Source organism: Dysidea avara, chromosome 3 (assembly GCF_963678975.1).
Source record: "Dysidea avara chromosome 3, odDysAvar1.4, whole genome shotgun sequence".
In the NCBI taxonomy this organism is placed as follows: Eukaryota; Metazoa; Porifera; class Demospongiae; order Dictyoceratida; family Dysideidae; genus Dysidea; species Dysidea avara.
Window position 1 is genome coordinate 26,988,963 of NC_089274.1, and position 60,948 is coordinate 27,049,910.

At 37.3% G+C, this 60,948-nt stretch overlaps 3 protein-coding genes and 1 long non-coding RNA gene across 5 annotated transcripts; 2 read left to right on the plus strand and 2 right to left on the minus strand.

Moving 5' to 3' along the window:
* Window positions 1–13,213: 13,213 nt before the first annotated feature.
* On the plus strand, window positions 13,214–14,228 carry LOC136251935 (uncharacterized). The gene is made up of 4 exons (XM_066044322.1): window positions 13,214–13,334; window positions 13,397–13,663; window positions 13,781–14,035; window positions 14,084–14,228. The coding sequence occupies exons 1-4, from the start codon at window positions 13,265–13,267 to the stop codon at window positions 14,128–14,130; spliced, it is 639 nt and encodes a 212-aa protein (XP_065900394.1). The 5' UTR covers window positions 13,214–13,264; the 3' UTR covers window positions 14,131–14,228.
* Window positions 14,229–30,726: 16,498 nt separating this feature from the next.
* On the plus strand, window positions 30,727–31,479 carry LOC136248445 (TNF receptor-associated factor 4-like). The gene has a single exon (XM_066040226.1). The coding sequence runs from the start codon at window positions 30,727–30,729 to the stop codon at window positions 31,477–31,479; it is 753 nt and encodes a 250-aa protein (XP_065896298.1).
* Window positions 31,480–37,889: 6,410 nt separating this feature from the next.
* LOC136250564 (hematopoietic prostaglandin D synthase-like) lies at window positions 37,890–52,096 on the minus strand. Its single transcript, XM_066042778.1, has 5 exons — window positions 51,863–52,096; window positions 50,466–50,558; window positions 48,192–48,304; window positions 48,044–48,139; window positions 37,890–38,204 (listed from the first exon to the last, which is right to left on the minus strand). The coding sequence occupies exons 1-5, from the start codon at window positions 51,996–51,998 to the stop codon at window positions 38,037–38,039; spliced, it is 606 nt and encodes a 201-aa protein (XP_065898850.1). The 5' UTR covers window positions 51,999–52,096; the 3' UTR covers window positions 37,890–38,036.
* Window positions 52,097–59,704: 7,608 nt separating this feature from the next.
* Window positions 59,705–60,652, minus strand: LOC136248612 (uncharacterized). Of its 2 annotated transcripts, none has more exons than XR_010697777.1 (5): window positions 60,575–60,652; window positions 60,461–60,508; window positions 60,364–60,414; window positions 59,837–59,896; window positions 59,705–59,776 (listed from the first exon to the last, which is right to left on the minus strand). It is a non-coding gene; the product is annotated as an uncharacterized lncRNA (long non-coding RNA). The 2 variants fall into 2 exon arrangements; XR_010697778.1 differs by having other exon boundaries at window positions 59,732–59,776; window positions 59,833–59,896.
* Between the last annotated feature and the right edge of the window lie 296 nt (window positions 60,653–60,948).

The following is a 60,948-nucleotide window of genomic DNA, read 5'->3' on the forward strand; positions in this document are numbered from 1 at the left end:
TAATGGCAATTTTATGTATATAGAAACTATATAGTTAAATTGATTTCCTTGTATACTTAGCTGACTGCTTTATTATTAGAAGTTCTCAAGAATTTACTGCACTTTTATTCAGATATATAAACTTTTAGTACCAAATGACACCTATAGAGGTCTGGGCCGTTCCTACATACAAAATTTATGATTTGTAAGAGCTTTGGTCTCCTTATGCTCTTGTGCACTGAGCCAGTGTTGTTACAGTTTGTACATACATGATTACATGTTACACTTTGTTGTATTTAAAATAGCTATCGGTCTAGTGTTACCATCCATGTTTGATTGCTCAAACAAATGTTGCCAAATTAAGATAACAACAGTCACATATGTGGCTTCAACTGTTACAGTCACTAATAGCAACAAAATGCAAACTGATTATCTGCCACAAAAATAGTTTGCACAAGTAAATTTCAAAGTAAGCCATCCACAAATAGTGACCACACTTATGAAGTGATGCAATTAAAAACTGGAAGCAAATCGATTTAGATAATTACTTCTATTGAGCAACATTGACATTCAAGTGGAGTCCATAAAGGCTGAAAATATATGCCTGGCTTTCTTAATGTGTGTATACACACATTATACTACTGTACAATGGAGTTTCTCTTATACAGAATCCTTTGAATAAAGGACATTGCATTATAACTGACATTTTTGGTATCCCTACACACCCTATATAACCAAAATTCTATTGCTATGTAGGCGTATAAAATATAAATTGTCTTTTAATTACTTTTTGAGGTATTCTTACTTCCAAAAGTAAACAATGACCTTAATGCTAATAAACACAGCCATTATTTTAAAAAATTATTATCATTGCATTCATTTCTTGGCCACCACCTTTAATTTCAGAACTTTTAATCCAGATTTTTTCACGGCTCTTTTTTTACAGCTTGGCTGTTTTGGCATGGATTTTATTATCAAGAGTTACTATTATTAACTCTTGGTATTATGTAAACTGGTTTCAGAGCTTGCACATTTCTTCTTATCTACAGAAACAATAAAGACAGAAATTACAATTGTGCTGTATACCTGTATTACAGATTTAATATTTTTGTAATACTCCAATAAAGTGCACATTTTTGAAGACTTCTAATACAATACACGAAAAAATTTGGAATTTTCAACTGGAGTAGGGACCATAGCACATCGATAAAAAGTACTGAAACAAGTTGGAGTAGTCCATGATATTAAATCGCAGAAAAACAATAAGAAGTGTTATATCCCTATTGTGCTCAAGATACCATAATGGAAATGCACAGTAAGGATATAACACTTCTTATTGTTTTACAGTGATTTAATATCGTGCACTACTCCAACTTGTTTCAGTACTTTTTATCGATGTGCTATGGTCCCTACTCTAGTTGAAAATTCCAAATTTCTTCGTGTATTTGTTTGTTAACTTTTTTGCAAATAATTTTATGATGACTGGTGAACCCACGCATACACGGGCCGCATCTGAAAAGCACCGCGCGCCCCAGCTGTATCAATTATCGTCTGAAAAGTGAAGTATCCATTACGTTTCGTTGTCAGCTATGTTCAACCCGTTACACAGCATTTCGAATGCTGTGTAACGGGTTGAACATAGCTGACAACGATTTCTTTCTTTTGGTATGCGTGGATTGTAGTTTTGTAGTTTGGTATGCGTGGATTGTAGTTTTGTAGAGGTGCACCTCTACAAAACTACAATCCACGCATACCAAAAGAATGAAATCGTGCCGCGCCCCAATCATTACCTTTTTTTAATTCCAGCCCTAATGGCACTCCCATCCTCCCCGATCTCTAGCTAGAAGTTAAACTTAATTTATAAAAGACAAAAAGTAGAAAAAAGCAGCTAAACCTACAGAACCTACCGTAGGCGGGGAAAGTTACGCGTGGGAAAAGTTTCGCGAATTGCACTCTACTTTGTATACCGAATGATGTTAAAGCCGTTTTAGAAACCCTTAGTAGTATAAAGGTTCAGATAAACCCTGATCACATAATCGACTGTTTTCGTCTTGGGAAATTCAAACAGAATCAATCTAGGCCACGGCCCATCTTAATTAAACTCCAACGTACCATGGACGTAAATACAATTTTAGCAAACAAAAGTTCCTTACCTTCCCCATTGATTATCAAACCTGATATGTCACCACAAGAAAGAGCAATAGAGTCAGTTTTACTAAAGGAAAGGTGGTCCCTAATCAAGGCTGGTCATAACCGTAAACAAATCAAACTTAGCAACAATCGTATTTTTGTCAACAACCAACTTCATGGAGAGGTTATTAATGCAGTTTTTAAATACTCTTCATCTACAGCTTCGAATTCGTCAGCTCAACCAATGGACATAACACACACGAAACAACCGCGCTCACAGGAGCAGTCTTCCTGATGACTGCTCAGCTACAAGTAGTTACAATGCTTCAAATTTTCAAAATCACAATCATACTAAACTAAAAATCTTGAGTCTAAATTGTTGTAGTTTACGCAGTTCCGGAAAAAGAGCTCATTTCCAAGCCTTAATTGATGAACACAACCCTCATATTATTTGTGGCTGTGAATCACATCTTGATAGTTCTTATTACAACGCTGAAATTTTTCCTCCTACATATACTGTATTAAGAAAGGATCGAGTAGAGGGTGCTGGAGGTGTATTCTTATGCATTAAGGAAGGCCTAGATGTATCTGAAGAACCTGAATTGGATGTAAATGCTGAAATCATTTGGGCAAAAGTGACTCCTTCTAAAAGGGCCCCCATTTATGTTTGCTCATTTTATCGTCCACCAGACCTGTCCATTGACCCCATACTGCAATTGGGATTATCTTTGAACACTCTTACACGTAGGTTTACTGAACTACCTAATATAATAGTAATGGGTGATTTCAACCTTCCAGGTATTAATTGGTTAGATGGAAGTGGTCAGGTTATCTCTAATCCTAGCTATGGAGTAGAACTAAATAATATATTTCTTGATCAAATTAATGATATTGGCCTTAATCAATTTGTCAATACTCCGACTAGAAACAACAACATACTTGATCTTGTACTTTCTACCTCATCTACCATTTTGGACTTAACTACTGCACCAGGAATGTCGGATCATGAGGCCGTTGTCTTCCATCATAATATAGATAACACAAATACTAATACTAAATCTGAACACAAAGTTGCTTTATACCACCGAGCTAATCTTGAGAATATTAAAAGAGACCTACTTGAATTTCAAACTTATTTTCTTGGGAATGATCCTTACTGTAAAACTGTCGAACAAAACTGGACTGATCTAAAAGGTGTAATCAATGACAGTGTTGCAAAGCACGTGCCATACAAAACTATACGTTCCAACTCCAAATTACCATGGATAAACAGAGAAATAAAGAGGGATATGAAGAGACGCAAACAATTATACAACATAGCTAAAAGAACCAAATCTAGTAATGACTGGAATGCCTATCGCAAGATTAAAAACTCTATAAATAGCAAGATTAAAGTAGCACACAATAATTATTTTAATAGAATGTTTGACAACTCATTTAATGGAAATCGTAGACAATTTTGGAAGTATATTAGAGCAAAACGTAAGGACTACCATAATATCTCCACCCTAATTGTAGATGGTGAATCTATCTCAGATACAAAGAGTAAAGCCAATGCATTAAACAACTATTTTGAGTCAGTCTTCACTAAAGAAAACTTATCTAATATCCCTTCCATGAATGGTTGCAACAACCCTGTGAATGCTCTGCCTACTATGCCAAGTATTACATTTTCAGTGGCTGGTATCCACCATCAATTATCCCTATTAGATACCAACAAAGCCAGTGGGCCAGACAACATTCATCCATATATCTTGAAGAATTGTGCAAACGAAATATCTCCTATACTGCAAGTTATATTCACTCAATCACTAGACACAGGTATACTACCTTCCGATTGGCTCATGGCCAATGTATGTCCTGTTTTCAAGAAAGGAAACCGTACTAGTACCGCAAACTACCGACCAATATCATTGACTTCTGTATGCTCCAAAACTATGGAACATATTATATATCATTCCATAATGAATCATTTAAACTCTAATAGCATTCTCATTGATACCCAGCACGGCTTCAGATCCCAGCACTCTTGTGTTACCCAACTTATTTCACTGATAGAAGACTTGTCACATGCTCTAGACCAACAGAAACAAACCGATGTCATTCTCCTTGACTTTGCTAAAGCGTTTGATAGTGTCCCACATCAAAGACTATTAGTTAAATTAAGACACTATGGTATCAACGATCACATCTGTCAGTGGGTCAATACTTGGCTGACCAGAAGGTCACAGCAAGTAGCTTTGGACGGTACTTTTTCTGACTCGATAGCTGTTCACTCAGGAGTCCCTCAAGGGACGGTCCTCGGCCCTTTGATGTTTCTTCTATACATTAATGATATAACAGAACATGTAAATTCGCCACTACGGTTATTTGCTGATGACTGTTTACTTTACAGAATTATCACCACCAAGGAGGATGCCATTCAACTTCAGCATGATCTTGATCAATTACACGAATGGGCAACTAAGTGGCAATTAAGATTCAATGTAACCAAATGTACTATTATGCGGTTTACCAGATCATTATCACCAATCATTTTCAACTACAAGCTAAACAATCACAACTTGGGTACATCAAACCAACACTCCTACCTTGGTGTTATATTGAACAACAAACTATCATGGTCTCCACATATTAGTAATATAGCTGCTAAGGCCAATAGAACATTAAACTTTTTGAAACGCAATCTGAGTTGCTGCTCGTCTAACATCAAAGCAACAGCCTACCTTACGATAGTACGACCGTCAATGGAATACGCTGCAGTCATCTGGGACCCATACCACCATAACAATATTCAACAGCTAGAGAAAGTACAGCGTAGGGCAGCTAGATGGGTCCTAAATGATTTCAATCGAATCAGCTCAGTCACAGCTATGTTACAGCATCTTTCTTGGCCAAGCCTTCAGCTGAGACGTAAAATATCCAGATTACAAGCACTTTTTAAAATTATACATCAAGATTATTTACTGTCAATTCCTCCTCATTTTATTTCAATGACAAGATCCACCAGACTATATCACCCACATCGTTTTATTCTACCAAACTCATCCACCTATTCATACCAACAGAGCTTTTTCTCCAGATCAATTAAGGATTGGAACAACTTACCATCTTCCATCATTGAGAGCAACAATATTGACTCTTTTTCAGCGGAACTGCAAACACTGTATAGAACTCATTAACTGTAATCTTTGTAACTACGTAGCTAAATTCATTTTATGATTGCTTTTCTTTTCCTGAGCATATCAGCTGCGCTGTCTGCTCAGTAACAATAATAATAATAATAATAATAATACCGGCGTAAAAGTTTCGCGATGCTGATTTTGCATACTAATTTATTACTGTACAAATACAAGCATGTAGAAGCTAACCGGCGTAAAAGTTTCGCGATAGCTACTGCAATCGTGAAATTCGCGAAACTTTCCCCGCCTACGGTAAGCTATTGTCTGAAAAGTGAAGTATCCATTACGTTTCGTTGTAGGTTATGTTCAACCCGTTACACATGCAGCAGTACGAATCAAGGACTGTTTGAAAAGCACCTCTGCAATCAAAATAGCCGCAATGAAAAATACGGACGATTTCCGTTTCGAAGGGAAGCCATCACGTGCTCGCGCCAAATCGACACCTTTCCCTATCAGCAAAGATGAATGGGACACAAAGGAGGACACTGGTAAGTCCATGAAGAATGCATTGTACGTACTGCAGTATGCCAAAAGGCACCTGTCGGGCCGAAGCGACGTCGAACAGCGAAAAAATCAAGCCCGTAGCCTAAGCCGTTATCGAGTTATGCTTGTCCAAGAGGGTGTCACTCCAATAAGCACTGTACTACGATCTGCGACCGCGGTCAAAGCTGGTCAAGATCGATTTTCGATTTTGATCGTTGACTTTCATCGAATTTTTGTCTTGACCATGGACCTGGTTCCGTTTATTTTCGCTATATTTTCGTGCACTACATACTCGCGAAACTTTGACCGTGCTGGGAAAACAGTTTGACTGTTGTTCTTCGTGAAAAATCGGTCTTGTTCATTGACCTTTAGCTTTGACCGCGGTCGCAGATGGTAGTACAGTGTATATTGGAGTGACACCCCCTTGCTTGTCTGAAGGCATCAGTCAGTTACTCAGTCAGTAGAAAATTCCGTTGAATAAAAAAATTTTAAAATTCCGTAGCAACTTGTTGAAAGCGTTTCGGGTCGATCTGAAAGCTTGTTTGGGCTTAGTTTTACCTCACCAATACTGCCCCATCGTCATAAGGGAAAATTGAGGCTGGTTTTTACGGTGATATTATTTCGTGGGCCACGCCTACTCCTTTGTGGTCCCTACTATACAGTTACTATCGTACTGTATGATGTACGTAGAATGCTCTAGAACAATCATTTTCCTTTAGTAGACCTATGAAATAATTATGAAATTACAAGCATTTACACCTTTCTTTGTAACTATTATCTTACTTCATAGCCTTATACTGAAATAAAAAACAAACATGAAACAAACAAACAAATCTATGATAAACTCCCAAAATATACATAATGCATATTCCATAATCAAACTCTTGCAGAGTTGCAGCTGGTATGATTAATACTTTTGACCTTCCATCAATGACCTTCCTTTACATGTCTTAAGTAAAGTTCGACTTTATGCTGATGATGTTATACTTTACTCAAATATCTACTCCGTGGAGGACTGCCATCAACTACAACGTGATCTTGACTCCTTAACACAGTGGGCACACAAGTGGCTTATGACCTTTAATCCAATTAAATGTGAATTCCTACGAATAACAAACAAGATAAACATCATACCATTTACTTACCACATTGACAACTCTACAATCCGAGAAGTCACTCATGCTAAATATCTAGGTGTAGTCATTGGTCAACATCTTAACTGGAACGAACACACAAAACAAGCTGCTAGTAAAGCCACCAGAATTAATGCATTCCTACATCGTAATCTTTATCAATGCCCTCCCACAATTAAATGTAATATTTATAAAGTAATGGTTCGCCCTATTATGGAGTATGCTTCCTCTGTCTGGGACCCACACACATGTGTTAAAATTAATCAATTAGAAGCTGTACAGAGACCTTCCGCAAGAATGTGCTATAAAGACTTTTCTAGATTCTCCAGTGTTTCCAAAATGTTAACTGATCTTAATCTACCCACCCTGCAGAGCAGAAGGAAAAAATTGAAATTACAAATGCTATATAAAATCATTCATCGTTTAGCTGATATTCCAGATGATTGTTTAACTCCCGTTCCCCCCTTTTTACGAAGTGGCTATTTTAATCAACTAAATTCTAGAGTGGACAGTTTTAAATTTTCCTTCTTCCCTTCAGTGATTAAACTATGGAATAATCTACCCCAGAACATTGTTAACGCTCCCACATACACTGAGGTTTGTAATGATTTAAACACTTTTATAATTACACTTGTGCATTATAATCATACATGATTCCTGCACAGTACACAATATAATTTTAAAAAGGTAGGATTTAAGTAAGGTGACAGCAGTGGTTAAGGGCTAGGGTGTTAAACACAGATTCCTGGCTCAAACCCCTGTACAATTTTTACTTAGGAATTTTTGTGCATTTCTTTGACCCCACAATGACTCGTGTCCTACATCCAGTCTTGCTGCATTCCCAATTAATTCCTTTTAACTCTTAATTTGGCCTTTTCCCTTTACAATGAAAATGGCCAAACTATACTCCAATGAGAGTTAACAGAAATTGGAAATGCAACAATGAGACTGACACAAATCAGTGATAAGGGTCCAATATTGAAACTTTTTTTATTACATTTAGCTATATATATTGCCATTTATTCTTGGATGTCAACTCTTCAATTGTCAGTTAAACTTCTACTTTATGGTCGTATCCATTTTCAACCAAGCTGTTTTTGTATAGAGAATTTATACATGTCATGTATTAGCTCTATACAAAAGTATTAATCATACCAGCTGCAACTCTGCAAGAGTTTGATTATGGAATATGCATTATGTATATTTTGGGAGTTTATCATAGATTTGTTTGTTTGTTTCATGTTTGTTTTTTATTTCAGTATAAACTATGAAGTAAGATAATAGTTACATTTGATTGAATTCCACAATCAGTAATATGTACGTAGCTTCTGTACATGTGCATACTACAAAATGGTGGTATAGCCACAAGTCCTTAAGCAGTGTTGGGCAAGTTACTTTGTAAAAGTAACTAGTTATACATTGTAAAAGTAACTAGTTACATATTACATATTACTTGCAACTGAACTATTTAGTTACAGTTACATATTACCCATAAAATAAAGTAACTATAATAATGTTACATATTATATTACTTTGTGTCCACAGCCTTAAGCTGTCACGTGTGAAACTACCACCTTATCACGTGACATGATTGCGTTGTTGGACAATTTGCAAATCTTGGTTATAAGAAGCTGGTGAATAAGCTTCATTCAGTAGGCTTCATTACTTCGTTGTAGCTAGGCGTTACTCAGTGGATTACTAATGAGATTAGTAACTTCGTTACTTGTAGTAATAATAATAATACGTAATATTAGATTCGTTACAGTAACTATATTACTAAGGTAACGTGTTACATTTGTAAGTAAAGTAACTTGAGTTATATTACCTGTTTTTAGAGCGTATTTCATTATACTACTTAGTTACCACAAAAGTAATAATAGTACATAATGCATTACATAAGTAACGCGTTGCTCCCAACACTATCCTTAAGTAGGGTCCGCAACGTGAAATTTCGACCTCCCAGAATCAACTACCAAACCACCCACAAATGCTAGGCTAGGTACCACTTAGAAAATGCCAGATTGGCGCTATTTTTCATGAGCGTATTGTCATGCAAATCGGCGAATATGCTTACAAATTACGAGATTTTTTGCTATATCTTCAAGGAAATGTCTTTTAAAAACTACAATACACACTCTCAACCTTTCTTACTAACTGTACTCTAAACTAAAACCATCAGTGGCTGCATTGTCTGGAGCAATTTCCAGCCGCATCATCGCGAAAATGAAATTTCGGACTCGAAAAAAGTTTCGATGTCACTGGAGCACATAGTAGTGATGCCAAAGTAACCCTCCCAGGTCAAACTGGTGTGGCATGAGTCCAACTACTACCACACCAAATATCATTGAATTCCAAAATTGTTTGCCATCTGGCTGAGCATGACGGCTGTAAAAAATTCGTCAAAAATGCTGATTTTATTCACTGACGGGAACTTTTGCTAGCCAGATGTGCTAGTTTACTTCTCAAAAGCTTGCTAAACCCATAGCCTGGAGCTTTCATTCATAGGATTGTTCTACATGACAGCTCTTCAAGCTAAGCGACCTCAAAAACCGCCAAATGCCGATATCCACGAATTTTGTCAATATCGACCAATTTTACAATGCGTTAAAGAAATTTTGCACACCAACGTGATGCTTTGCCTCTCTAAAGTCCTGGACGTTTCAATCACCTTCGTCTGTGTAGGCACCTCTCTCAGTTCAGTCTCTTGAAAATGCCGGAGCAAGCCAATTGGGCCGCGGCGCAACCATCAACACCACTTACTGCTTATTTTGTCTCATCGATTCCACGAAAATCCAGCAGAAATATTAAATAACCCAACTGGAGTTAGTCTAGTTCTAAATATCCACCTTCGGAACTCTACACGAATGGAAATTTCGATTGTGGTTTTTGATAATCGGCATTTGCATTTCGGTAATCATTTGTAATAACATGTAGAGTACAATATTTAGAGCTAAATTAACTCCATTTGCGCTCTATTACATTTCTGCTGGTTTTCCTGTCATTCTTTCGTGGAACCAATGAAACAAAATAGCTAAGCATTAACTGGTGTTGATGGTTGCACCCAATTGGCGTGCTCTGGCGTTTTCAAGAGACTGAAGAAAGCTGCCTACACAGACAAAGGTGATTGAATGGTCCAGCAAGGATGTAGAGAAGTAAACCAACATGTTTGACATTTAAAACTTCCTAAAACTGATGACAAAAGGTGAGATGGGCATTTTGATGGATTTTGGCCTTGATTAGAGAGTCACCAGTGTCACCCTATGGACGAATATAACTAAACAAGGATGCAGCATGACTTTAAAGAGGCAAAGCATCACGTTTGGTGTGAAAGATTTCTTTAACGCATTGTAAATTGGTCAACATCGGCAAAATTCATGGATATCGGCATTTGGCAGTTTTTGAGGTCGCTAGAAGAGTTGCCAGACCAGCCCTATGAATGAAAGCTACTGGTTATGGGTCTAGTAAGTTTTTGAGAAATAAACTAGCACACCTGGCTAGCAAAAGTTCCCATCAGTGAATAAAATCGGCATTTTTGACGAATTTTTGACAGCCGTCGAGCTCAGCCAGATGGCAAACAATTTTGGAATTTGATTGTATTTCGTGTGGTAGTAGTTGGACCCATGCCAGACCAGTTTTACTTGGGAGGGTTACTTTGGCATTGCTATTGTGTGCTCCAGTGGCATCGAAACTTTTTTCAAGTCCGAAATTTCATTTTCGCGATGCTACTGCTGGAAATTGCTCCAGACAATGCAGCCACTGATGGTTTTAGTTTAGAGTACAGTTAGTAAGAAATGTTGAGAGCGCGTATTGTAGCTTTAAAATACATTTCCTTGAAGATATAGCAAAAAATCTCGTAATTTGTAAGCATATTTGCCGATTTGCACGACAAGACGTTAATGAAAAATAACGCCAATCTGGAATTTTCTAAGCGGTACCTAGTCTAGCATTTGTGGGTGGTTTGGTAGTTGATTCTCGGAGGTTGAAATTTCACGTTGCGGACCCTACCTTAAGTAAATCATAATAGTTTTGTACTAACACCATATGAAATTGCGCTGACATGTAAAGCTTGTCCCAAAACCGTTTACATCACTTATGTAATATATTATGTCAAGCCAAAAACCATACAGGTACTATCAAAACAAAGCAATCCCTGTGAGTTCACTATAAGAAATGAAATGGGCCATGAATTTCTCTACAAAATGTCTTTTATTTATTTGTTAAGGCTTTACAGCACAAGTATACTGAAGGTTTGTAGGATACCTGGTCCTACAGCCTGTTTATAAAGATGTTGTGCTATGTAAGTATGTGTCACTTTTTAAGATCAAAGTGTGAAAGATTTAAATACTGTACATCATTCTCTTATAGGGTTAAATTCACAACATTTAACTATGATTTGTTAGTAACCATAAAAGTACATGAACTATAAATCAGTTAGCTACATCTGAGTCATACCATTTGGGAAATGTATTGCTACATTGGCATGATATAGCAACTACAGTTTTGAATACGAACATTGATCATATCCTAACTATGTGGTACCTGCCACACACATATGAGTAAAGTAAGTCCCAAACATAAACATACATTTACTACCACTACCTTGTATACTACAAAATGGGTGGTATAATAATATTCAGGTGACACATGACCTGTTCATGGTATCATGTTGAAAATACCTGCTGAGAAAGGTCCACCCTAGCTAGTGGGTATTGCATGAATACAGGTACTTTAACCTGCTGTGTTTATTTAACTAATTGATAATTAGAGAGTGGCATGAGTGTTAAGAATAAGGTGGGAGATAATGTTTTGAAAAAAATGTTGTGTGTTAGTTCTTGTTGCAATGTGATGGCTTTGTCATGTCAGGTACTTATTGGTCATGTGCATGGACTGGTATTGTTTGTTTACATTACTTGAGTGAATCCAGTTAGTATTCAGCAACTGCATGGGCATGCCACCTATAGACATGACCAATAAGTATTTTACAGTGGAATCTTTCGATGGTCACCTGCTTAGAAAGGCCATATCTAAAATTGGCCAACTTTAAAGTTCAGTTTTGGGAAGACAATGTGCATTGCGGTTACATACTTATAAATCAATATTTGCAGTTAAAGTTATAATTAGTAGTTAAAAGTTGAAATCTGCACTGTATAATGGTTGTGTTGTAAGGATCTTGCTGTATATAGTGATGAATTACGTAGTTCTGTGGCCAAACACCATTGTGAAATTATCAATTAATACCACGAATACTTGGCATTGCAGATGTATCTTATTTGCACCACTCAGCTATAATGTATTCCTTCAGTTTGTAACAAATCAAAAGCATACACACTCCCACTAGCTATAGCTGATACACACACCATGTGTACCTGTACCACTTGAGTGGTCAAGCAGGTCATTACCACACCAGATAGCTAAAGGTGAAGTTTGATAGTTGTGTACAATGAATATGTCCTGTTAACATATAAGGTAATTTTTATATCCTGTCCCTAATCCAATCACTATCAATTACCAGAGACCACATCTTCTTTGCTACATGATACTTGATATGAGGTGATGCAAGTTTCTTGGAAGGAGCCCTCCAAGCTCATTCAAAATTTAGATGCACACTTCCAAGTAGAAGCAAATGTATATGTGACCAGATTTTACAAAACCAGGCTTCCACACACATCCAATTCCTTGACTTAAACCAACTGTAAATTGACCACTTGGTATGGGCAAAATTTGAAAGTGATAGCATACTCCTACATTGAGTTATGGTTGTTTAAAGTCATAAATCTGGATGTGTGTGGAAGCCTGACTTTGTCAAATTCAGTCACATATTCTGTAAATTTCCTTTTATTATAACATTAGTGCCAGGTATATATAGGCTATGTATTGTAAATGCATGTGAACAGTATAAATAGTATCTCACTGGTGGTGAAGTGCTCCATGATTATAGTGTTGATGGTCATAAAGAAACTGGGAAAGATTATGGGTAGAAGCTTATTTTCAGTATTGTAGATCATGATAATTTCTACTAATTCAAAGCTATATCCCACTTTATGACTATCTTTTCAATATGGCTATAATGGTATACAATATCCATATAGTGCAAAGATGATCCTCCCACTCACTGAGATACAATTAAGCTCATTGTACCCACCATTAAGTAGTACTAATTTAAATGTAATTTCCTTTGTCATTCGATTACTGAAACTGAAGCTGTGGAGGGAAATCCAAACTATTGCTCCCCATGATGACATCACATGTGCAGAGCTAGTATAAATTGCCAGAACAGCAGATGAGCAAGACATGTAATTTGAATATCAATTGATCAAGCAAGTTTTACAGGTTTGAATAAAACAGTTTATCATCAGGATGTGCTGGCTGCTGATAATGTCACTGGTGATGGCTATTGTGTTATCGTCCTTCCCAGAGGCTAGTGGAGGTTAGTATTGCTTTGTAGTGCATGGCTAATACATCTCTCTCTCTCTAATTTTCATCTTACAGTAGGGATCTGTAAGTCAAGAGGGACTGCACGACCAATTAAAAAATCCATTGGAGAAACCGTCCGATTTTTATGTCATGCTAATTTTCAATGTGAGGGATCGACTTACAATTTCACCCATTACAACCATACCACTGGTGAAGCTGATCTAACACATCAAGGTTCACACACTTACAGTTGGACAATAACAAGCCTCAGTGATGCTGGAGATTACTGTTGTAGTAAACAATGTGATGTTGACCAACGTCAGTGCTGTACAACAGTGGAAGGTAGGAATTGAACTAAAGTGTTTGCAGCTAGCTAGGTGCAACTCTATGTAACATAATGCATAACCTTTCATCCATTGTATACAAAGTGGGTATGATTTCAATGTTTCCACATGATAGTTCCACCTGTGATAGAGTGGACACTTCCAGAAGCAGTTGTTGCTAACACTTCAGTCACTGGTAGCTGTAGGGCCACTGGTTATCCTAGACCATCTGTTAGTGTGATGAATACCTGTGACTATCAATACCAATACAATGTGATTGATGAGTACACTAATGAGGTAGTGTTCACTATTAAAAGTGTCACAAAGAAATGTCAACACATCTACTGCTACACATCCAGTTCAGTAGACACAAGGAAAGTGTTGTTAGCTGGTGAGTATATGGCCATGAATGTTTTGTGTACATTTATTTTTGGATTAGAAAATGTGTCTTGTGTCAATGATAAAGATACTGCTGCTGTGGTGTAATACACTGAAGTATCACTGCCATTTACTGACTCAAATTACACTGTTGCAAATTTCTTAGTTTTATTGCTGTATATTATTATGTGGTTGTCAAAGAACAAATAAAAGGAAGTTTTAACTACTGTATTACATAACTACACTATAACTAGTGCTTCAGATTAAATTCATTCTTGAACACCTTACCATTTAGTGGGTCATTATCAAGGGTAACTCTTTTTTTGTAAATGACTAGTCTCACAAAAAAAAAATCAACAAATCACTAATACCAACAACTTATGATAGTGTAATGAATGAACTATGCATGGCTAGCAACAGGTCAGGGATGACTCTTACATACATTAACATGACTCAATGATGCCATCAAACTTCAAAGGGAAAATGTGCACATTGGGATGCAGTGGTGTTGCTGACATAATAATTTCAGAAATTATTAATAGCTGTGTAGGAGCATAATGTTAACTACACATCGTACATTTGCCAACTGAACAGTCTGGCTTCTAATGGTAAGAGGTCAGGTTGAACTTTGAATCACCATAATTTATGCACATAATACGATATGCAATATAGCAACCAGCCAAAAGAATATAGTAGACCATTTAAAGCTGCAACATTGATATGAAAGATATAATTCAGCAATCAATTGGCATAATCAAAGAATTAAGGCATTTTTCAGACTTAATGTTCAATTATAATACTAAGAACATAATAGTCTCACGTCTATATTGTGTATAGCTTTTATTTATATAGTAGCATCATTGACAGTTCTCTTAGTGGGGATATCTCCATTTGAGTAGTGCAACTTACATTTTTGTACTCTGCGTAATGTGACATACAGTATATAGCAATGCTCTCTCTTATGAAGCATGACTTAACACTGATCACATGCACATCAACATCCTTATTGCTATACATGGTTCAGCAGGGAACACAAATGCACCATCCTATTTGTAGCCAAGTAACAAGAGACTGTTATTACAACCAACTGAACTGTCACCATGCAGGTTTCAAGTTCTCACAACTTTTGCAGGATCCTGCACATCTACATAGCAAATCTGCATGCATGAATCTGAAATGCACTCCTACATGTAGACTGAAATACTTTGCTAGAGCTGATCATGAATTAATATTATTATAAACAAAATGAGAAGTCACAATTGTTAAGTACTGGCTGAATGCAGAGGAAATCCTGGATCCCAGGCTGTGTGGCTCCTCAGGCACTTGCCTAGACTGCAAGCCGTCTGTGGATCAAGTCACCACCTGGTCTGGGATCTTTTTCTGCATTCAGCATAGTTTTCAGGTTCAGGTTTCTGACTCCCTGTGCTACGGGCTAATTTGTTGCCTCCCTGCAGATCCCTAGAGGGATAGTTGAACAATAATGAATCAGACCTTCTCCATCAAGATCACAGACAGTCACCTATCAGTACAGCTTAGTCTTGACATAACTGACAGTTATACTCTGCAGCAAATCTTCATGATCAAGTACACATGCAAGCTGGTATGTAGGCTCCTGTATAGCACACCATGACTGTGGCTGAGATACTTTTATAGCTTCCTTTACCCCATACTCATAGGCAGTTCCAAGAATTTTGATGACTGGTTTCCATTCCAGATAGACTTTCTGTGATGTCATGGCCTATACCTGTAGAAAGGAAGGCATACCTCAGTGTGAACATGAGAAGTGCACTAGCATGCCATTCTAGGGGTACATGCATGCAAGTATTTTTTTTAAATTTGACCTATTTGATAATTTGAGAGCAGTTCACAGCTGTATTAGGGTGACTGCTCTATTAGGGTATTTTGATTGAGCATGCAGTCCTCATAAACCCTTAGCCACCCCTGATACTTAGAGCCTTGCAAAAGTTTCACCTGTTTTCTTTCTGACTCATCCATCATCCTGTTGAGTTGGAGTAAATGTACAGCCAAATGAGACAGCACACTTTACCATTTTTATTAATCAACACATTAACATTTTATGTAGAAAATTCTACAAAAGATAAAGTATTTATGGTTTCACTGTCAGAGCATTGATATGACAAGAAGGATTGATTGAGGTTTGGAGATAGTTAAGAGTCATTTTTCTGGCTTTAGTCACCGATGACAATTTTGAAGGAGTAATTTTAAGTAAATATTTATGGGAAATAATTGGAGGTGGTTTACAATTCCAAATAAATGGCACATCATAATTTGTAACGGTCATTAAATTAAATAACAATTAAAGTATTTTACTAGCAGTCAATTTCAACACTGTCACTGAACACCATCATAGTTTACTTGGGCCTTGTCTCCAACCACTTCTTAATATTTGGTTGAGCAGCTATATATATCGTCATGAAGTTTCTGGAACTCAGGGTAGTCAGCCAGGTTCGTCCAATGACATGCATGCGTATGCCTAAATATCTGCCTAGGTCGGACATAGTAGAGCGGCATAGTACGCATTTCATGCACTTTGTGATACAATTATGAAACTTGCCACAAAAATAGTAATCCTTATGACATTTATTTTTTGATATAGTGCCACTGCATATTTAACCTTAGGCAACCTTTATAGCCATTTTTGGATTGAAATTCATCACTTTTGTCTTTATCTCCCTGAAGCATTATTTTACACTGTTAAAACACAGTTTCAAATTAAAGGTGTTGATCTAAGAAGCGATACGACTTTTGTTTGAAGTGAATAGCTCATTCCACCACAAAGTTATGATTACTTTAAGTAGTTGTAAAATTGTTGCCCTTGGGGCATAAGCAGTGGGGGCACTTTTATGGGACAATGTTTGCAAGAAAAAATCGAGATATTCTAATAGAACAGTCAAGATCTAGATATTCTAATAAACAGGGAAATAGGAAGGTACTTCCTTTTGGTATTTCTTGTGGTTTTCACACAGACTGACCTTTAAGATTAAGCAAATAAGTGCTAATTTATTATTGGATTGCTTGTAGCATTGCATGGGTATCAGCATAAGTTTAATGCACAAAAACATACAAAAAGTGGTCAAGTGACCAAAATACCATAATGGTTAAATTGGACAGCTTATTCAAAAATAATTCTATTTAGGGTGATTTAGGTAAGTCCCAATTAGTATATTTTCTTGCCTTATAATGAAGACTTTTACGTCTTGTAGTGCTATAGCACATCCTGTATAGCTGTAAATGGAATTGTTGGGAAAGTGCCCACTTTTTGGGTATTTACAGTACACTGCACTGATATTGAAAGCAATAGACAGTTTAATATTAGCACTTGTTTGTTTTATCTTAAGGTCAGTCTGCATGAAATCATCAGAAACAATGAAAAAGGCTGAGGCATCATCTTACTTTGCAGTGGAAATCGTATATGAAGGGATTTTGGTCACGTGACCACTTTTTGGATATTTAGCTACGTACATTAAAATTGTGCTGATATCAAATGTTACAAACAATCCAATAACAAATTAACACCTGTTTACTTTTATCTTAAAGGTAAATCTGTGTGAAAATCTCCAGAAACAACAAAATGAAGCACCTTCCTATTTTGAGTGGAAACCCTATAATAGAGCAGACACAGTATTCAGAGAAGCAGTGTAGCAAGCTACTGAGCTATGTATGTGTAGTTATAAATAAGGAGATATAGTTGGTGGAGGGCAGCTATAGTCAGCAAGTGATTACATTATATTTTTGTTTTCAGCTTACAACTGGCCTGGCCCCCTCACTCTTTTGCCTTGGGGTATAAATTACCAATGGGTATAACAAAACTATAGTATGCATACACTAATATGGGCTGCATGCCTTCCATTAATATTATGGCCAAACTGAGACAATAACATCACGTTTGTGGATAACATCAACATGTTTTTACAAATAACTATTATAGATGATAAGCGTTTCTCACATTAGTATATAGCTAGGACTCAACAAATTGTTTCACATTGATGCATTAGGGACAGATCTAGGATTTATAAAAGCAGGGGCGGATCCAGGGGGGGTTCCAAGGGTTCTTTTGAAAGAGCCTAGGCTCTTACTCGAGATACTCTAATAGAGCAGTCAAATCGATATACTCTAATAGAGCAGTCACAGTAGTCTTTTGAGGAGCAGTGTAGCAAGTTATGTATCTAGATATAAATAAGGAAGTATAGTTGGTAAGGGTATCTATGGTGAGGGCAGCTGTTGTCAGCAGGTGATGACCTTTTTTTTTTGGTCTTCAACTTACAGCTAGGCTGAAGTTGCAATTCCAAAAATGGAACCCCCCTTTTTAATAGTCTGGATCCGCCCCTGAAAAGGGGGGTCTAACTCAAGGTACTAATCTCTCCCAGGAAAGTTTTGAAAAATAGATGCTAAATACTGCAATTTGGAGACATTTCCACATTAAATGCATATTTTTCCTGTAGATATTTTATATACTGCCTTTAGGTATATGGCTCTTTGTAGCATTTGCTAATGGAAAGGTTTGGGTAGGTTCAGACAACCAAGTACATGATGCATCCTCTCACAATTGCGTGCATGATAGAATAATAATGTTGAAACTAGAAAATTTTGAAATCTGAATGATACGAGATTGAATCTGAGTGCATTTTTCAACAGAAATTGTGTACCTGAATTAAGTATACCAGCACTGGTAATACCACATAAGTAAATGAACAAGCCTTTTAAACAGACCAATGGACTTCATTGTATGCATAGGCGCAGGCAGATTCCATAAAAGAACTAACTTATATATACGCTTATACTGAATGTTCTATTAGAGTAATTAGGTGCTCTATTACAGTATCTCGATCTTGTGCTGATCCGGGTCCTTGTTGCATAACCTTTAGCATAAATCCACTGATAATGCCTTGGAAAGATATTATTAGTGATCATATAAATGCTAAGACAAAATTTCCGAGAAAATTTCATTATAATCCACCGTAAAGTGCTAATAATATAAATTATTATACAACCAAGTACTAAGAATAACACATAATAATAATAATAATAGTATATTGGTCAGGTAAAGCCTAAAAGTGAAGGAGGGCTTCAGCCCCCAAAGCCCACCCCCTAGATCCGCCTCTGATGCATGTCATTCTTTCATTGTACCAACTGTATGCAGTACACCAAAGGCATGTGTTGGGCCAAAGCAAAGTCTATAATGTAAAAAAATCAAGCCAGTAGCATAGTCAATTATTCTTGTCTAAAGGCATCAGCTAATTATGTAGTGCCAGTCAGTTGCAATTGGTCTAGACTTATTAAATCAGCAAGGAAAGCTTGCAGTTGTCGAAATTTCATATGAACAAGTGTAAACTGATCACGAGCGCAATTACAATTCAAGCTCCTTGAGATACATAAATGATTTTAATTATAATTATGCAGTTTCTAAAGTGTTCCCTCCTAAACTATAAACTTTCTCCTGTACTGCTCCATTACTTTAGCTATAGCTATTTTAAAAACTCACAGGGATATAATATTTTGAAGGTTACAGGTACCTGATGTCACTTTGCTGTGGTACAGAATTTTAGACTGAATTCCCACTTTTCAATGGTATATACTCATCTTTAATCTCTTTAAATTTTTACAGTAGGACTGTTGACATATCTCTTAATGATGACAATGATTATTTCATTTTGCAAAGTGTACTTTATTGCCATAGCTACAAAGGAAAGCAAAGCACATTAATTTTAGTGGAAAAGTACATTACTAGTAGCACAACTTACAATATTATTATGGCATCATATAATGACATTGTGCAGTCTTGCACTTCTTGATGTTTGGTTGAGCAGCTAAACAGACATCATCATGAAATTTCTGGAGCTCAGTCCTGAATATATTGTACATTAATTGTGTACACTTTGTACAGTGGAGTGAATGTGACTTTTATATACTTAATACAAACACCATGCAGCTACAGTCCCTCTTTTTAATGTTCTCTGAAGGTCTTCAACATTTTTTGGACCATTTACCTAAAAGCTAGATTAACCTCAGTTTATAAGCAGGTGGCTACAGTTTAGTCTTGCCAGCCAGCCTGTATTTTTTTCTTTTGTGACTTGGTCAAAATCACAGAAAAAAAAACAACCAAATCACAAAAGAGAAAATATAGACTGGTTGGCAAGTCTATATAGGCTAGTCATATAGGGAATACTCATTTGGGGAGTTTGAAGTTGGTCAGTTTAGAGAGACATGCATTAACTATTTAGGTTGACTGAATCCAGTTAGTATTCAGCAACCAGGCATACCACATGCATATATAGCCAATATGACTAATAGCTATTTTGCAGTGGAACCTGTAATAATGATCACCTGAATAGTCAGTTAGTTTAGCTTCATGCACATGACTAGGACCTGACATGACAAATGTCCATTTACAACAAAAACTAACACACAACTACATGGCTATAGCTACAAAACATTATCTCCCACCTTATTCCTGGCACTGATGCCACTCTAATTATCAATTAGTTAAATCAACACAACAGGCAAAAGTACCTGTATTCATACAATAGCCACCAGGATGAACCTTTTTCAGCAGGTATTTTCAACATGATACCACAGGTCATGTGTCATTTGTGGCATGAATATTATACCACACATTTTGTGGTATACTACTAAGTGTATAGGTTATCGCACAAATCCAGGTATCTTCGCTATCTTAGAGACCCGAGGAATGGCACAATAATCACCGAGGTCAAAGCCCGAGGTGATTATGAAGCCCTCAGTGTTTATTGTGCCATTCTGAAGGTCTCTAAAATAGCAAAGATACCGTGGATTTGGGCAATAACCAATTATTGCCGGCTCGTGCAGCTCTGGTCACTGCCAATAATGGCGGCTTCCTGATCGAATTAGTGTCAAAACAATTCACTGGTAGGCTTCCTAGATGAATACAATTATCTCTATTTTCCAGCAATGTTTTCTTCATAATCTAGCAATGATTTCTGATGGCTGTTGTGACTGGAATCCAGCAAAACACGTGATCCACGTGACAAAAAAATTCAGGTCAGGGTATTAGATACCTACCCGCGGGTATCTACTGGATTTTAAATGCCAGATTAACGACCAAAGTTCAAAGCGTACTATGCGTACCATAGTCTAATCAGTACAAACGTTGCATGTAGTGTATGTTTATAGGGACTTACACATTTGTGTGTGGCACATACCCTATCATGTGATATATAGTATACCTTAAGCACATTTAAACAATCTATTAATAATAGCTAAGTACAATCACTACAATTTATTCTTAATTTAATCTGTTGTACTATATACCCCATATGGAGGTTTCTGTACAGTAAACAAATAATAATAATAATAATAATCAATGCTGATGCCATTTTCTGCCAATATAGCAATACATTTCCCAATGGTATGACTCAGATCAAATCAGATGTTGCATTTGATTAAGTTTAGTTCTAATTACATTACTACCTATTAGCTGTAAACCTATTTAAAATCTTTCACACTTTGACTTTTTAGTTTAACAGATGGCAGATCCATACTTGGAAAAGTATAGGTCCTACTCTGGTAATTGTTGCTACTGTCTAGCTACTCCTCACAAATGGCACTCCCCAGCAATGTTTCACTGTTAAGTTTGGATTTTGGAACCTAAAGTTGAAAAAAAATAGTGTGTTATACAACAGGCACGAGTGCTCTGTTTGTTATAAACACATGAGCCTGAGGGCCATTAGAGAGGATTATTTCTGCCACTTATTTATTACTATTTACATACATCATGTCACTGGGATTGTTTGATAGTACCTTATTCATATGGATTGTACCACTACGATGACTACATTACTTACTAAGTGCATGCAGAGTGGATTATAACGGTCAGCCATCGGCCATTTACCGACCAGTTAGCTCAAAGACCAGACCACCCAATTACCTACTGAACTGGTCAAGGATGGCTGACCGATTTAGATTAACAGAACAGTCAGCAACTCTAACAGAGCAGTTGAACAGCTTTTAAAAAGTGTACCTAAAAAGTTCAAAAAATTGAAAAAAAAGTTGTCTGATTTGGAGAATCAAACCTGCACCTTCCAATGAAGTGCAATCTGCACAATTCTACCAGATGCTCACACACCATTACAGTGGGTTCTAAATAGGGTTCCACCGATACAGAAAAATAACTACCGATCCGATACCGATACCTAGAAGCAAATTTTCACCGATACAGATACCGATACCGATAATTGCTATACAATTTACAATCATCTCAAGCTGGCTATGTGTGACTGTTCTAGTAGAATATATTATTGTGCAGTGACTGTTCTATTAGAGTATTTCGATCTTTTTCATGCAAACATAGTAAGTAGCAGTTGCTTGATGTTTAGCAAAGCAATTCCTGCACCTTTTATGTTAGAATAATACTCAACACTATTTCCAACTTGTTATACCTCACGTTTTGCTAGCATAGGATTTATGATGATAGTTATGATTATGACGATTGGCGCGAGTGGCTATTAATCGGTATCGGAATACCTGAATAACCGATACCGATCAATACGAAAAGCCCAATATCGGCTCCGATACGATACCGATCCGATTATCGGTGGAACACTAGTTCTAAAGGGGGTTTTAAATGTACTACAGTGAAATAGAGATACATGTCACAAAACATCACATTAGATAATTTCATATCAAATCATTGTAATGTTATTATTACAGATTTACTAGGCCCGGGGAAACTACAACCAAGTACAATCAACAACGGGACAACCTACTAATGGGGCATGTACAAACAGTGCATGGTCAACACAGTGCGTGCAGGAAGTTTTTTACACACATCTTTAGAGGTAACCCTGACTGTAGCCATTACTTGGTAAAGTGTAGTTTCCACCAACCATGGTTCTAATAACAATTCACAACTGCTAGGAATGTGTGATATACGTTCACTACTTATCAGCAGATTTGTGTTTAGTCAAAACACCTCCTCAATGCAGAATTTATCATACACTCCCATGGCTTGATCAATTAATTGAGTCTATAATTATTAAACTGATAAAAATTAGTGATATCCCTCCCAAAACACCTTTGCTGTAAAAATAGGTGCGTCCAAGAAACTACAAGTACCTGTAACCCAGCTCAGCTGTAGAAAAGACTCTATGAAATTAACTGGCAACTGAAAGAGCTGATATCTGGAGCGGTTAAGAATCAATGTTACTACAACTAACCATGATGACCAAAATTTTACCTAATCCATACAAGAATACCTTAGCTGTGTAAAACAGGTAAGTAAAAGTATCTGGCAACCACAACAGCTGGTATCTGAAGCGGCCAACAATAAAATTTTTGTTGATGAGACTAACTACAATTATTCTTGCAACATTGAATATTAATCATTAAACTGTGTTTTATATTCACCCTTGCTACATCCTAAATTAATTCTTTGTAACTCTGATTGGCTGGTAATTTGACTGCCTTTTTCTCTACACTGACTGAATAAAAGGTGGCCAAATTACCAGCCAATTAGGGTTATATAGTAATAGTAATAGTAATAGTAAAGGCTTTACAGTGCAACACAATAGGGTACAATTACAGTATTAATTATCAGTTACTTAAGTTACACTGATGGTCTGCTAGCAACCTGTGCTAGCAGCCAAGTACAAAACAAAGTGTACATTAGTTAACTATTTATATTAAAATTAGGGGTAGTAGCAATATTACAATAATTATAGCAAGGGCAGCGGAAGTGATATGTACATGACTTGTTAGGGTTAAAGTGTTCAGCAAAATGGTTCCAGAGGTGATCGTAAATCAGTGACTTGATTGTGTTGAGGTGTAGATCAATGTTGATTGGGGGGAGAGTATTCCAAAGTCTAGGGAGTCGATTAAAATAGAAATTACGAGTTTTATTGTTGCGTGAGTAATTGTGTAACAATTTGTGGGTTGTAGCTGATCTAGTCCTGCTGGTACTAAAAGATACATAATTGAAGATATTAAAGTGGAGATTTGGCTGCTTCAAAGATTTCACAAAGAAGAGAATATCATAAAAATCAAGCATATATATCAAAGGAAGGAGTTTCAATTTAAGTAAACGAAATTTGTAATCTGAAGTGTAATCATTTAGAAAGTATTTAGTGGCTCGCCTTTGTACTCTCTCAAGTATAGTAGTGTCTTTTATTAGATGTGGATTCCATAATTGTGAACAATAAGTAAGTTGTGGGCGGCCAAGTGCTAAATATAGAGATCTTCTAGCTTCCACTGGCCCAGATCCACCAAATGTTCATCTCAAGAGTGCCAATGATCTATATGCCTTGGAGCAGATCATGTTGTAGTGGTTATTCCAGGATAGATCACTTGATATTTGTATTCCAAGATCTCGATGTTCACTTAGATGTTGCAATATATTCGACTCAATGTGGTATGATGTTGATGACCTGTAGTTAAAGCTAAGAAACACACATTTTGAAATTCCAAAATAGAGTTCATTAGTAATACTCCAGTTGAAGAAGGAGTCCAAATCCTTCTGTAAAAGCACACTGTCTGAAAGTTGAGATATGATTTTCAATAGCTTTGTGTCATCTGCAAACAAAAAAGGTTTTGAGGAAGTAACCTCTGATGGCAAATTGTTCACATAGATTAAAAATAATAGAGAGCCAAGGATACTTCCTTGTGGAACCCCGGACAACACTGGTAAAGTGTCAGATAACGTGTTGGTGATATGTACACAGTGTCTACGATTGGTCAAGTAATTTTTGAACCATTGCCATAAAATTCCACTGGTATCTATTTTCCACAATTTAGAAAGTAGTTGGCTATGTTGAACCATGTCAAAAGCCTTTCGAAAGTCAAGGTATATAACATTGATTTGGTGACCAAGTGAAATTGCTTCGTAGATGTAGTTGAGGAATAATAGGAGCTGTTGAGTTGTGGATCTACCCTGAATAAAGCCAAATTGAACAGAGGAAATTGTCCTGAGCACATATTCACTAACATTATTATAAATCAGTCTTTCCAATACTTTAGAGATGTTAGATAACAGGGATATGGGACGGTAGTTATTAACTAATGAACGATCATTTGATTTGTGAATAGGAATAATCATATGAGTTTTCCACTCTTGTGGTATATATCCTGTAAATAAACTTAAGTTGAACAAATAACATAAAGGACGAGACAATGACATTGCACAGTGTTTAAGTACTCTGGGTCCGATGCCATCAATGCCAACTGCTTTAGAGGTATCTAACTGAGAGAGAGCCTCAAAAACTTCAGCTTCAGTAACAATAAGTGAGCACAAAGAATTGAGCTGCTGTTGGGTATCATCATAGTTGGGAATTGGATGAGATGGTTTGTTAAATACTAAATGACAGTAACGATTAAATAATTGAGATTTTGATTCATCACAACTAGCTGTTGAGGTATCCAAATAGACTATAGGTGGAATTGATTTGGTTTTAGATAAGTTTCGTATGTAACGATAAATCACTGGAGTAGAACCAAAGGCGAAATTGTTGATAAGGGAAGTTTCATACTGTGCTTTGGCCTGCATAATGCTCTGTTGAAAAACTTCTTCCAATTGCTTGAGACAGGATAAGTTGTGGGCGGTGGGTGAATGTCTATATGTTCTTCTGTGGGTACGCAAGCACTTCATTTGGTGTCGAAGATTACTATTGAACCACACAGGATACTGTGAGTGATGTGACTGATACACAGGAACAAACAGGGATATGGCATCGGTTATGACTGAACTGATAATGCTCCACGCAGATTCAACATCTGTTTCCTCAAAATACTGTAAATGACATGAATTAATTATATACTGTTCCATTCTGCTAAAATCAGCTTTAGAGTAGTCATAAGAATAATAAGTAGCCTTTGGTGGTGCCGGTAAAGTAGACAGACATATATGAAAAGTAATTATGAAGTGGTCAGAGAAGATGATAGTATCGTGAGGATTAACGACTACATCATACACTAAATCATCGCTGTTTGTAATAATAAGGTCAAGTATGTTGCCTCCAATATGGGTAGGTTCTTCAATTAATTGACTAAGGTTGTAATCAAATACAAGGTCGCAAAAATTATTCGAGGCCTGGGATCCTCCCGATAGAGTTTCCCAGTTTATGTCAGGAAAATTAAAATCACCCAGAACAATAATAGAAGATGTAATTAGGAATAACCCTTTAATATAATCAAAAATAGGTTGCGTATATTCTTGCGTTGAATTTGGGGGTAGGTAAATGACACAGAGAACAGTTTGATGACGTGTTGACAGAGACTGTTACAATTTCTAGATTACCAGGAGACGGTAAAAGTTTACTTGGTAGAGAGTCTTTAACAGCAAGCATGACCCCACCTCCTCTAGATCCACGATCCTGACGATAAATATTATAACCTGTAGGTAGAATCTCATTGTTGAAAATAGACTCAGTAAGCCAGGTTTCTGTGAGGGCAACAATTTGGAAATCCACGGAGTACACATAGCTTTGAAAATTGTTGAGTTTATTCACTATACTTCTAGCATTAAAAGACATGCCTTCAATTCAGTTTTAGAACTGCAACTATCAGATACCAAATAATTGCCTGAAGTTGGTGTAGCAAAATTGGAACTAGGGTTTATATTCAGGAGTGATAAATTTTGAATTTGTTGTATGTATGTAGAGTTTGTGCTATTGGATAGTCAATTTGAAGCTGCATCCATCTGGACAGTAGAGTCACCAGCAGTGTAAAAGGACTTACAGAAGTTGGAGTTCTGGACAAAGCCATAGGGTTTCTTGTTAAGATATAAGGTATCGCCACGCATCATAATATTTTTCCGCTCAATTCCATCAGTTATTAGGGCTCGTCTTTCTTTTAGGAGAATATTATTGATTTCACGCTCATCTTTGGTGAGGTCCGGTTTGATTGATATTTGAGAACTCTTGATGGAGGCTCTATTTGAGAGTACTAGGGTGGCATCAAACATTCTGAGGATACAAAGAATTAATTTAGGATGAAGCAAGGGTGAATGTAAAACACAGTTGAATGATTAAGATTCAATGTTGCAAGAATAACTGTAGTTAGTCACATCAACATTCTTGGCCACTTCAGATATCAGCTGTTTTGGTTGCCAGATACTTTTACTTATCTGTTTTACACAGCTAAGGTATTCTTGTATGGATTAGGTAAAACTTTGGTCATCATAGTTAGTTGTAGTAACATTGATTCTTGGCCGCTCCAGATATCAGCTCTTTCAGTTGCCAGTTAATTTTATAGAGTTTTTTTCTACAGCTGAGCTAGGTTACAGGTACTTGTAGTTTCTTGGATGCACCTTTTCAAAGGTGTTTTGGGGTAGTATGTAGGCAATCCAATCAATTGCACAATACCTTGCATAATGCACTTGCATTACAGAAACATACAGCTAAAAATAAATACAGAGAGTACAAGATTGCTTGCCTTGTGTTAAGACACTTGGCAATCACTAAGGAAGCCACAAAGCTGAGGTCCAAATTCCTTCTGCATTCAAAAAACGTTGCTTAAACCTCCCTTCAATCTCACACTCTGTCTTCTGCAAAATTAATACACGGATTGAATTCACATAGTGAGAAAGGAATTGAGAACCCACCTTTGTCACTACATTCTACTGTTTATGCTGACGAATGTTTGTATGAAGGTATACTACTGTTGATTTCCAGTAACTGAGGTGACTCTAGTCCACTCAGCTATCTAGTGAAGAGAGCTTTGTACAAATCATTCAAAGTTCAAACTCTCATGGTTACAAGCTTATAGATAATATTTTCTCCATATACCCCATTAAGAATTTCTGAACAGCATGACTTTCACAAGAACTTTGTGTTATAATTGGAAATACATACAATGCGTAGCAGTACTGTATATTGGAGACCATGGCTTGCACTTTCTTACAAACAGCAACCAGCCATGTACACACAGTACCTTCATAGTTCCTTAACAGTATTTGGTAGAAATAACCAAGCCCCCGGCTTTAGGCCTATAGGATATTATTCAGTGGAAACATTTGCTGACTTATTACTGTCTTCAAACAAGTGTAACTTAACAGTTAAGGCTATGGGTTTGATTTTTTACACTGTTGGACAGCATTCAGTTAACTTTAAGACAGTCAGATTGTAATGAATATTGAATAATAAACTGGCCACATTGGTTTAGGTTAACTTTCCTGGTCTGAAACATAAAATTTACAATAAGTGACCTAGTAGTATATATTGTGGTATGTCAAAATGCACCTGTCAGGCTATTAGAGTATTTCAATGTTATTAATCACTACTCTTGCTATCGTAAAAAGAGAAATGGCTAAAGCTACCTCTCCCTAAGGTTGAGATGGTCTTCAGCCCATCTAGCCTGCCACTGATTATTGATTTTATGTTTCGAAAACCCCACCTGCAATTACATGTCTTTGCTGCCTAAATTTGGTCATTATTATATCATGCAAGTTTTCACCACTGTTCTATCATCTCAATGAATGGGAGTAATAAACTTAGCTAGGCATAGAGGAAGGCACAGTGCATGTATCATGGATCTTTTCAGCAGTAGTGCAAGGTGTCAATTTGCAGTACTGTGTAATGGCTTTGCTGTGTTCTGACTACAGAAACTATCCGTATTCTGTTGTATCGTATAGCAGCACTTCTTATACCGTTCCTTGTTTGTAAAGCTGTGTAACAGGCTATGAAACAAAGCATAATGACCACTTTATTTTTCAGTAATTGATAGTTGGGGCACATGTTTAGACGTAAAAATATTTTATGATGTCTGATACCATTCTTTTGATGTGTTATGCATATTCAGGCTCACCAATCATAATAAACAAGTACAAGGAAAAAATCTTACTCTTTGTAGCTACTTGTGTGCTATGCCGGGATTTTCTGTTCATTAAACATCGTACTGCATTAATCCGCTAATACACAATACTGCAACGTTCAAATGGACAGAACATCCACAGTCCGGCATATGCGAACTACATATTGAGGTATTAGCTATTATCTATGATCTAGTTAATCTAATAGAGCAGTCACCATACCAGAGTCACCTATTTTATTTCTCCCTGCAGGATCTAGAATTGGCAAATATATAGTTGGGGTATAGCTAACTATAGCTATACCTTGCCTTCTGAGTGAGCCTAATCTCTCAGTGTAGTTTTTGATGTCACTCAACTGATGACTGCAGCTCAGACTGTAGTCTTTACTCAGGGGCGGAGAAATAGGGGGTGAGGGGCAACTCCCCCCCCCCCCCCCCCCCCCCCCCACACACACACACACTTTTTCCAATGCCTGAGTTGCCAGAGTAAAGCAACTATTTTAGTCCTTAACCAACTTACTTTGTCTTAATTTACTGGGATTTGTGCTATAGCCTAAAGGTTATGTAAGTATGGAATACTGCATGAATCAGTGCTGGGAGTGCACAAGATCAATATACTCTAATAGAGCAGTCACCTAACTACTCTAATAGAACATTCAGCGGAATTACTGATATGAGTTTGTCCTGCTATGTATGCAATTAATTCACTAACACTTATATCTATATGTAATCGACAGAATGAGTCTATCTGAAATTCCTTCATTTACCGATGAACCTTATTGTACAGCCGGCCGAGTTTCATTCTAACACCCGTAAGGCCATACCTACTGGATCTTATGTTGCGCGGGCAAAACTTCAGAAAATTTGGGTAGGTAGGTCGATTTGATAATGATAATAATAATTAGTACATAATAGAAAATTAAAGTATTATGAACCATACAAAAAGAGCAACAACTACAAAAAACGCTAATGAAACATATAGGGTGTTCTGCAGCACCATAATGTATTGCTGTACAATGAATCAAACCTCTTGAATATAAGAACTATTTCGTTTGGAGTATCTTCACCATTAAAGCTCAACCTTTTGAAGAGTTTAATCCCTAGAGGAGCCTGGTTATCCCAATAGCTGATTTTCACTAGCACATACGAGATTGACCATCTTGGCACACGTGATCCTATATCACATGATTATCATTATCATTTCAGGTCATGAAAAAAGACAGTCGGTCGGGCCCGTGCAACATAGAATCCAATAGGTATGGCCTAACGGTGCCGCGGCTCTAATATATTCGTGAATTTTGGCGGGAAGATATTGCCACGTTGAACGGCCAGACAGATCCCCTATGACTAGTAAAGTGAAAAACCATGGAGGATACGAGTACCAGTTTGTGTACAGTCCACCAGATCGCGTGTTTTGTGTGATATGCCAATTTCCCAGCCGAGACCCTCACTTGACAGTGTGTTGTGGGCACGTCTTCTGTAAGTCTTGCTTAGATCAAGTGAAGAATCAGAAGTCTCGTAGTGACAATGGGTGCTCAATGTGTCGGGATAAAAAATTTGTTGCATTTCCAAATAAGCAGGTAGAGCGTGAGGTAAAAAATCTGGATGTTTACTGCACCAACCAGAGAAAGGGTTGCCGATGGAGTGGCAAGTTAAACTCAATTCGTGATCATCTGAGTCACAGCAGTGGTTGTAAGTTTGAGATGTGGAGTGCCCTAATATGTGTGGAAAGACTTTACAGAGACGAAATTTGCCAGTTCACTTGGAGAATAATTGTCCACGTCTTATGCTTGTCTGTGAATACTGCCTCACTGCCCATTTTGCTAATGATGCACACTTTTCAAAATGCCTCTACCTTGCCCCAATAGTTGTAAGGTTTGAGGTAAAGTCATAGATATTCCTCGCAAAGAAATGGATAGCCACCTAGATGAATGCCCACTTGAAATTATCGAATGTCAGTATCATGAGGTGGGGTGTGATAGCAAGTTCCCTCGTAAAGACCAGAATAAGCACAACAAACAAAATGCAGAAGACCATCTCGTACTTACACAACAGGATTTATCTGACACTAAAGAACAGCTTGCAAGTGCCCTTGGCAGAATTACTTCCTTGGAGGTCTGTCTGCATCAAAGCTTAACCGGAAGTGGGAGAAGCATAACAGTTGCTGGAGCAAGATGGTCCATTCACTTATCAGCATTAGCAGCAACTTCATCAGCAGGAAACCAAAGTGTTCCAGTTGTCATGAAGATTTTTCCAAAGAAATGCAGGAATGTATCTTTTTACACAAGTCCCTTTTATACGCACAATGGAGGATACAAGATGCAACTGCTTGTGTATCCTTATGGGTGGAATGGAGGATCTCACTTGTCTGTTTTCTTGTGTCTCATGAGTGGTCCATTTGATGATCAACTCAGGTGGCCTTTGAAGCAAACATTTCAGATAGTCTTGATGAATCAGATTGGCAATTATGATCACCACAGTACTACAGTAAAATATGATGACCGCACTCCTAGCCAGAGTGGTGGTAGAGTAACACACATTAATCCATCTGGTGGATGGGGAGCACAAAGCTTTATTACCCTTGATGACTTTTATAAAGCTACTCCAACTCGTCAGTTTTTCAAGGACAACTGTGCATTCCTTAAAGTAGTTTCCTTGCCCTAATATAAATTGTTTCAAAATTGTGTTTAGACTGTTTACGCCAGTTATCATGCGTGTAACTAGATGCATCCTTAATTATAACAGTTTAAATGTAGTGCTGAACAAAGTGTATACATTTGATTATTTGACTATCACTGAAGTTAGTATGTGTGCATGTAAGGCCAAGCAAGGCTATTTTGCTCGCATGTCATGGTCTATGCATGGTTGTAGTTTAATTTTCATCACATGATCTCTTTAATTTGTTTTACTGATGTTTTGTCAGGAAGCCAAATAGGTTGCTCTTGCAGCTGTGCACCTGAATATGTGATAGACAATTTATATATGTTTTACAGCTGAGTGGCTTGAGCAATGGGCCAGGACCAGAGTAACAACTGTATACATATAATTATAAGCTCAACAAAGGGAACTATATAGGTGCATGGGCTTTAAAGTACCCACACAATTGATTTTACTCTCACTAAGGGCTTGCAATGGATTTTAGTGTGGAATCTTATCATTGAAAATAGTCTAATAAAGCAGTCAAATTTAGCTGAGTCATGGAAGTCAGAAGATATGTATGGTAAAGCTATAGTCAGTGTTGGGCAAGTTACTTTGTAAGGCCCCTATTTGGTGATTATTAGTTTCTCATCCACCGCCCGCATCCTTCTTAAGCTACCGCATGGTAAGCCATTATTTACTCTGCACATGCTCAGAAGAACACGTGATACCAAACTGTTATAATTTTTGTTGATGAACGCTACAATGTGCTATATATCACCAGGAGAACTGTTGTTTTCCTTAGCAAATTGCTGCAGTGCCAGTTGCAATCGTGCTCTATCGACTTCATCAAAGCAGGCTTTCAGTTGACTGTCGAAAAACAGTTGGCGATCACGAAAAGTATAGAATCAGCTGGTGAAGGAAATGTTTGTAGTAAGAAAGAAAGACAATTTGGACAAGGTCTGTACATCAGTGTGTTAATATTATAAAATAATGGCATAATGGTAATACCCTCCCGCCCGCATCATAATAATTAGAAAGGCTGGATGAGAAAATCACCGAATAGGGGCCTAAAAGTAACTAGTTACATATTACCATAGATAATATACCTACTGTGTCAGTAGGTATATTATCTAGGATATTACATATTACTTGCAACTGAACTATTTAGTTACAGTTACATATTACTCATAAAATAAAGTAACTATAATAATATTACATATTATTACTTTGTGTCCACAGCCTTAAGCTGTCACGTGTGAAACTACCACTTTATCACGTGACATAACTGCGTTGTTGGACAATGTGCAAATCTTGGTTATAAGTAAGAAGCTGGTGAATAAGCTTCATTCAGTAGGCTTCGTTACTTCGTTGTGGCTATAGGCGTTACTCAGAGGATAACTAACAAGATTAGTAACTTCGTTACTTGTAGTAATAATATTACGTAATATTAGACTCGTTACAGTAACTTATTACTTTAATAGGTAAGTAAAGTAACTTGAGTTATATTACCTGTTTTTTATAGCGTATTTCGTTATATTACTTACAGGGGCGTAGCCAGGATTTTTTGAATGGGGGTTCCAGCACTATAGCATTGAGTTACCAGAAGCAGGGGTCTAGGGGCTGTGCCCCCAGCCGCTGAGAGACTGTCAATATTTTAATGAATCAAAACTCAGCAAATTGCTATATTTTATGCAAAAGTATACATTAATTATGATGCATATAAGTGCCCCTGGGATGAAGGTAGTACTAGATAAAGCTACCTAGTGGAAACAGACAGCTTAACACAGAGACACATATATAGGGACCCGCCGATTATGCTCATAATTTTGCCTATTATGCTATGCTGCACTGCTCAAAAATTCACCTATTATGCTTAAATTAATGCTCAATATTTACCTATTATGCTCGATTATGCTCAATGTTCATGCCTTAGTTCATATGCTTTGCTACTAGTTTAACACTGTATAGAAAGAAAAAAATGAGTGGCTGGAACACAAATAATAAATTCTTGCTGCATATAAAGAGAAAAGATCGATATGCTCTAATAGAACAGTCAGTTTGATGATTGTTCTATTAGAGTTACTGACTGCTCTATTAGAGTATATCGATCTTATTTTGCAATTGTCATTTTTCCAGCAAGAATTTATACTATCGTACAAATATTTAACCTATTATGCTGGCATTATGCTCAATGCTTTTAGGTACCTATTATGCTCAAAATCACGCCAGCATAATCGGCGGGTCCCTACACATATAGTAATCTGTAAGTGATAGTTATATCTCGCTGTGGTAGCTATAGGAGCCATGAATTCACTGATACAAATGGAATGACTTACAATCAAAACAATATAACTATACAAATATGCATAGTATGAATTCATTTTGCATAACGCAAGTGATAAATTACTGGAGCTCTATATCTTTAAACACTGCACACCAAAGATCTTCTGCATTTAATCTTACTTTAGTTGAACGTCGCAGATTTCATATTGCCATACAAGTATACAAGATCTTAAAAAGGCTATCACCCTCCTACTTACTTTCCACCTTCAAATCTGCTTTATCCGTCACAGGTCGTGCAGGGCGCAATGTCCATCGTTTGTATGTACCTGCTGTGCGATTAAACTATGGCAAACGAAGTCTATATTATCGTGGCACAACTATATGGAACAGCCTGCCTACCTCAATCACCGAGATGAACTCATTAAATAGCTTTAAGCTAGCTTATTTAAGTCATATTTAGTTAATTGTGTGTATATATGTACCTATATTGTTTTTGTATGCTTGTTCAGGGCACAGCTGAAAAACAGCTTTTGCTGATGCTGTCTCCCTGTCTAAATAACATTAAAAAAAAAAAAAAAAAAAAAAAAAAAAAAAAAAAGCTATAGCAGTTTAAGGTCATGCTATAAGTTTTGCATTTGTGACATGTTGACACATTTTAGTACCCATAAATTAGGTATCCCATAGCAACAAGCGCACGCATCTTGCTATTCTACACCCTCTCACTCAAATTAGAACTACTCCATCATTTTTAATCCAATGGACATGAAATTTTCACACAAGCTACTTTAGCAATTTTGCCAAAGAAGAGCGTTTGCCATTTTTAAATAGCAAGTTCAGATGATGAATAACATGGAAGTAAAGAAAAGGATTTCTGGGAGTGTCAACCCAAAAGATAAATATGTGATGAATGAGAAGCTAAAAGACAAAATTAAAAACGCACAATGGTTTGTGCTGTTTAGCATAGTGTATCATAAAAGTATCAAGGCTCTAGTGTGTAAACTGTAGGACTAGTTCTAGTATAAAGGGAAAAATTGTAACTCATGTTCTAAAGCAAATTTAGCAGTTGGGTTTGGACTAAACTGTGTACTAGTGTTAGCATATATCCAGTAAAAAAGTACAGAACATTTGCTAAAACCATTTGTAAGTTATAGAACAAATTAAATTTCACGGGAAGCCATATAAGCGGACTGTACAGAGCACCCTTAATGTTAGAATGTCTGAAAAACTTCATATGGACTTGGATATATTTACATGCATGTTCTATTAGAGTATACCTGACTGCTCTATTAGAGTATAAACCTGACTGCTCTATTAGAGTATATACCTGACTGCTCTATTAGAGTATATCGATCTCTTTTAACAAGTTTTGAACAGGGCTCATGTTACCTCTGTGAATCCTCAGTTCCCTGAGAGATGAATGCAAGCTTTATCAATTGTTGTGCTGCGCCATTACACTATATTACTCACTCATTTTGTCCTGCCACACTAAATGGTGTGTTAAGATCCTGCTTGCAGAAGTCTAAATTTTACAGGGGGGTACGCCCCTGTTCCCGGGTATGCCCGAGTGTAGCTACGCTACTGGCTTGTAGCTCGCCAATGGTTGAAGTTATGTGTACCAAATTTTCACACGTTTTACACCAATTCCTTACCTTCCAGAGCATCCACTGTGCAAGTAGCCAACAACTAAGTTTCCCGCCATTTTAGAACCGAGGTTGACTGTATCAGGCGAGCTGCAAGCAGTGTTGCCATGCTGTGAATAAAGTTCATAGATTTATGAACTTTTTGTCTTGTTTGTGAACCTGAAATAATCTATGAACTTTTTATGAACTTTTGGCTGGTTTGTGAACCTGAAATAATCTATGAACTTTTTTATGAACCTGGAGTAATCTGTGAACTTTTTATGAACTTTTGGCAATTTTAGGTGATAACCTTTTTTTTTTTTTTTGCTCTTCAGTGCCCTACTAACCCAGAGATCCACCTATTTACAGTGTTGGGAGTAACGCGTTACGTAATATTATTACTTTTGTGGTAACAAACTAATATAACGAAATACGCTATAAAAACAGGTAATATAACGCAAGCTACTTTACTTACAAATGTAACGCGTTACCTAAGTAATATAGTTACTGTAACGAGTCTAATATTACGTAATATTATAACGAAGTTACTAATCTCGTTAGTTATTCCTGAGTAACGCCTAGCCACAACAAAGTAACGAAGCCTACTGAATGAAGCTTATTCACCAGCTTCTTACTTATAACCAAAATTTGCATATTGTCCAACAACGCAATCATGTCACGTGATAAGGTGGTAGTTTCACACGTGACAGCTTAAGGTTGTGGACACAAAGTAATATAATATGTAATATTATTACAGTTACTTTATTTTATGGGTAATATGTAACTGTAACTAAATAGTTCAGTTGCAAGTAATATGTAATATGTAACTAGTTACTTTTACAAAGTAACTTGCCCAACACTGCCTATTTATAATGTGTAGGCTAGTTTTCGGAAAGTGACTATGGATTTATGAACTTTTTATGAACAAATTTATTTTTTCACACGAAAATTTGGAGCAAATCATCTGGCAACACTGGCTGCAAGTTCGGTGGGAGGCGGGGGCCCTGGAAGGCGGGCTAGATGGTGTTCAAAAATTGAAAAGGAAGGCCAAGGGATGAATTAGGCCAAGTTTTGGGTCATTGAGGTCTCAAAACTGGCTAAAATGAAAGGAAATTCACAGCAGAGGTACTTATTCAACACTACAGAGCTGTACAGCCACATACAGTCATCCCCAGACTGACCAGAGCCCCATTAATTATAAGGCCCCACACCACACGTACGGATCGCCACTGGGCTTGGGAAAAGCAGCCAGCAAAACCACACAAGTCTAGCTGATTTTGATTGTGGAATTAGATAGTTTATTCATGTAGCTTTGTGTCCTGGGTGAAAAATCGAATCTGCTGACATGGGCGATAAGACCGGTTTTCTCAGACTAGGTCACATATAAGCAATGTTATATGGCATTTACACCTATGCAGATGAGGATTTCTTTACATAGTGGTCTTGAAGAAAAACACTTAGACACTTGCAATAAACTTCATGGTGAAGTGGTCAGATGATCAATGTGAATGAGTAGTGCATAGCCTAAATATTTTGAGGGGAAATTTTTTTAAGCTAAAATAAAAATATTTGCGGATTTGTACTTCCAAAATGTATTAGAGTACCATATAGCCTAAATATTTTCAAGGGGGCAAATATTTCGAGGTTGAGCAATGTTGCTAAAAATAAAATTTTCACGGATTTGCAAACACTCCCAAAATGTATTAGACTATATGGAGGTCTAAATATTTCAGGGGTAAAATTTTCACTGATAGCACCCAAAACTGCAAAATCAGCGAAAATTCCCCCCCTCGAAATATTTAGGCTATACGGTATACTGAGTTCTAAATATTTCAAGGATAAAGTTTTGTTGGTAACTCCCAAAACCACAAAATCAGCAAAATTTCCCCCTCGAAATATTTAGGTGATACGGTACATACACAGATCAGTGAGTAAATGTTGCCAATATCTGTGACATATATCAAAAGGTGGCACTGAGCAGGAATTGTGATTTTGGGGAAGGAATATAGATAAGTTAATGTTCTACACCAATACCTTCAGTGCTCTGTAGAGGACAAACAATTGCAGTTGGAAGCTTTATTTTTTAGCTATTATACTCTAGATGATGAGCACTTCATGTGGCACAAAATCCACTTTGATGCATACATCAGCTGGCGAGAAACTAATGTGCAAGATACCTTTTTCAAACATTTTACATGCTAGCAATAAAATGCTATAACAGTAGACTCTTTTACTGATCTTAACATCAAAATAATTATAGTGAAATACCTGTGGCTTCACTCATGAGAAATTCTGAACAATTACATGCAATCATATATCAAAGTTCAATTTTTTTTTGTGAAAAGTATAGTTACCTGCCTATTGTATAATAAATTATTATTTTGCACACAATATTCATCTTGTACTGGTCAACTATAATAAATGTACATCCATTTCTATGTCCAATAATAAGTATCCATTTGCCAACAGAATCGTATATAACAAGACCAATGCCTCTACTACTGGCCTCTCATTGCTCTATAGAAACAACAATTATTTAAGACAAGATCCTTGTTCAACACATATTTTTTTTAAAAAACACATAATATTGTCTAAGTGTATACAAACCTAATGCAATGTCAGCACAGCAACTACAATGATAACTAAAAATTTCTGTCTGCTAAAAATAAAGCTGTCTGTCTAATTTTCAGTCTTTGGCCTAGTCTCCAACCACTTCTTAATGTTTGGTAGAGCAGCTACATCATCGTGAAATTTCTGGAGCACAGGGTAGTCAGCTAGGTTGACACCAAACTTAGCTGCTAATCCATCCAACAGGTAATATCCTTGAATGTCCACCCATGAAAGTTTCTAAAAAAACAAATATTGTTATAAGGGTAACTATGCAAAACATAGTAGCTTACTCCAAAATCAATTAAATTTTACACTATAATGTTACACAAATACACTAGTACATGATTTTTGTTCAGCAAATGCAAGGTGCTGTATGCATTGCTCTGTCTAACTTCCTCAGACATGCATATATTGCATACACTTAAGCCTTGTATTTATGCACACAAAAATAAGCACATGTTCATGTAGCAAATATATGACAACTGGTCAGGTTCATGTCCAGTGCAAATTTAATGTGAGTATCTACATACTACTAGAAAAATTATGCATAATTTTCTTTTGTCACTAAACAATAGTTACACGTCAAGAACCATTACAGTTGACTGTTCCTTGTAAATGAAAAGTGTATCATCAATTAGTAGAAATGAGCCCTCTATACCTCCGCCTGGCTGTTGTATCCATTTAAACACCCATGCATTGCCAATGTTACATGCTGCCTTGTTATGTTTCAAATTATAATTCAGTACGCAAAATAACGTCCAGACACCGGACAATTTTGGGTGTTACTATTCAGTGGACTGGACTACTGGACTGACATATTTTGGGTTTTTGCACATTCTATGGTTGGATTTATGAAATATTGCTAGTAAGCACCCTTAGGGCACCTGCAGCCCACTTCTAAACGCTAGGAAGATGAGCAGTGGAATATGTGAAACTGTAAATTACTACCGTTCATTTGGCCACTATACAACACTTATTCCTTACCCTGGTGTGGAGTAACACTGCAGGCAGTGCAGGGAATGTGACAGCAATAGTTAACCAGCGATCAACTTGTCAGTAGACAATATCCTTCAAGATATTCTTAGAGCAACCTTGAGGAGCAAGCTAGTCTCGCTAGTCTTGTTGCCAGACTTCTGTTTCAGTGCAGGGGCTAATCAAGTAAAGATTATAAGTGCCCGTGCTGAAAAATCTCTAATTGGTAAGCCCCAGCACTGAACTAGAGGTCTGGCCATGTGGGACTAGCTTGCTCCTCAAGCTTGCTCTAAGGATATCTTGAAGAATATTTTCCACTGGCAAGTTGATCGCTGGCAGTGTTGGGAGTAACGCGTTACATATGTAACGCGTTATGTAATATTATTACTTTTGTGGTAACTAAGTAATATAATGAAATACGCTATAAAAACAGGTAATATAACTCAAGTTACTTTACTTACAAATGTAATGCGTTACCTAAGTAATATAGTTACTGTAACGAATCTAATATTATGTAATATTATTACTACAAGCAACAAAGTTACTAATCTCGTTAGTAATCCACTGAGTAACGCCTAGCCACAACGAAGTAATGAAGCCTACTGAACAGCTTATTCACCAACTTCTTACTTATAACCAAGATTTGCACATTGTCCAACAACGCAATCATGTCACGTGATAAGGTAGTAGTTTCACATGTGACAGCTTAAGGCTGTGGTAATATAATATGTAATATTATTATAGTTACTTTATTTTATGGGTAATATGTAACTGTAACCAGACATGGGGCCAAGTACATGAGTACTTATACTTAAGTACACTTAAGTACAGATTTGAAAGTACTTGTACTTTACTTAAATACTTTCTTAAATTCCCCAATGTACTTGTACTTATACTCAAGTACTTGTAAGTACTGCAAACATTGTACATAGTTTGTACACAGTGGGTGTACAATGAGAATATCAAAATTGTATGAAGGTGCAGTTTACAACTTCTTGCGATTCTTCTACTGCCTTCCCCAACCTTACTGTGTATCATGTTGCCACGATTAACGAAGTCGCCAATGCTGTTGTTCAAGTCAGTGCGTTTTAAGAGTTTAAGAGAGAGAATGGTTGACAAAAACCAACCCCCTAGGCACACTTGCATACTACAATACACTGAATACAGCATATATTTTACTACAGCAAAATGTACTTGTACTTTACTTAAGTACTTCCAGCATGTACTTGTACTTTACTTAAGTACTCTCTTGATTGCTGCTGGAGTACTTGTACTTGTACTTGGAAAATTCAAAAGTACTTGTACTTTACTTAAGTACTTTTAATGTACTTGGCCCCATGTCTGACTGTAACTAAATAGTTCTGTTGTAAGTAATATGTAATTACTTTTAAAAAGTAACTTGCCCAACACTGATTGCTGGTTAACTATCGTACAGTATGATAGTACTGTATATTAGGGATCATGGAGAATAGGTTTTTTTTCTTCCCAATTATATCACCCCAAAACCAGCCTCACTTTACCTTCATAACAGCTTGGCAGTATTGGTTAGACATAGCCCAAAAATGTTTTAGACACACTTAAACCCTTCCAGCAAATTTCTATGATTTTTTTTTTTTTAATTTTGTATTTAACGGAATTTTCTACTAGCTGATTGACTGATTCCTTCAGCCAAGCGTAACTCGACTTTGGTTAGAGCTACTGGCTTGATTTCTTCACTATTTGATGTTGCTTCTTCCCGAGATGTGCCTTTTTGCCAACTGTTGTAGCTACAATAAGTGCATCATGGACTTACCTCTGTCCTCCTTTGTGTCCCATTTCTTTTTGTTGACACCGCAAGATGTCAATTCGTGGTAGCACGTGATGGCTTCTCGATAGTCAGTGTTGGGAAAGTTATTTTGTCAATGTAATATATTACATATTACTCTTTACTTTTGGGCAATGTAATAAGTTACATATTACTCTAAATGAATAGTAACGTAATATATTACATTAGTGTTGCACCGATATTCCCTTTTGCCGATATTCCGATAACCGATATTAACAAGAATTTATGTACCGATAATTGAAACCGATCCGATATATAGAACATTTATCATACTTTGTTACTTCACACCACACTTGGTAAACAGTTACATAACTAAAAAGTTGAATAAAATAACTATACTATGGCTAAATATCTGGAAGGACAGTCTGTAAAGAATATGTAGTGATAATGTTAAGTCTTATATTGATACTTGTCACCAACTAGACAAAAATTGTTTTGTATGAATAGAAGTTCTTCTGAGAGATGTGGTAACATTCTATTTCTTTTTTCGTCATACAGGTCTCCAGCAGCTGAAAAAAGCCTTTCAGAGGGAACTGAAGTAGCGGGAGCACATAATAAACGTTTAGCTAATATTGCTAAATTAGGAAATTCAGTTTTGTGCTGACCCCACCATTTATATGGATCTCCTGTTTTGTAGTCAATCACTGGGTCAGTGAGATATTTTTCAAGTTCTGAGGTGGCACTAGAATCTGGTGTATCTTCACTGGAATCTGCAATTATTTCACTAAACACATCTAGAAGAACAGGGTTTTTTAAAGGACAAAGTCTTTTAGGGGCTGTAGAGTCTGGCAGGGGTTGCATGTCAACTGTTACAGAGGCCATTTTCTCAAGTAATTTTTCTTTAGTTGCTGCTTTAATTATATTTCCACCAAAGAATTTGTCTTTGAATCGAGGGTCCAACATTGTTGCTAGAGCTAGCTGTTCCTTTTCCTCAATGCCAGCAAAACGGGACTTAAGGGAGTGTAAAATTTGTCCTTTCATAGTGCGTACTCCACCATCATCTTCGTTCTTTTCCAAGGTTCTTGTCAAAACACGGATATAAGGAATAACAATTGAAATACTGGCTAATTTTGCAGAGATGGAACGAGTCACTTCCTCAATAGGGCTTAGTATATCCACACACTTTTAAACTAAACCCAATTGATGTGCTGAAAGTTGTTGAATGCTGCCATTCTCTGCAGAATATGCGGCTAAAGTCATTTTTTGCTCTAATACGGATTGATACATGTATAATGTTGAATTCCACCAAGTGGCTACTTACTGTTTTAATTTGTGCTGAGGGATACCAAGACTCTGTTGAATTATATTAAGGTTGTGTGAAGCAATTGATGAACGATGGAAGTGGCCAACAATGCTCTTGCAAACTGCAGTTATATCAGCAATAGCCCTCTGTGATAACAAGCCATCTTTTACAACGAGTTGTAATGAATGGGCAAAACAGCCGAAGTGGGGTAAGGATGCATCCAGCATCGCCTTGACCATATTACTTGCATTATCGCTGAGGACTAAGTGTACACGATCACGAGAAATATCCCACTTATCCAGCATTGTGCTAATACAGCTAGCAATGTACTCACCAGTATGAGCCATCTCAAGCGATTGAGCATGTAGAACTGCAGATTGCTTCTCAAATGAATTATTTATCCAGTGGGCTGTCAGACTTAACAGCGATGTGCCATTCACAGAACAACTCCATATGTCTGTAGTGAAGCTAATACTCCCTTCTTCGCTATTAATGAGCTGGCCAACTTCATCCTTCATCCCACTAAATATCTTTGGAATAATGGTGTCAGTGTAATACTTACGACTGGGGCAACTATATCGTGGTTCTAGCGCGTTGAGGACGCGTCTGAAACCTACGTCTTCTACGACAGATAAAGGGTGGCAATCAATAGCTACCATTTCGCCAACCTTCCTTGTAATCCTCTGTGCCTTTGGGTCGTTGATGTCCCACAGCTTAGTGCGCATCTCTGTCGCTTCTAGTGAAAGTTGCTGTAACGAGCGTTTTCGCGTTTCTTTGGGAGCTGGAGCAACTTTACTTGACTTCTTTTCCAAGTATTCTGTATGTAGCTCCACGTGCTTGATGAAAGGTGATGAACCAGGTTAGTCGGGGTATATCCTTTCGTTGAAGAACCACCCCTCGGGACCTTTGTACCGCAGTCATTACAAACGGCGAACTTAGTGTCTTCATCCTCGGTGAAATACTCCCAGATAACAGATCTTTTCTTCGCCATATTGCGTGCGACTTGAAAACTAATTAAGATCACGTGTTCATATCGGTATCGGTTATTAATATTACATACGATCCGATACCGATACCGATAGACTAAAAACTCACCGATATACGGTATAACCGATAGCCGATCCGATTATCGGTGCAACACTATATTACATTAAGTTACTTTTGCTTTGACCATACACCTTTCCTGTACACTTTACATGTTAGTTACTGAGCTAGCATATAGTAAACACTCCTGTATTAATACAGCTACTGGCTTCTTGCAACTGCGTAAAGATGCTCATTGTTGTTACCACTTCAATCATACCTAAACATTGCTGGCAAATCAATATAACGAACTGTGGGTTCCTTGAAAGTAACTTAAGTTATATTACTAGACTATGAATAGTAACGCCTTATATCACTTGAAATCACAAAATGTAATAACTATTATGTAACGCGTTACTTTAGTAACGCATTATTCCCAACGCTGTCAATAGTTTGCTATGCAAAAATCGTCCATATTTTCCGTAGCAAATGGATTGCTTGTAGAGGCAGTTGTCATACTCTTCTTCTTTCGAAATGCTGTGTAACATGCTGAACATCGCTTGACACGAAGCATAACAGCTACTTTACTTTTCCTTAATTGATAGTTGGGGCACGCGTCTAGATGCTATTAATAATGTCAGGTGCCATTCATTCTTTTGAAGTGGTATGTGCAGGTGCACCAGTCATAATTATGTTACAAAAAAGTAAACAGATAAGTGCAATGAAAAATTAGGAATTCCAAGTTCGATTAGGGATCATAGAAATAAAAAGTAAGGAAACAAGGGAGGTTGCCTATACCTGCTGGTATCAAGGGCATAGGCAGGGGGGGGGGGTTTGGATGGTTTGGACAAACCCCCTTTTCAGTGGTAGAAATTTTTAAAATGAAAAAATCACACCAAACTCACAGCCTTGGAGCTCTCCAGTAGCTACTTGCACACTGGCACGGCTCTGTGCTAGTCTTAATGGGAAAATCCTGTTTTTATCTGGTAATGCATCACGTGATCAACCTCGCACGTGATAGAGAAGTATAATGGAAATGGCAGAGGACTGTCATGTGTTACAAGGGCAGCAGTACTGTTGTAATAAAATCTGATTGTGTTGCCAATGTGTCAGGTATGCACTAACTATGAATGGTTTTTACATGATAAACACATGTTTGTTTGTCACATGTTGAGGGCATGTGATGTCTCTTGAACATATTGGAGTACAAGTCAAGACTGACCATCAACAGCAGGACCAAGAATAATGTTGATTTTGAAGCCACGGGTTCAAGTGTGGAAAGCTTCGGTGAACCTGGAAATGAAAGTTGGTTGTCAGTATGCTAATTTGATTTCAGGTGATGCCTCGGAATATTAGTCAAGCCGTTACTGGCCATCAAAAGGACATGCAGGATGACCAAGAATAATGTTTATCTTTGGATTAAAGTTCTGCTAAGTGTGGAGGGCCGGGTATGTCAGGAAGTGAAAGTTGGTGAAAGTATGCTATCTGGAAGTAAAAATTTAATTAGAAATACAGCAGTTTTATAGTATCTATGAGCTGCATAAACAGCAGTGTGTAGGTTTTAGCTAGTAGTGATGTGCAATATGTGATATATATCGATATATTCATTATTGTGATAATTCTTTTAAAAAATCGTGATATGATATAGAATCTTTATATCGTGATAAGCCTAGGCATAGATTTTAGCTATAATTAAAGAAAAAGGTACCCAAGATGTCTGAAAAAAGAAATTGCAATGTTGTATGCTAGTCATGTATCATGCTGTATTGTACTTCTAGTACATCACTGCTACAAGTGTCATCAGTGTAAATACACTAGCTGAGTGATGAGTTTGTATATTGTGATATGTATCGTATCGTGATATATTGTGTGCAATAATCGTGATAGGAAATATCCTATATTGCACACCACTATTAGCTAGTTAGATACACAAACACCTTTTAATGTTACTGCCTAAGGGCACAATTTATGTATGCATCATTTATGGTGTAGGGGAAAACCCAGATATCCCCCCGGAGACATCTTCGAATCCAGATGATCCTGGCTATGCCACTGGGTATACAAGTGGATAATTCACTCATGTTGCACTTGTTTCTGTCACATTTCCTGCACTGCCTGCACACCAGCGTAAGGAATAAGTGCTGTATAGACTATCTATAGTACAGTAGTGAAATTATTCAGTACCAGGCAGTTTTTGCATATTCCCACTGTTCGTCTTCAACGTTTAAAAGTAGGCTGCAGGTGTTAGTTATCCATCGCCAAACAAGTTTAATATAAATTCAAAGGGTTAGGTGCTGTGGATTGGTAGGATTAGTTTGGCTGGTTTTAACGATTTACAATGTGTTGTTTTTGTAACATTCCGTAAATAAATTCTCCGCATAACAGTACTGTATTTGCCAAATTAAGTGCATAACTGTACTGTATTTGTCCAATTAGCTACATAACTGTTCTACATGACTCATAAAGTACAGTTATGCAGCTAATAAATAAGCACTGTATATATGGACAATACACTATGCGGCATCGTTTTGATCATCCCACCCAAAGTACAATATATTAACAGTGGTAGCATAAGCAAAGTTTGACCACATATAGCTATGTAGAAGGACTTAACAGAAGTCCTTACGACTCCTTTCCTTGTAATAGAATGGATTCCATAGAAGCTCTTTTATGTAACCAGTAGTTACCCTTTAAAATACTGTAGTATCAGTGTGAGTGGTTGAGTAGTAATCAGCTCTACAGTACATGGATGGCCCCAGAAGCAAACATCTACTGTAACTTGGTAGAAACACAGGAAAGGAAAAACAACAAAAGTTAAAATGTCTGGTCAAATCGCTTGATGTCCACTCAACTTTCATAATGTCCTGATGGTATGTTAGGACATATTCAAAATGTTATTTCGCAAACTGTAATTAGACTACAACTCATTGTTGTACCTTTGGCAGCTGTTTGTAAACAAGAAAGTAATGTAGCTAGAGTTGATTAGTACAGACAAGCACATTACACCTCCCTCTAATTCAGTATGGCTGTTACCATCCATTTAAATACCCATGTCTTGCCAATGATACAACCACATAATTGCCATGTTTCGTATTGTTTCAGAGCGTGGTCACTATAGGACATGAGCGTGGCACTACAGGATTTAGAGACCACATTTTCAGCCAATCAAATTTCAATACAAACTTGTTGTAGTCTAAGTAAGATACTATAAACTTCACAGCAGGATTATTAGTTACTGTACAGTCTAGTGTGGTTGCTTATTCATAAAAAATGCAAGGCTAAAAGATAGAAACAACCTATGTATCTCGCTCTTTCTGTATCAAATTAAATCCTTAGGAAGGCTACACCTGAGGTAATTCATAATGGGTAGCTGAGCCCACGTTATCTGAGGGGCTCTAGCAGGCTTTTGAACAAGACAAGCAGAGCTGATACTTCAAAGGTATAACTAATATTCATTATTTTGAATACCGTAGAGTTGGGTTGGTAAGCACATGTATCTATTAAGCGCACAATTATTACTTGTTAAGTGCATACACATATCTTGTGATCAACCTGGCTGATAAGCGTACATGGTCAAATACGAGGCTCAACACACAACAAAGCTACATACAGGAAGAAAAGCTGGAAGTGCTACAAAATTTGTTTCCATGAACACTTACATCTCCCTTGAGGTCTCCCTTCACTATGTATACAGCAAGTCAGTCTTCTGGATTGCGATATTCTGTTTATCATGAAGGATTTCACCCAGAAAAGGAGTCAAATATCCTTACATACTGGCATGGTGACCGGCACAAACTATTAGCTATTACAACGTAGTGATTTCGTGTTAAGCACACCATAATTATTAATTCTATTAGGTATATGAGGGCATAACAGATAGTATGATTTTTACAAAAGTTTTCTCCGAAAATTATAAACGCATGCGCTTAAGGATGCTCTGTACAGTTCCGCATATGGCTTCCCGTAAATTGTGTTTTCTGCTATAACTTATGAACGGATTAAACCATTCTGCAAAACTCTTTTTATTTGCAATAAGCTATCACTACTGCACAGTTTAGTCCAAATCCCATGTCTTATCTCACTGTAGAAGGCGAGTTATAATTTTTCGCTTCAAACTAGAACTAGTCCCACAGATTACGCCCTAGAGGCTTCATTATTGTAAAAATACATTATTGAAAAGCAAACATGCGTTTCTATCTTTGTTCTCTGGCTTCTCAGTTATCAGATACTCCTCTTCCGCTTTTGTGCTGGCACTAATCAGTCTTCTTTACCTCCACACCATTCCTCACCAGAAGGAGCTATCAAAAAACGACAAACGCTCTTTTGATGCATAAATACTATAGTTGCCCATCTGAAATTCCGTGCCTATCGGATCTAAAATGACGAACTAGTTCTAATTTTAGTATTAAGGTGTAGAAACTGAGGCGCCAGCAGCTGTTCTATGGTCAGTTATTGTTCCTTAATTGCGTAACCGGAAGATAATCGGTCAATTACGGATCGCTATATTCATTAGACCACGATGAAGATACAACACTTACTTCGCTTCCTTCATGTATATCGTTTGTGCAGGTTATTTCATCATAAAAGACATTTTCTCGTAATTGGATGCGCCACACATTAAACAAGCCACAGACTAACTAGATAATTACTGGTGACCATGGGAACTCCTTAGTAAACCCCAGCTGTGCTAACCTCAGAAGCCATACGTGGAACTGTACAGAGCACCCTTAACACCCCAACTCTACAGTACACAATGTTTATTATTGACCATCAAAAGTATGCGATGACATACTACCCACAATAATATGCAACGGACTGTTCCTATATACTAAAGAGCATGAAAACAACAGGATAAGTGCAGTGGCTACTAGCAGAAGTTACAAAGTATTTACAATGTGATGCAGTTATGGCAATGAGTGGGTTAGGTATTACAGCGTACTTATAATATCAATAACACAGTCAAATTAGTAGAGATGGTGATTAGCACAGCCCTAACATGTACAGGACACCAACCTCAGATCCAATGAAGTGTCCATTCTTCACATGCTTCTGAAGGACACCAAACATCTGAGGGACAGTCTTCTCTTTGAACTCAGCAAGCTTGGCTGCCTGTTACATATACTAAAATTTATATACAAAAACAACAAACTAATTTAATAACCTTCTCATCATCCTTGGCAAACCAAACTTTGTACATGTTACTGGTTAAGTCAGCCAAGTAATCAGAAGATCCTCCCAGCACAGCATTGTCCAATTCATTATTACCAGCCATTCCTGTGTATAAAGCATTACTACATGTGGGAAAACCAAGCTTACATCCCAGTACGTGGGAGTATCAAAGCGCCGCTGCTACTGTATGATATATTAGTTATCACCCAGTGATAACTAACTTGTCACCCTGTTGCGGAGCCACTCAGTCTCTTTTGTGACATCATAATAACTGTGAATGGCATTGTTTACCAATGGAACAAAGAGCCAAATAAGGAAATATTGATACAAAACACACCAACACAGCACTTAAAACTAGCTAAATCTTACAAGAAAACTGTTACAATAACACTACAAGTTACCAATACGATAGTTTAACAAATGTCAAGAATAGTCCGTGACGATTTTCGCTCCAGCAATCACTCCCAAAGGTCACTATGGTGAAGAACTAACTTCCTCTAGCTTTATCGTTCTATCTCGGACTATGGTAGTCACCTGTTGGTCTTTATTTTTCTCTTGCACACCACGCAACACCAACATACCAATTTCTGACGAAGGCGAATCGTACCTGGAACCGCTGCTTCAAAACAACGCCCTTCGCTACAGTTTGTAGGCAGTATGTAAGGTCTCTCTTGTAGCTACGAAGTAGAATCTCCACACAATTCGGACGAAATCTTGAGCACAGTGACAGGAACTCAAACCGGAACTTAATTTACTATCCGTAAACTTCTGCGCACTCCCGCGCACTGGGATATAAAATAGTTATATCCCGTATACTCGGATGATATCATTGTTATTACAACTCGTGTAATAACAATGATATCACCCTCGTACCGGGATATAACTATAACTTATCACCTATTTAAAAGTACTGGTTTTTAAGTATTTAGAGCATTGTAACTCACCAATGGTTGAAACTATGTGTACCAAAATGTTTTATACAAATTCCTTACCTTCCAGAACATAGCAACATTTCCCGCCATTTTAGACAGTTTTTTAAACCGACGTTGACTCTATTAGGCGAGCTCCAAAAGGGGTGGGAGGTAGGACCCTGGAGGAGGCAAGAGACTATTTAAAAATATTAAAGAGGAAGGTGTAGGGATGAGTTGAAATTTGAATGCAAGTAGATTATTCACTGTTGAAGAGCCTTTCAGGGTTTAGAAGACATCAACATTGAGTAAACCACTACGTATAACCAGTGTGTGATTGAAATGCTAATAGCGCAGTCACCCTATCAGAACATTCAACTAAGTTTAAAGTCATCCTGTAAAGAGGTCAGCTACAAACAAGTCTCTCTGTAGAGAGTTATGTGACATGTCACCCTAAAGAGAGTAGAGCAATACAACAAGTCGCCTTGTAGAGAGTTCAGTTATGAAGAAGATTCTATTGACTGCCTGATGCCTTCAGACAAGCACAATTCGATAATGACTAAGGCTACGGGCTTGATTTTTGACTGTTCAATGTCACTTCAGGATTACAGGTGCCTTTTGCATATCACAGTACATACAATGCATGCTTCATGGACTTAACCTCTCTGAATCCCATTTATCCCTACTGACAGTGCAAGCTGTCAATTTGTGATAGTGCTGTGTGATGTTTTTCACAGTGACATGCACATTTACCTGACCAATATCAGGACACGAAGCTGATTAAAATCCTATTTTTCTATTTGCACTTACAACCAATAACAATTGATATCCTTGAAATTTTCCACACCTACACATAGGAAATTTTAAGGTCTTCCAATACTTGTTTGGTGAGCTTTATAAACTGAGATGATGAGAGAAAACTTTAATGTAGCTACTGTAGCTATTAAAATCCTTCATGCAAGCAGCATGAACTATGAATCAGTCATTCGTTGAGATCAACAGTTGGGATATAAACAATTAGTTTTTACTGTATTGCAAACACTGAGCAATCACTGAGCAATCACTCAAGGCTTAGCTACCCAGTACCCACACAATTTTTGTGAGACAACAGGTCATCAAACTTGTATTTGTACATATGCAATTTCAAGTGTCTTAATAATACGTACATTAGTACAACCTACCAGTTAGCAGCCAAGACTACCCTAGACAAATACTGCAAACTTCATAGCTAAATAACAAGGCTAGGCCATGCAACTATTAAGGTGTTTCTAACAGTGAACCTAAGAGCTTAAACTAAACTGCTTTACAATCATGAGGCCTTACATGTACACACTTAATAGCATTTGTTAACTACTTACCAAATGTTATTCCCAAGTAGCGCAGGATATTTAAACTCCCAGCAATCTTAGTGCCATCTACTTCAAGGACTGGTGCTCGTCCAAAGGGCATTTCTGTATAAAAGTATATTGCATGTACCAGGTAATAGAACATACATAGAATGTTCTAGAACAATCCAGTACTTCTATTGGTAGAACTATGAAATTACAAACGTTTATTTATAAAGCAGAAATTAAGCAAGGTGATCAGCCAATACAGTGGTGGTTCAGTGGTTAAGGATGCAGGTGTTAGTTATGGAGGTCCCTCTGGTAAGCTTTTTCAACATTATTATATACCTTTTTACCCTGCAGTGACTGCAATAGAGTATCCCGATCCTGTGCTTGGTTTTTGCTTTATAACTTTGTAGCTGTAACTCTATTACTATTCAAAACTATCTAAAGGCATTGCTATGATGATCAGTCTATGTACACACCAATTTTCAAGTTATTCCCATACTCGGTTTACCAGTAGCCATGACAAAAGTTTAATCTTTTTTGTGAATAAATGCTCACAACTCCTTGGATATTCATTAGATTCACATTGGTACATGAACTCACCTTTATATGCTCCAAAGATCGAGGCAATCAAATCACACATTTACATTTTTATAGTAAGGCCACTCCAAATAAATTCTCTGTTTCCCATCCACCGCCCGCATCTGGTTACTATCAGCTCTAAATGTTCCATTATTCCGTATTCTTCCATTATTCTCCGGTTATTCTTGCATACTGACAAGTGCCATCTTGAACAATGTCAGCTCACATGTCACCAGTGCTATAAAGTCGGCACAAACTTCACGTTTGTGTTATATTTGCAACTTTAAAAGGAAGGAACATGCAAGCTTAAGCATGCTTTTATACAGCTTTTTATAGTTGTGCCAGGCAAATGATGGCTTGAAAAGTTCAGAATCTTATAATGAAATAATGGAAATGGACCGCCTGCCCACATGCAAATATGCTTTGAGCCCAGGACGGGAAACAGATAATTTATTTGCAGTGGCCTAATTTTTGCAGTGTGCGAAAGAAATCGAAGCCCCCATATCTCGCAAATGGTTGTTGTGAATTTAATCAAATTTGCTGTGTGGCTGGCCTACCCTACCTGGCGGATAGCTATAGTGCAAAAATGGTGTGCAAAGGGGCCATGGCGTGAAAACGCTCTTGGTGTATGGCGTACCGGCTTTCCTTGACCTCATGACACACTACCGTGAGTCTTGATGATTGTTTAAGAAAAAAAAAAAGAATCCAGACTCCGACATGTCCGGGCAGTACTTTTGACCCCTCGTTTGACCCTTCCAGGCTTCCCCCCACTCCCCTGAGTCTCCCCATCCTCTCGCGCTGACTCAGCTATTTGAGTTATTGTACGAAGTCATAGGGCGTACCTGCCTTGTACTTCTTTCCCCAGTCTTCGCCTTCAAATCGAAAGTCTTCATACTTCACCCCGGCTTGAGCAAAAATGAGACGAATTGGTTCTCCCGCGCCTTTTGCATTAAAGTAGTACAACTTGTAGGAAGGCATCGCGACTGTATAGGAAACCAGAAAAAGCACAGCAAACTCGACAGCAACGGCACAACTGGCTCAAGAAAATTCGAGACTGACACGTGACAAAAAATTGTGCATGATGGATGACGTACAGTAGTAAACGCCCAGTGCCAGTGGTTCACGTGATTTGGATTTGAAGTAAACTGGAAGTGATTATTATTATTATCAAATTGTTTAAAGGGATACACAAAAGGCATGTGCCTGTACAAGGTGATACCCTTACATACAATCCTTACAGTTACAAAAATACAATTACAAAAACAGAACAACATACACAATACAAGTAGCTAGCTACAGAATTAAACAATCACATTAAAATAAACTGTTTCAATCTAGATCTGAAATGTTTAACCTGGCTTCGGGCCAAAATTTCCTCAGGAGTAGTGTTCCACAAGAATGCCACGCATACAAAAAACAATAACGGAAAGCATTGATAGTAGAAGAAAACACATTTAAAGTTAGGGAGTGGCATTAAAGTTAGGGAGTGATTTTGCCCCTTCAAATTTTTTTTGCGTGCTAGCTAGCTAGGATGCTAAAGCTACAGATGCAGCTAAATGCATATATCCTAGCATACCAAAATGAAAATCGATAGACAGAGCGGAGAAGGGCAAATCTCTTCTAAGTACCAATTATGCACTTGTCAATTTCATGCCCTACCCCCCCACCCCCGGGGATGGTGGGGGAATACAGGGGATTTGACAAATCGTGGTGTCAAATTCCCCACTACTGGGGCAAAATCGGCTGTCAAATCACCACTATGTCCCCACCCCCATAGTAGGGGATTTGACTAGGGCTCAAACAAATAGCGGTTTTTACTATTCGAATATTCTTTATTCACAACTACTGAATATTCGAATATTCTTTTTCAACATTGATATGGATGAGATATCAATAATCCTGTGGCTGTACAAGATGTCTCTTTAATACAATTCAGAATCAACATGATTTGATCACTTATGTCATAGATATGCTTATGTAGGATCAAGAATTTCCATGTACTCTACCACTTATGTTATATATTTCCTTTGAAACGAATATATATTCGAATACCAGAAATGGTATTCGAATATTCGTTTGAGCCCTAGATTTGACACGAACACCTCAAGGATGACTAAACGCATATATCGTGCATGCAACTAGTAATAAACCTGTCCTGTAGTTAGTAAAATTATAGCAAGTGCGATTTTCAGTATTGTTTAGAAATGCAGCTACCGAAAATTGGTCAGTGAATTGGACAACTATCAATTGCCCCAGGGGTGGGGACAAGAGCAATGTCAAATCCCCACCTGGGGTGTGGGGATGCCCGGGGGTGGGGAGGTGGGGAATGAAATTGACAAGTGCATTACGGGTGGTCAAAATTATAATTTAGGATTGCAAAATCAATAGAACTGTCAACGGCATGCTCTACTAATGTGAAGCTATAAACCTCTTCTTGATCTGTGCCAGCGTTGAAACTGGGTCACTACTAGGGACCCGCCGATTATGCTCAAAATTTTACTTATTATGCTCAAATTATGCTCAAGCTTTATGCTTTATTTCTTATGTTCTGCTAATAAATTTGCAGTTATGGGCACATATTCTTAGTTACCACAAAAGTAACTGCACCACTAGGATAAATTAACAAAGTGGATATAGTATGTATATGTTAAATGTTTTTTTTTTTTTTTGTAATTACCTGGGTCAATTATCAGCTGTGCTGTCTCGACCCAGTATATAAGGCCACTCCAAATAAATTCTCTGTTTCCCGTCCTGGACTCAGGCATACTTGCATGCGGGCGGGCGGTTCATTTCCATTATTTCATTATAAGATTGGCTAGCTTTTCAAGCCATTATTCGCCTGGCACAGCCAAAAAGGCTGCATAAACATGCTTAAGCTTGTTCCTTCCTTTGTAAGTTGCAAAAATAACACAAACGTGAAGTTTGTGCTGACTTGATAGCACTGCTGACACGTGAGCTGACACTGACATTTCAAGATAGTTTTACTGAGCCTATCAGTATGCGGAAAATAATGGAAGAATACGGAATAATGGAATATTTAGAGCTGGCAGTAACCAGATGCGGGCGGTGGACGGGAAACAGAGAATTTATTTGGAGTGGCCTAATCATAATCATAAAAAAAATTTTAAAAAAATCATAATCATAATCAATAGTGCCGGCACCGGTTACGAACCTGAACGGCTATTTTACCGGCACAAGTCCATCATTTGCTGGACTATCAAACAAACCAGTTGTGTCTAGGCGAGCTAGAGTTGGTACGCGTCCAATAGCTATGCCCCGAGCATTCGACTTTAGCCGGGGCACGCGTCTAGTAGGTTGCCCCGAGCATTCAACTTTAGGGCACGCGTCTATAGTAGGTTTCCCCGAGCATTCAACTTTAGGGGACGCGAAAAGTAGTTCCTTAGCGTTAGGGGTAAGCTAGGGTTCAGCTTTGGTTTCTTCTTCACGCTTGTTAGCTATAGAGTAGTAATTGTACATACTTACATTAGTTAAGTAACTAATTGAAATTGTACACATGTAATTGCACATCAGCATTATACCCCTGGAGGGTCCTGCTGATTAACAATAAATAATAGAGTAGATGCTGTATATATGAGACACCAAAATGCAACCACATGCTAATCCGGAAGGAAATAGTTGTTGACCTCCAAATTTCTGGTGCGTGTAGTGTATCTACCCTAATATCTTTGGGTGGTATTTAATCATAATAATTATTGTTTAGAACAGCAAAGTAGATAGTAGAGCATGGCATGGTCAATGACCCAATTATGGGACTTTGGATGGGTTATGAGACACCTGCATTCAACACTTCGTTCACCCAAAGCATTGAAACTTGGGATGTAGTTACAGTCACTATTGCTCTATTTATTGGTGTAGTAAATTTTTCAAAATCATGGTATACCAACAAGAAATGCTGAATAAACAAAATACAGTCAATTAGCTAACCAATTATGCAACACTTGCAGCAATTATGAGACACTTGACTTTAAAAACGTTTTACTGCATCAATTCATGAGTGAAACATATTCTAATATCAGTTTCAACTCACTTATGATGTTGAACATTGTAAAAGTTTTAAACCACACCCCCTTTATTCTGCAAGCTATGCTACTAACAGAGGTTAGTGAGGTGAATTTTAACCAACCAAACAGGTAAAAATTTGGCGTTTCTCACATCTGAAGGTTCTTAGAGTACTCATTCTAGCAGAAAATGGAGCTAGCTAGTATTAGTAGTGCAAAAATGTGCAGCGTTCAGAATTTACCTGATTGCAGTTAGGCTAAATTTTGCGATAAATCATATGTACTGCAAAACCAGGCGACTTAATTTAGCCCATATTTACATGGTATGTTTACTTCATCATGGAGGGTAATTGATGCAAAAATCGTGGTGATTCGTCAAGGTGTCCCATAACCCCTGCTGTCCCATAATACCAGCACGTACTCTATATAGAAGTCACTTCAGTCGGATGTTTATAAGGTAGAAACTAAAGGAGGTGAGTGGCTGCAGCACCGGTGATATAACTAATCATTACGAACATTGCTTATGAGTACGGATGCCTGGGTTCGAGCCCCTGCTAAGACAACTTTTTTTTGCTTTCTTAGGTTTTTTGTCTAAGTTTTTTTTTTAATGCACGTGACTGCCAGCACTATGTAACTTGCCATAAATTAAACCATTTGCTGTACTTGACAATTTATCCAGACAATAAATAAATTTAAATTAATCCAGACAATTATAAATTTATCCTTGCCATAAATTAATCCAGACACATCATAAATTTATCCTTGCCATAAATTAATCCAGACAATTACTGTAAGTCTTTGTGGGAGCATGTATTAAAATGATTGTGGTAGCTATATAATTGTCTGGGACACTTTCATCATGATATCGTGATACAGTATCATATCAAACAGTTCATTGATGGTGATTATGATTATGATTATGATGTGATTTGGGTTGAGGCTTAGAAGCCTGTACACCCATTCAATTACATATATATACATACATAATTAAAGTAGATGATATTATTACATTAACATAAATCTATAGTCATAAAAGTAATTATCTATAGCTGGTTTAAATTGTTTAATGAAGAATTTCCTACAATATCACTTGTAAGATTGTTCCAGTCATTAATTACTCTAGTACCAAAATAGTTGACCCGACATGGATGGTGGGCAGGGAGCTTAAGTAATTTATATGCATGACCTCTAGTTTGTGTATTGTGGGAGAAGGTAAAAAAGTTGGAGTGATCCAGATTGAAGTAATCATTCAACATCTTGAAAAGAAATATTAAGTCACCACGTCTGTGCCTGTACAAAAGAGATGGTAAATTCATTGATGTCAGTCGATCTATGTAAGACTTGTCAAGTCTACATTGATCTAATACATAATGGGGTCCCCAAATTACATTTCCGTATTCTAATATTGGTCGAATCATTGATTTGTACAATCGTGATAGTACAAATTCATTCAAATCAATAAAGCTTCTTTTCATACAAGCCAATACCCTGTTCGCTTTCATAGCTACTTCAGAAACGTGTTGGTGGAACTTTAAATTCGCATCAAATATAATACCCAAGTCCTTATGACAATTAACTGAGTCCAATGAGACACCATTAAGATAGTAGCCTCCAAAGCTGTGTGTGGCTCGACCAAAGTGAATCACTTTACACTTAGTAACATTGAACTTCAGTTGCCACGCATCACACCATTTGGCTAGATTATCTAAATCAGTTTGGAGTTGTACATGGTCAGCTAATGTAGAAATGGTTCGTATAAGCTTGGTATCATCTGCAAATAAAAACACATGACTTGAGATGGATTTCGGCACATCATTAACATAAATAAGGAAGAGAAGAGGTCCTAGAATTGATCTTTGTGGAACACCACTCTTCACATCTTGCCAACATGATTTTTCCCCATTTAAAACAACGCGCTGTCTCCTATTGGATAGAAATCCATCAATCCATCTAAGAAAGTTGCCTGTAATTCCATAGTGTTCAATCTTATACAATAAACGTTTATGTGGCACACTATCAAAAGCTTTCTGCAGATCCATGTAAATAACATCAACAGGTACTCCTCGATCAAGTGATTTTGTTAATATATCCATAACATGAAGTAATTGGGTAGTGCACGAATGGCCCTCTAAATAGCCAAACTGGTGGGATGTCAACAAGTTATTGGAGTTTAGATGTTCTAGTATATTAATTTTAATAATGGATTCCATAACCTTAACTACTGTAGATGTAAGACTGACAGGTCTATAATCACATGCAAGATGTTTACTTCCTTTCTTATAAATAGGGGTAACAATAGGGACCCGCCGATTATGCTCATAATTTTACCTATTATGCTATGCTGCACTGCTCAAAAATTCACCTATTATGCTTAAATTAATGCTCAATATTTGCCTATTATGCTCGATTATGCTCAATGTTCATGCTTTAGTTCATATGCTTTGCTACTGTATAGAAAGAAAAAAATGAGTGGCTGGAACACAAATAATAAATTCTTGCTGCATGTACTACTGAAGAGAAAAGATCGATATACTCTAATAGAACAGTCAGTCTGATGATTGTTCTATTAGAGTTACTGACTGCTCTATTAGAGTATATCGATCTTATTTTGCAATTGTCATTTTTCCAGCAAGAATTTATACTATCGTACAAATATTTAACCTATTATGCTGGCATTATGCTCAATGCTTTTAGGTACCTATTACGCTCAAAATTATGCCAGCATAATCGGCGGGTCCCTAGGTAACAAAAGCAATTTTCCATTCCGATGGCAGAACACCAGACTGGAAAGACTTATTAAATAAAATGGACGGTGGAACTGATAGTTGGTCAGAAAATTCTTTGAATATACGTGGAGGATACGTGATACACAAAATGCACAGTATTTAGCAAATTAACATGCACTGAAAAGACAAGTGAATGTGCTCTGTATGCTTCATATAAATCCCCTCTTCACATATGGAGCAACTTTTGCATAAAATTCAAATAAGTATTCCAGGGAATGGAAACTGTCTTATCTGTAGCATCATTTGTTTATTTGCTACAATGAAGACAGATCAGAAGGATATAACAAGCAACATATCAACAAAAGCATTTTGCCACCCCGGCAGTCCCCATTGTAAAATTTATATTAGTACAGGCTTGATTACTGGCTACAGCCCACACAAGCTAGTGACCATGATGCAAATCACCCATCAGTTGCAATGGGGGATTGTAAGGGAATTAGACAAGGGGTACCATATAGCCTAAATATTTCAAGGGGCCAATTTTTTGAGGTCGAGCAATGTTACCTAATTTAATTTTTTTTTTTGCAGATTTGCAATCATTCCCAAAATGTATTAAGCTATATGAAGGTTTAAATATTTCAAGGATAAAATTTTTGCTGGTAACCCCAAAAACCATTACCAACTTTGTCTGTAGAAGGAGGGACATTACGTTATGGTTTTTCGGAAAATAATGTATTGCAAACATATGGGAATGCAAATTTAAGGTAAAATGGTGCAGCAGTGAAAAGACTGCTGCTGTTAAATAGCATCAAAACTTGTCAGCCATCTATTAATATATGATTTAGCATCAGAAAATCAGGAAAATATTGGTGTTGTCATTTGGCAATTTCAGTATTTATACAATATTGCATTTCTAATAGAAATGTACTAGAAATGCAATATTATAAAACTAGTATATTAAAAGTTATAAATTTAAAAATGAAGTAGGGAAAAAGTAGTGAAACAAGAGATGAACAATGGTGGCTATTACAGCATAGCTCAGTGGGAAATCCCTACTTTGGCATTGAACACAAAATAATTGTTATACCATGCCAAAGTAGGGATTTAACACTGAGCTATGTTGTAATAGCTACCATTGCGGTTCATCTCTTGTTTCACTACTTTTTATCGCTTGCATCCCTACTTCATTTTTAAATTTATAATTTTTAATATACTAGTTTGTTTAGTTTTTTTTTGTTAAGGCATATACAGCTAGTTATAAACATGTGACTCTTTTATTAGGGTGACTGCTGTATTAGAGTATCTCTAGTCAGCCTGCAAAGATGTGTGCTTGCCCAAAAAGGGGTGTGGTCATCGTGATTTCGATCGATTATTAGACTAGAGTATCTCGATTCAGCCACCAACTTGAAGGTGCGTGGTCACAATACAGCTAGCGTACGAAAAGGGCGTGGTCATCGTGGTCTCGATCGATAGATCATAGAATATATACGCCCCGATAATAGTAGAATAAAGAATGGGCGTGATCTTAAAGTATATGGATAAATAGTCCAAAGGTACATGGTACGTTAGTTTGGACTATCGGTCCATACGAGCGCTAGAGTAGCTAGTGTACGGTATTGGAATACGGGGTGATTTAGCAGTATAAGTTTACTATATAGCTAGCTACGCTGCTTTAGGCGTCCCACAATCAATCGTACCACAGTGTTCTGTGCTGAATACTAAGCGAGCGAGTCCATCTCGGAGTCGATTGACCTGGACCAGTTGGATTTAGTGATGCTTGTGTAGGTACGTGTTTAGTTTTATATACTTTGTGCTTATTTCTGCCTTCATAAGTGAAGTTCTTATGTAGTACAGGCTCTGCCTTCTGTCCGCACCACTCACTTTACTACCAGTTAACCTGACAAAATTATAAAGTCAAAGTATAGTAAATATCAAATCGAACAAAAACACATAATTAGGTTATTCGTATGTAGCAGCTAATACCGTTTGTCACATTGCCAATCCTCAACAGCTACATGGGGAAAAACCATGCATTTAATATGTCTTGTCAGTACTAGTACAGCTCACCTACACAAATAAATCATTTCTGTGAGCAGGTGTTGACTGAGCCTCAACTAATCACGTAGCTCAACTGTAAGGAAAGCATTACTTACGCACAATGTCTTTAGTTTTACGCACGATGTCTTTTTACAACACAGAAGTATGCAATGTGTGTAGAGGTATGTTATTGTTATTAGAGCTTTACAGTGGTCAGCACTGAAGGTCTGACAGCAACATGTGCTGTAGCCTTAGGATTGCCTAACCTAACAAGAACTGGAGACTTTAAATGATTACCTAGCTAACAATAAGGTGTAACAGAAAAGGGAAAAAGAAAGGAAAAAAAATTCCACCTACCCCAGGATTTGAACTGCAGGCCACCCAATGTCTAGTTGAGTGCAACACTCAGTCTCCTCCAGGAGAGATGAATTTTCTTTCATTAAACCTAAGTATTTATTAAGTATGTAAGCCAAACATTCGTAGAACAGAAAACAGAAACAAACTGTTGACTTACATACAGGTAGACGTGCTATGTACTGCACAACCAAAAACTCAACTCACTGAACAATTGCTGAATTTGCTCCCCTCTTCACTTTTCTTGAAAAACTGTACCTAGGAGTGAATGATATGGTCATTGTGGACACACCTTTTTGCATACCTGGAGAAGTCATCGTAGGTTGGTTATATGTCACACAGCTGTTACTGACTATGTAAATCATAAACATTTGACAATCAATGGTTACTATAGCAACAATACTTCTAACACACCTACCTTACAGAGTTTGCATCATGCTGGTGATACCAGACACATCACCGATATCATGGTCGTAGTTTCTTATAGCCACACTGTGATTAAAATGAGCACAGCAAACAGAATGTGAAATAGCTGCCATATTAATGGTCAAATACCAACCCAGGGTATCTGAATAACACTTCAATTACATGAACAGTTGTGTGCCCTTCCTACTAACCCTTCAATGAATATGCGGAAATTCATGGACAAACACACACCACACACACACACACACACACACACACACACACACACACACACGCACACACACACACACTACACCACATTATGCACACTACACACACGCGCACTACACTACTCACATGCACTGCACTACACTACACACATGCACT

Coding starts and splice junctions, on each gene's coding strand:
- LOC136250564 (XM_066042778.1), bottom strand. CDS start 51,998: ATGCCTTCCTACAAGTTGTACTACTTTAATGCAAAAGGCGCGGGAGAA. Junction 48,140..48,191: donor TTGCCAAGGATGATGAGAAG/GTTATTAAATTA, acceptor TATATGTAACAG/GCAGCCAAGCTTGCTGAGTT. Junction 38,205..48,043: donor GACACTTCATTGGATCTGAG/GTTGGTGTCCTG, acceptor TTGTTTTTTTAG/AAACTTTCATGGGTGGACAT.
- LOC136248445 (XM_066040226.1), top strand. CDS start 30,727: ATGGATAGCCACCTAGATGAATGCCCACTTGAAATTATCGAATGTCAG.
- LOC136251935 (XM_066044322.1), top strand. CDS start 13,265: ATGTGCTGGCTGCTGATAATGTCACTGGTGATGGCTATTGTGTTATCG. Junction 13,335..13,396: donor CTTCCCAGAGGCTAGTGGAG/GTTAGTATTGCT, acceptor TTCATCTTACAG/TAGGGATCTGTAAGTCAAGA. Junction 13,664..13,780: donor GTGCTGTACAACAGTGGAAG/GTAGGAATTGAA, acceptor TCCACATGATAG/TTCCACCTGTGATAGAGTGG.